The sequence below is a fragment of the Rhododendron vialii genome, chromosome 9a (assembly GCF_030253575.1).
Source record: "Rhododendron vialii isolate Sample 1 chromosome 9a, ASM3025357v1".
Taxonomy (NCBI): Eukaryota; Viridiplantae; Streptophyta; class Magnoliopsida; order Ericales; family Ericaceae; genus Rhododendron; species Rhododendron vialii.
This window is the reverse complement of record NC_080565.1, coordinates 34,485,982-34,556,335: the sequence shown is the minus strand read 5'-3', so window position 1 is coordinate 34,556,335 and position 70,354 is coordinate 34,485,982. Positions and strand designations below refer to the sequence as shown.

The 70,354-nt window shown below is 37.6% G+C and overlaps 7 protein-coding genes across 13 annotated transcripts in view; 4 read left to right on the top strand and 3 right to left on the bottom strand.

Annotated features, from left to right (window-relative positions):
• The first annotated feature begins 5,977 nt into the window (after positions 1-5,977).
• Positions 5,978-11,290, top strand: LOC131301405 (double-stranded RNA-binding protein 2-like). Of its 2 annotated transcripts, none has more exons than XM_058327702.1 (3): positions 5,978-6,437; positions 7,747-7,966; positions 10,336-11,290. In XM_058327702.1, the coding sequence occupies exons 1-3, from the start codon at positions 6,192-6,194 to the stop codon at positions 10,974-10,976; spliced, it is 1,107 nt and encodes a 368-aa protein (XP_058183685.1). In that variant the 5' UTR covers positions 5,978-6,191; the 3' UTR covers positions 10,977-11,290. The 2 variants fall into 2 exon arrangements, with proteins under 2 accessions (XP_058183685.1, XP_058183684.1); XM_058327701.1 differs by having other exon boundaries at positions 5,980-6,437; positions 10,333-11,290.
• A 2,129-nt stretch (positions 11,291-13,419) lies between these two features.
• Positions 13,420-25,894, top strand: LOC131300826 (uncharacterized). 2 transcript variants are annotated; one of them, XM_058326825.1, is made up of 14 exons: positions 13,420-13,663; positions 14,185-14,566; positions 14,812-15,050; positions 16,826-16,982; positions 17,712-17,789; positions 18,427-18,501; positions 18,644-18,763; positions 20,025-20,189; positions 20,346-20,871; positions 21,163-21,319; positions 22,553-22,662; positions 24,055-24,167; positions 24,512-24,869; positions 25,462-25,894. In XM_058326825.1, the coding sequence occupies exons 2-14, from the start codon at positions 14,231-14,233 to the stop codon at positions 25,779-25,781; spliced, it is 2,754 nt and encodes a 917-aa protein (XP_058182808.1). In that variant the 5' UTR covers positions 13,420-13,663; positions 14,185-14,230; the 3' UTR covers positions 25,782-25,894. The 2 variants fall into 2 exon arrangements, with proteins under 2 accessions (XP_058182808.1, XP_058182809.1); XM_058326826.1 differs by lacking the exons at positions 13,420-13,663; positions 14,185-14,566; positions 14,812-15,050 and having other exon boundaries at positions 16,920-16,982; positions 18,636-18,763.
• Positions 25,895-28,538: 2,644 nt separating this feature from the next.
• Positions 28,539-53,952, top strand: LOC131301014 (GCN5-related N-acetyltransferase 4, chloroplastic-like). Of its 3 annotated transcripts, none has more exons than XM_058327105.1 (4): positions 28,598-28,794; positions 29,943-30,345; positions 31,571-31,861; positions 53,939-53,952. In XM_058327105.1, the coding sequence occupies exons 1-3, from the start codon at positions 28,644-28,646 to the stop codon at positions 31,857-31,859; spliced, it is 843 nt and encodes a 280-aa protein (XP_058183088.1). In that variant the 5' UTR covers positions 28,598-28,643; the 3' UTR covers positions 31,860-31,861; positions 53,939-53,952. The 3 variants fall into 3 exon arrangements, with proteins under 3 accessions (XP_058183087.1, XP_058183088.1, XP_058183089.1); XM_058327106.1 differs by lacking the exon at positions 53,939-53,952 and adding an exon at positions 50,395-50,406; XM_058327104.1 differs by lacking the exon at positions 53,939-53,952 and having other exon boundaries at positions 28,539-28,794; positions 31,571-32,033.
• Positions 32,260-41,780, bottom strand: LOC131301007 (uncharacterized). Of its 2 annotated transcripts, XM_058327094.1 has the most exons (18): positions 41,631-41,780; positions 40,293-40,517; positions 39,983-40,049; positions 39,362-39,545; positions 39,212-39,264; positions 37,503-37,591; positions 37,122-37,358; positions 36,782-36,846; positions 36,223-36,283; positions 36,003-36,120; positions 35,844-35,925; positions 35,630-35,702; positions 35,497-35,558; positions 33,801-33,896; positions 33,446-33,600; positions 33,276-33,372; positions 32,795-32,872; positions 32,260-32,566 (listed from the first exon to the last, which is right to left on the bottom strand). In XM_058327094.1, exons 1-18 carry the CDS (start codon positions 41,635-41,637, stop codon positions 32,456-32,458), a joined length of 1,860 nt encoding a protein of 619 aa, XP_058183077.1. In that variant the 5' UTR covers positions 41,638-41,780; the 3' UTR covers positions 32,260-32,455. The 2 variants fall into 2 exon arrangements, with proteins under 2 accessions (XP_058183077.1, XP_058183078.1); XM_058327095.1 differs by lacking the exon at positions 40,293-40,517.
• On the top strand, positions 42,523-45,858 carry LOC131301016 (ubiquitin-like protein 5). The gene is made up of 2 exons (XM_058327107.1): positions 42,523-42,865; positions 45,626-45,858. The coding sequence occupies exon 1, from the start codon at positions 42,644-42,646 to the stop codon at positions 42,863-42,865; it is 222 nt and encodes a 73-aa protein (XP_058183090.1). The 5' UTR covers positions 42,523-42,643; the 3' UTR covers positions 45,626-45,858.
• On the bottom strand, positions 46,744-52,291 carry LOC131301013 (GATA transcription factor 8-like). 2 transcript variants are annotated; one of them, XM_058327102.1, is made up of 4 exons: positions 51,889-52,291; positions 51,161-51,259; positions 49,490-49,726; positions 46,744-47,869 (listed from the first exon to the last, which is right to left on the bottom strand). In XM_058327102.1, exons 3-4 carry the CDS (start codon positions 49,697-49,699, stop codon positions 47,120-47,122), a joined length of 960 nt encoding a protein of 319 aa, XP_058183085.1. In that variant the 5' UTR covers positions 49,700-49,726; positions 51,161-51,259; positions 51,889-52,291; the 3' UTR covers positions 46,744-47,119. The 2 variants fall into 2 exon arrangements, with proteins under 2 accessions (XP_058183085.1, XP_058183086.1); XM_058327103.1 differs by lacking the exon at positions 51,161-51,259 and having other exon boundaries at positions 51,889-52,133.
• A 16,238-nt stretch (positions 53,953-70,190) lies between the features above and the next one.
• Positions 70,191-70,354, bottom strand: part of LOC131301006 (E3 ubiquitin-protein ligase WAV3-like) — a 4,827-nt gene continuing 4,663 nt past the window's right edge. Inside the window, exon 2 of the mRNA XM_058327093.1 lies at positions 70,191-70,354. This exon is cut by the window's right edge and continues 2,143 nt beyond it. The gene's annotated coding sequence lies outside the window, so the exon portion shown is untranslated.

Here is a 70,354-nt window from a genome sequence, read left to right as displayed (position 1 = left end):
TAGGTGGAAATGGGGAAGCCAAACCTAGCCAATCTAGTCCCATCAACCCTCATTCGGGTGTATTGTGGAATACACCCAACGAAAACACCATCCAATCGAGCCCTAAGCGTGTAAGTAGTGAGACACCCAACATTTATTATGCTTATCCGATGGGGGACTTAATATTCACACATGTACCACTTGATGGGAATTTGTACAATGCATTGACCTGCCACTACATCTTCAAGGTCCAATTTGCTAGAGTAACAACAGAGACAATGCATTGACCTGCCACTATATCCTCAAGGTCAAATCTGCCCAAGTAACGAACGAGACAATGCATTGACCTGCCATTGTATCCTCAAGGTCAAATTTGCTGGAGTAACGACAAAGATTTCAACACATCAATTGAGCCCCATAGAAGTTGGATGAACTCATACTCACTTCAAAACTCTTATATGTAGTGAGCCACCCAACATTATATTAAAACTCAACATTTTTTCTATTTATCCGATGTGAGACTAAACGTTCACACACGTTCTAACAACTACTACATTCCACATACAGTCGTTACAAAATGTGCAATAATTATACGAAACCAAGGTTAGATATGTAGTTCAATTTCACTTGATAATTCTCGTGTAATTGATCTCCCAATTTCGAAAATGAAAATTTTCAGATGCAATCATCCAAAGACAATGAAAGATTTCCTCAAAGAAGAACACCTCCTTCAGAGGTTCTATTTTTGGTTTTTTGGTTTATTATCCTCTGTGCAATGTTCTTCTTTTTGGCTTCGGATAGATTACAGGTACGTAACGAGAAGAATACAGATAAGTGGACTTGGGAAAGAACCCTGTTTTCATACTCGGTTTTGTTTAGAACTTGTCTTCAATTTTTGTTTTCAATCATCATTTTTCAAAAGCACAAACTCTAGATTCTCGATATAAAATCATTTCCGCAAAGTGTTCTTTAGAAAGTGTAACCAAAACGATGTAATTCAAAACCAATTCAGTGTATTCATTTACAAACTAAACCCACGAAATACTACTCTCTTAGTCTCTCTAAAACTAATTGGTAAGTTCAAAGTGCCATTAATTTACGATGCATGATCAACCTGGCAGTTCAATCTTGTAGCACTAAAAATGGTGCTGAAAGGGTCATTTCAAAGCGGGAGTAGGGGCCGGGCTGTAGTAATATGAAAATTGAGAGGAGAGTCCGACAAGGAATTTTTTCGGTGAAGGGAGCTGCCGAACAAATTGGTCATGTGGATAGCACATGGGTACAGTAGATACAGTAGATCCCACAATACCCCATATTCCCCTCTAATGTGCTCATGTGGATAGCACATGGGTATTTTCGGTCCAAAAATTGGTCGGAATGTAATGGAGGATTGACATTGAAACTCATCAAGAACTATAAGGTCCACATTGTTCAAATTAGAAGGATAAGGACTAAAGTGGAGTTCGCTTTAAACTCGAAGGGATATATGGGAAATTTAACCTAAAAAAAATTGATTAATATAGTTATATTGGTTGCAAGAGCTCCTACAACAATAATGCCTTTTATTTAATCACAATAAAACAAAATCAATGCTCCCATTTTGTAGATGAAAATATCAATATATGAAAAAAGCAAGACAAGGTATGACACAAATTACACAATGTAGGAATATGGCAACGAATGAATTAACTTCTGTGCATTTCTTCGAAACATTAATTCTTTTTCTCAAATTCACATGAGGGGTGTGACAAAGATTAAATTCATTAGAAAATAAAAGTATCCTTTTTTCATTGGGTTAATTTTAGAACTAGTCCCTCTAGTTTTCGTGCAATTTCAATTTCATCCCTATAGAATTAATTGTGTCATTTTTAACCCTATAATTTATATTTTGTCTCAATTTGGTCTCTCTCACTGACGGCGTTAGTAAAACTAACGGAACTCATGGGTAAAATTGACATTTCGCTCTTAGAGGGACAAAATTGAGACAAAATACAAACAAGAGGGACTATTTTAGAAAATTTACATTTTTTTATTTTGCAAAGACAAACTCACACCTAAAATCTTTCTCTAATTGAATAATCAAAATGTATTGAGGAAGTTAAAAAATTTATTTTCAAATATATTATTGATAATATTATGAAATTCGATAACCATCCCTTAGTTAAATATCTTTGCATCGAATTTTTTCCAATGGATTTATCTTAATTTTTACAATCCCGTTACATATGTTCTTTTCTATGCGATTACAAAAAAAAAAAAAAATTGTTATGAAACACTTTGTTAATCTCTATATGAAACATTTTTCTTTCTTTCTAATAGTGAAAATAAAGATTTTTTTTTTTGGTGAATAAGGAAAAAGTTGTGATGAAACATTTTGTTACGAAACATCTTTCTTTTTTCTAATAGCGTAAAAAAGAATATAATGAGATTGTAAAAATCAAGATAAATCCATTGAAAGAAAAAACCCAATGCAAAGTTATTTAACTAAGGGATTCTTTTCAAATTTCATAATATTATTTGTATTATATTCTAAAATAATATTTTTATTTTCCCAAATATATTTTGATTATTCAATCAAAGAAAAATAATTAAGGTGAGAAATATATTAGGTATGAGTTTGTCTTTGCAAAATCAAAAATAAAAAGTAAAAATTTTAAAACAGTCCCTCTAGTTTGCATTTTGTCTCAATTTCGTACCTCTACGAGTGAAATATCAATTTTGCCCCAGAGTTCCGTTAGTTCTAATAACACCGTCAGTAAGAGGGACCAAATTGAGACAAAATATAAATTACAGGGTTAAAAATGACACAATTAATACTAGAGGGACGAAATTGAGATTGCTTGCAAACAAGAGGGACTATTTCTAAAATTAACACTTTTTCATTAGATAAGTTGCCAAAAAAAGAGAGAAGGGGGTGACTATTCGCAGTCCCGTATTTTTACCTTTAGCCCACTACACATTTGGTAAATAGTTGTTGAAAATCATACATAATATTTCAGTAAATAGCTGTTGAAAACAAGATTATATTTCGGTAACTATATGTCGAAAATATGTTCAACTTTCAGTAAGCAACTGCCGAACATACAATTTCAGTAAATAGCTGTTGAAAAAAATATTATATTTCGATAATTATATGCTAAAAATGTATTTGAATTTCAGTAACTAACTATAGAGTATAATTAAAAAATTTTAACGAGCTAAGGTAAAAAAAACAGGATTGTGAATAGTAAAAAAAAAACAGCATCTTGCCGAACGAGTTCAAAATTCTCCATTCTGAAAAGCTGCAACTCCATAAGGCCTTTGACTGTGGGCCATGGTGCCCGGACCTCTCTCTTACTACGCATTCATGCAAGACTCATACGTGGATGCATTGACTTGAGCTTAGCTGATGGTGGTTTCCAAGGCAGAGCCGGACTAGGGCTGCAAACGAACCAAGTCGCTCGTGAGCAGCTTGCAGCTCGGTTCGTTAGTGGCTCGTTCAAACTCGGCTCGGAAGTTAAACGAACAAGCTCGAGTCAATTTTTTTAGCTCGTTTTGTAAACGAGCCGAGTTCGAGCTATTATAAGCTTGGCTCGAGTTGGCTCGCGAGCCGAGGTATATACACATAAGTTTAGGATTTTTATTGTTATTTCATAATTTGTTCTCCATAGGAAAATGAAAGATATATACCTTCACAATCAAAATATTTTTGGTTGTATTAGGCTTATGCGAAGATATATATACATTTTTCGTTGATTTGTTGAGGCTTGTAAACAAGCTCGAGCTCGAGTCAAACCAAGGCCTGCTCGACTCGAGCTCGACTCGTTAAGTTTTCACTGAGCTCGAGCTCGAGCTCATGTTCGTTAAAAACTTAATAAACAAGCTGAACACAGTAAAGCTTGGCTCGTTTGCAGTCTTAAGCCGGAGTTCGTTTTATTAGTTAGTTTTTCACTTGTTTTGGTTAGTGTTTTTCTAAGGCTCCGTTTGTTTCGATATAAAATATTTTTAATGTAAAATGTTTTTTTAGAAAATAAATTTCAAAATTTTATTTTTTTGTGTTTGGTTGGCACTTGAAAATATTTTCAGAAATCAACAAAATAGTGTAGCCTGGGGGAGGGGCTTAAACGGTGGAGAGAGATGAGAATATTGAAATTGAACGTGAGTCAGGACTGACGATAGAGGAAATTGAGTAGTGAGAATTGCGGTAGAAGGCAGCGGGTTCATTTCGAAAAATAACTTACGAAAAATTTAAGGATAAATCATTTTCATCAAATTGATGAAAAATATTTTATTTGTAAAATATTTTCCTAATTTTTACACAATCCGAGCCTAAGGGTCCGTTCTAGTTTCGGAATAAGAACTTATTTTTTGTCTAATAATAAGGTGTGTTCCACAAAAGGGTGAATAAGTACTTATTTTTTAAAAAGGTAATTTCAAGCTCAAAAATCATGTGTTTACGCAAATAATTTTCCTATCACTATGGATCTTGTTTGATAGATCTCATTGAGATCTTTAATACGGTGCAAAAAAATTTGAAAAATTATTTTTCATTTACATTATTTTTTAGTTTGAAAATGTAAAAATAAGCTGCTTATTTTGATTTTGTGAAACAAAGCTCCAAAATAAGTACTTATAAAATAAGAAGATTTCTGAAACGGGCTCTAAGTGTTGTTGACTGTGTTGCTTTAGTGAGTTCGTAGTCTTTCAAGAATGCATGGTGGCGGAGAGACCCGGACACCGCGTGACGGGCACCAAGGGTCTTGCATATTGTTTTCCGAGATGTATATATAGATAGTATAAAAACCTTATTGGGATTGTTCTACTGTTCTACGTAATTACTACCCCAAATTGGGCCAAACACGTGGGAAACCCCGTTGAGGAGTAAAGTAAAGTGGGAGGCCGCTGAAGCACTGAATAATCTCTCGTCGCCACGAGGAAATGATCCTCTCTTTCTCTCTCATCTCTTGAGTCTTTGATTCATTTATTATATGGTATTAATGCCTGACAGCCGTATTTACTGGCCATTTATCCAGTGTGGTCAGCTACAACTAGTAGGACGACTGCACTGCATCCAGTACGCCCCTCGCCGGGCGGGGACCGGTAATTTACGTATTGAATGGTATCGGAGCATAATCATGTGTGGTGTTCCAACTTCCTTGAGAATGTGCTCCAATTATTTGTGGACAAGATGATGAGTGTATGTATGACCCTTAAAATGATGAATCTATGACCCTTGTTCGTTTGGGAGTCTTCAGGTGGAGCGCGCTTTGTCCGTTTGAGGTTTTAATGGAGATTTTTGAAAGTAAATCATACTTTAGAATCATGCAGATCGTGCGCAGAAAGTTTGAGAGCCTCAAACCAACAAGACTTGGCTTTGGGGAAAAAAAAAACGAACAAGACCGACTCCAGTTCGTATGAATTTGACTCTAAGTTAATCACTCCGATAAAAAAGAGAGTTGATCATACCTTAGTAATCATGTAATAATTCAATACATTAGCTTTAACAATTTTATTTTCCCCACGTTATATATGCATTTCAATACTCCATATCCAATATTTTTTGTTATTTCTATTTTTATTTTATTGATAACGATCACGTCAAGAAAATGACAATTTAAATGAGCGCTCTTGAAGAATGAAATCGGCCCACTTATACTAAATGTGCCCTCGAACAAAGCCTAAGTTCCACAATGTGCGTGTTTAAGCGTGAATGAGAGTAAACAAACACTAAGAAAAGTGCGAAAACATCTTTCAAAACCCCCCTCAAATTATTAGAAATAATGAGATATTGAGAGCAAAACGTACAGCAATGGGAGTAATTAAGAGCGGAGATAGAAAGGTCGCATGAACGACCGCGTGACCTACGATCAAGTTGAATCAACCGCAATCAGACGTTCATAGACAATCAGTGTGATATCTCATCGTGAGGGCGACCGCTTCCTAACATCTTCTCACGCACCTAGAAACAAAAAACCACTGTGTAATCCTACTAGTAGTACTAGTAATACTCTCTCTCTCTCTCTCTCTCTCTCTGCTTTGTTCTTTTCTAAGCTGCAACCTCTTTCTCTTTCTCTTTCTCCCCTTTTGGGTGCAAAAAGACGAATCAAGGTACGAGCCAAAACCCCAAAGTACTCCATTCCGATCTGGGCTGGTACCTGGCCGTTTCCGTGGCGTTGAAATTAGGTTTTGCAAAGCCCACTTAGAGAGAGAGAGAGAGAGAGAGAGAGAGAGAGATGTATAAGAACCAGCTGCAAGAGCTGGCGCAGCGGAGCTGCTTCAACCTGCCGTCGTACACGTGCATAAGGGAAGGTCCGGATCACGCGCCGAGGTTCAAGGCGACCGTGAATTTCAACGGCGAGGTCTTCGAGAGCCCTAGCTTCTGCACCACGCTGAGGCAGGCGGAGCACTCGGCGGCCGAGGTGGCCCTCACTTCGCTCTCCAGTCAGGGGCCCTCGCATTCTCTCGCCGCGAGGATACTGGTGAGTGTCTGCGCGTAAGTCAGGGTTTTGTCTTTCGTCTGTTGGAATTTCGCTTGAATTGGGTTAATGCGAGCAGTTGTTCCTGCAGTAGAGTTTGTTAGGTTAAGCAATGAGAAGTGAATTGGTTATAAAAGGGCCAGTCCATATGGAGCAAAACTTTAATTAGACTCCCATCAAGTGAGCGGTGGGATTGGGCCCTCAGGATTAGTCGAGGTGCGTGTAATCTAACCCGGACACCTAAGTAATCAAAAAAGAAAAATGAATTGGTTATAAAATCGTAAAACGGGGGAGGAGAGGGGAGAAGGGGGTGGAGGCTTAGTATTTAGTGACATAATGCATGTGCGCGAGCGAAACAGAGAGTGAGAACATAAAAGTGTCTTTAGAAAACATCCCAAACTAGTATGATTAGTGAGAGCGCGGGTTGAGAACGGGAGCTTAGAGCGAGTTGAGAGTTATGCCGGAGATTATGTGACATAGGTTGGGGGGATTGTAGTTGCTGATGGGGATCGGTTTGACATAAAATGTCTTTGATAAACATCCCAAACTATTAAAATTCGTGAAGTGAGGATTGAGAGTGGGTCTGCTGGAGCATAGAACAAGTGAGGATTGAGAGTGGGTCTGCTGGAGCATAGAACAAGTATTGAGAACGGGACTAGAGGGTCACTGGAGACTATGTGACCTAGGGTTCCCGACTGCAAACTTGAAATTATGGTCCTACTTGAAAAATAAGCTTGAAATGGTTTGACATAAAGGATAGTATTGCTTATCCTTGTTAAGAATCCTTATAATTGCATTAATTATTGAATTCGGTACATCACTTAGCAAGGTCCTATATGATGTGAACTTCTAACTGAACTTTGGTTTTCTCCATAATGATAGTAATTTAAGCTGCTGAACAAATTCTATATGCACAGCATGTTTATATTGCTGATACACCTATATTCGAAACCAAATATGTAGAACTTTGTACGACGCCAAATTGTTGGTTGGAAAAAGTTTGCCATGATTGCAAAATATCCACGGATATGTAGTTTAGTAGTTATATAGATGCCAATTGATGTATACTGTCTATGGTGCTTACCCACTGGTAACTTTTGCCTCTATCATTTGTTGGCAATGTATGCCTCTATCTTTTGTTGGCAACGTAAGCCCATCAATTGCCTTGTCTAAAGACTGGATACGTATGGTGTTGCGTGAAGCCATTATAAGTTGCAGCATATGCTGATACATAATTCCTTGGTATGATTAATTTGCCACACGCTTACTGCCATTCCGCTTGTGAACTGACAAATAATTATGCAATTGACAGGATGAGACAGGGGTCTACAAGAATCTCCTGCAGGAGGTTTCGCAAAGGGTTGGGGCAGCTTTGCCGATATACACAACTTTCCGATCGGGCCATGGACACCTAACTGCCTTCAGTTGCACTGTAGAGTTGGCTGGGGTCAGATTTACTGGCGAACCAGCCAAGAATAAGAAACAAGCTGAAAAGAATGCAGCTATGGCAGCTTGGTCTTCTCTAAAACTATGTAAGTCCTTAAAATTGTATAGAAGATTATTTACAAGTGCCAAATGTGAAGAAGTTAATAATCTTTTAGAGAACCGGCTAAAATAATTTTTCATATGCTATGAATCCGATTAGACGAGAAGACAAATTGATGCATGTCGATAAGAAACATGCATCATTGTTCCAAATTACTTGCACAACCAGAAACAATTTGGGAGTATATATGTATACTCCCAAATTTGATCGGGAACCTTTAAAATCACGTTGTGATTACATTGAGCGGCTCGGATCATCAAAATTTGATCGGGAACTATGAGGTGTTTTTTTAGGTGTTTTTTTGGGTGTCCCCGGAACCGCCCCGGTATATATATATATATATATATATATATATATATATATATATATATATATATATATATTAATGTACATATACACGTTGATAGTGTATATTCTTTAACAATTCATCAATAATTAGGTTATTGGCGGGGCACTCCTGCACGCATGCTTATTGTAACAGTTGGGACAAATTTTGAATTTTTGAGACTGAAGTTGTTGTCTGTCACGCCCAATCCATTGCTTTGTAATTGAAAGTGTGAGATAAGGAAATGTTTTCCTTTATGCCATGATCTTGTTGGGAATTTGTTGATCAGCTGTATCCAAATGTATACTATGTTTCTGAAGCTTCCTTTGTGATGAAGCGTTCTTGTCATTCATGTTTGTGCATACATATCTCATTGGATACATAAGTAGTCAAGCTTCTAAGTTAGAGTTTCACAGTGAATGGTGACCACACACCAGTTCAATGTGGGTATTGTGGCGACAGATGTTAATATCTCACAAACAAATAGACCTACCCCAGTTTCGAGGTTGGGATTTTGTTCCTTGGATTTAGGTGACCACATAGGCTTTTAGTTACAGGCTTACAGTGGCTTTGACCAAAGGCACAAAGTTTCAATTACAGTGAAAAATGTTATACTCAATTTCTTTCTTACACTCCAATCATATCATCTGGTGTCTATTTTATATATCTATGTTGACTTAGCTCTATTTCCCTTCCAGTTTTGCACAACAAAAATACCAATAAAGCAAAGGAATTGTTCAACTTCATTTTACTGCTGCTTCAACTGAAACACACATATTTCATACTATTTTTACCAATTTATCTTATTACCTGTATCAAGAACTGCTTATCACAACCACTTGTAAAATGGTGCTATTGTTGGTGCTTTAAGTTCTAATGGAAATTGAATCACTTCCGTGCTTTAGCCCCATTTTCTTGTTTTCTACTTCAAACAAAGATCCAAAATTCGTTTTACCTGGGATACAAACACACCACCGATGGGATGAGGATCAAGCCCCTAACAATGTAAATACACAAAACTACTCCAACAGAATATAACCAAAAAGGACCAATTGCTCAGCCTGGTCCTTATAGAATCCACAAAGGACCTTCTAACAGGTTCTGCATGCATGCTTTTCCTTTGGAAAATTCTCTGATTCCTTTCACTTCGAAGAAAGTATGTTGTGGCTGCCAAGCAAAGCTTGAATATATAGCACCTAAGCTCCTCCCTTTCTTCTAGCTAACACCCCAGCTAATAACCTGATCCAGGTGTATAGGCCTCCACATACCAGACTCTGCAGTAGTAGTACTGCCCCCAAAAAATTTGCTGAGAAAGAGATCTCAAAGAACAGATGTTGGTGGGGTTCTTTTCTGAACCATTGCTGCACAACACACAAGAGATATCTGTAGTTATGCCCCATCTAGCCAGTCTATCTCTGGTTGCAAGCCTGGCCAGATCACTAGCACTCTATGAAACACATGCATGTTGTTTCAGTTAGCTAGGAAAATTAAATGTATCGGGAAATGCATCTGGAATATATGGGAAGTATAGAAAGAATTTTGAAAACACAAAAATGTTATTGTTTGATAGTTCTACTACTTACCAAGACCACTCAATGTTTCGGTATGTTTAGTAGAACTTGAACATGTTTCTGTCAGATTCGGTTATGTGGAAACATTGGAATTTCAGGATTCCACTCATGTTTGGTTTGGTGTCCTTAGTAATAGAAACTTTGTGGCTGTTCTAGTGGAAATGAAATGAAACTTCGTTCCTTGACTGCAAAGACGCTTTGTGTTGGTACATTTGAACATGAAAACGTAGAACTAATATATGTTTTTCTTTTTTCTTTTTGGTAAATAGAACTAATATATGTTATGTCCACCATGACTTTGTTTGGCTAGTTTTGAGTAAGAGCATAATCGTGAACCCCTAAAAACATGAGACAAAGGAAATCTTGGAGCAGGCTCGACAAGACATACAGTGTTTGTGATAAACCTTTGATGTATCTATTTGTATGTAACTAAGTTCTTGTTGTATGTCTTTCCAGTAGTGCAACAATCTGAGGGTTCATCATCAGATAAGGCAAATATTGACGAGCAGGAGCATGTCACTGTGGCTCGTGCTCTGCAGAATTTTCTCTGGAAGGCAAAGATGTTGAACGTATCACTCCCAATTAAATTTCCAGTACAGAACCCAAAGCCATTAAGCACCACCCAACCCCCTCCTACCAGAACATCGAAAATCCTTCCCTTTATATTTCCCAATACCGCCCCTCGTACCACCCGTGTAACTGCAACAGTTAATGAGAAACCTATATTCCCTGCAGCCAGAGCAGCACCCTACATTCCCGTCCGGCATTTTAGGGCCCATCAAGGAATTGCGCCACCTGTGACTATAAGGAATGCGATACCTGTGTTTTCTGCACCGCCGCTTCCTCCGCCTAGCCGGGCCCCACAGCTGCTGCAGGTTCCACCACCAGTACGTGTGGCCCCACCTGTCTGTATAAAGCAGGCGGTGCCCGCTTTTTCTCCTCCAGTTTGTGTGGAGGAGCAACCTATTTCCATGGCAGCTTCCCATACCCCAGCCACCACCAGCTCATCCATTAAGTTAGAGAAGAGGGATAGTGCTGTTCAGGATACGCAGCAGCTGGAAGCTGTAGTGGTAGAGCACATGGAAGAGATGAAGATTTGATGCAAGGCACTGAGGTTTTGAATGGCGAGAAACTTTATTGAGGTTTTGTTCTGGGTAATGGATCTTGCACTCCCTGTCCACACTCCTTTTTTGATCTTTATTCACATGGATCTACAATATTGTCCTTTTATTTGTTCTCATATTCGCATGTAAAAGGACAAGGTTGCATAGTTTACTTGAATGAAGACAAAAAGAAGAGAGTGCATATAGTAAAAGAGTTGGTGCGAAAATTAATTCCGCTCTTTTCTAATATGATCATATTATGGATATATGTAAATTTTTTGCAAGTAAGAGCTGTAGATCTCTTCACTTTAGCTTTGGTGTCTTCTCTCTTTTGGTAATATCCACTCTGGGAATGCTAGTCCAACTTGCTGAAACACAAAAGGAATTTGGGCGGGGCTCAGGGAAGAGCACCGAAGAACATGAACCCTATATTTCATAGTACGGAGCGAGGAAAATGAATGAGGAGCTTGAAACTGTTATTGCTATCTGGTTGACTTATGTTGGAGGAGCTTGGCAGCATTATTGCGCTCATCGAAACGCATTGCTTGGTAAAAAGTTAGAGTGGATATGCTACTAAGTTTTATATATCTGGGAGAAGGTAGCATATGCGCCCATTATCCTTCTTAAGATTGCTCTAACAACTGAATGTGGAGTAAATGGGTTCGAATGCTTTTTAATATCATGTACATGTTGACTAGGGTACCCTGGATTACTATGTTCTCTCTCTCTCTCTCTCTCTCGGGGTGCTTTTGGTTGGTAGCTTGCATGACAGGTACCTTGTTGAGCTTTCTTTGTACTTGTAAATCGACTACCATATGCTAAGGCAACGAGTTTGTCATCCCACTGTGCAAATATTTTCAGCTTTCAAATTATCATTATGGTCTTCCAGACTCCAAAAGATGGAGTTAAAAATATTCTGTGACAGCAAAATGTGCCTTAATTATGTTTTGTTTCTTGAGATTCAGCGAGAACAAACTGGGAATCCATTTCTGATCAAAGCATTTAGAAAAAAATCGCTCATGAAACAGTCTAATCAATTTCATGTACAAAGGCAACAAAGAAAGATAGCAAATAGGGTTCATTCTCTCTCATGAAACTATATAAAAGCATCGATGTGGCCATACGTCGATGGTTGAATGCCTTTCCTCCTTGAACTGAATTCTGTGTGCATGTGACTGAGCCTCTCATGCCTGCTATTTTTGTGAGAAAAAAAGGGTAGAATTGAACTTTTGCCTTGTAAATAGCGCCTGTGCTCTTGGAGACAGACACTTCACTTCTGTAAAAGATATGGATTAGATTGTTCAAATTAAAGAACTAAGAGCGCAGAGTGGCACTCAAATAGAATTATAGATGTGGATAGTACTACAATCAATCAAGGAGTATTGCTTACAAAATCATTCTTAAGTTGACTTCTTGGATATAAATGGACAAAAAGTCTACAAACACGACTACATGTGCATTCGGAGCTTTTAATGCATTGAACAGTTATGAACACAATTGTGTTCGGATTATATTTTAAAGTTGTATTGATAACTTGGGAAGTCTCATGGTATGCACCATGATTTTGAACCATTGTATTTAAAAGTCAATAATCTAGACCACCCATTATTAAATCAATTAATAAAATGAAAAGTTGTAAAACGAGTTGAATATTAGAATATTCAGACTCGTAAACTTTTAACAAATTCGAACTCGAGCCGAACTCAACGAAAATTTGACGAGCTGGCTTACATAACTTGTATATGTATAAAGTTAGGGAATTGATAATGCCAAAACCCTTTTTGTTCCTACCAAAACTCATTTATTGCATGACTTAATTACCCTCCACTACATCACTTACTTTATGAAAATACCCTTTAAAATCCCATAAGTGCAATGCGTTTTCCAATTCCACGTTTCAAGCAAAAATGCAAGGATTCATGAGCTAATTCTAGAGCAAATTTTAGAAGAGAAGCAATCAAAAATTAAACATCAAGCAAAAATGCAATTCACGAGCAAAACTAGAGGTAATTTGAGAAGAGACGTAAACAAAAATAATCCTCTGAATTTGATGGGGCATTTTCGTAAAGTAAGTGGTGTAGTGAAGGGCAATTAAGTCATATAATGAATGAGTTTTGACATAAACAAATTTTTTTTTGACATTATCAGCTCCCTAAAGTTATGTACGTGCATAATGGAAATTTTTGAATTTGTACAAATATAAGCGCTTACAATCACTTAAAAACTAATTTATGTAGTATATGTTTTTATTATTTTAATATATGTATGAACGTATTTATGTAGATGCTAAAAATTTTATTTGCAATTCTAGATTTGTACGATAGCATAAATATATGAGATGATTATTGACTCGTTAAGACTAATGAACAAATTCGAATTCAACTCAAACCTATATTAGGATTACCGAATAAAAAAAAAAGTTTATATAGAACTTTCATGATACGGTGATACACATGTTCAGATTCGGTAATAGGTTCATGTTCTCTCTCTGACTCTCTCTCCCTCCCTCCCACTGATCGTGCAGTTTCGAAGACGATTGCGTCCGCCATCCACCCGTCTTACCATCTCCGACCGTAATGATTTTGCACTAACGGACTATCGTTTCTGTCCCTCCCACTGCTAGTTCTGGTTCAACGACGACAGTCCGGCGACAGACTCACTCCGACGTCCTCGCTAGCGTGACGGTAAGTCTCTCTCCCTTTCTCTTCGTCTCTGGGAACGGTGATCTCTCACCCGGCACGTAACGCGATAGGGTAGCAACTGCTGAAGACCTCGTTCCATCGTTTTGCTTTAAAGTGAATCCTTTCATGGTTTAAGAAATTAGGTTGGAAAAACTATGGATGAGGAATTGGTTCAACCTTTTTATTGAGTAGTTGTTTTACGCCTTCATCACATTAATGCTATGCATAGTTGGGTAAAATATTTGATTGGGTAGCTTCACTGCGTCTCACGCGTTCGACTATGACTCTGACACGTCAAATTTTTTTTGGTATGATGGAAATATAGCTAGGTCATACATATATCTTAGTTGTGTGAGAAAATTGAACTGGATTGGAGTTAGAATGCAGGCCATATTGTTTCTTGTTCTCATAAGAAAATTAGATTCTTAAATTTGGACAAGCTTTCACATTGTGGGAACTATTATCACTTAGGTCAAAACTTATAACTAACTTATAACTGACGTAAGCACCACTTATCCTTTCAGCAAAATCCAAAAAACCAAGCAACAGAAAAATTCTAGTGCCGTGTAAATGGCAAGGAATCCTATACGTGCTCCAAGAACTCCAAACACAACGAGCAGTCATAAGCCAAGTGATGCGTCTGCTGTTGATGAGGGATCCCAAACCACTGATAGTGTTAGACGCACAAAGAGGTCAGCATCTGTGATACTGGCCTTATTTGTTCTGGTCATAAATGGCTGTTGGGCAGTTCATCATTATCAGTTTGAGGCTATGCCTGTTCCTCTTGCTGCTGACCAGGCAGGCAAAAGGGGTTTCTCCGAGGAAGAAGCCATGAAGCACGTGAAGGCCTTGTCTGGATTGGGCCCACATCCTGTTGGTTCTGACGCTCTTGATCTCGCTCTCCAGGTTAGTCTGTATAGTTATAGAAGCTTAAGTTAAGCTTCACTCCATTTCAATTGAATGTTGTGAATGTCTGATGCAGGCTGTTGGCAATGTAGTATACTCAATTAAACTAACTAGAGATATCACCTGATTCCACCTCTGTAGTCGTCTCCTTTATTTTTCTATTTTTTTTTTCCAGAGGTAAAGATACAAGCTGAGCTCCTTGCTACAACTAATCATTTTTGAAATTAACCTTCTTCATTCTGCAGTATGTCTTGGGAGTTGCAGAAACTATCAAGAAAACAGCTCATTGGGAGGTTGATGTTCAAGTGGATTTTTTCCATGTAAGCTCTGGTGCCAATCGTCTAGCCAGTGGTCTTTTCAAGGGGAAAACACTTGTCTATTCAGATCTGAATCACATTGTATTGAGAATATTGCCAAAATATGCTTCTGAAGCAGAGGAAAATGCTATTCTAGTCTCCTCCCACATCGATTCTGTTGTCTCGGCGTATGTTTCTTTTGCCTTTATACTGATTTAGTATTTCAAAAAAGTTTCTTTTGTTGTCGAGTATTATTGTGGTGTATTCATGTGAGTTAAATGTAGTAACCAATGTTTTCAAATCGGGATACGCATCGTGTATCGCTTTTTCAATTTTATAGATCGCCTTACGCGTATCTTGAGATACGTTTGTTGGAAGAGTAGGAGTTTCTGTTTTTTAGTGGGACAAGATTTTTGGGAGAGGGAGAATACTAAAGACAAGGGTGGGGAAGGAGAGTATTTGTATTACACTAAACTTAAACTTTTTTTTGGCTTGGTACAAAATGGCTAGAACCCATCCCTATTTATACCACTTAATGGAATACTCTAGTACAAAGATATTTTCATACAAGAAACTTTGAGGTAGTTCTAGAATTATACATGTGACTAATTCTCACAAAAAACTCTAGATATTTCACAAGGATATTTTAGAGCTAGATATTTTAGAGTTTCTAAAAACTAGATATATATATCTTCTTCAATAATATCTTTCATCTTTGGGTTTTGTCAATTGGAGCTTTGTTAATTGAACTTGTTTGGACGTAACTTTCTTGTGTCAAAGTACTAAATTTAGTTTATGCTTCAAAAATGTTAATCATAATTAATAAACAATTAAAAAGTAGATATACCTAATAACACCAACAAACTATGCTTACATTTAAAAAAAAAAGTTTTTAAGATGCAAAATTTCAAGTCTCTCAACGGGGCCTATTACATTAAGTATTATGTTCCCTTTGTTAGGGAAAGAAAAGTCAGGCAAAAGACAATTGTTTCTTCTATACAAGCCCTACATTGAGGTTGAATTTCTATCAAATGGTTTGAAAGATGCCGTAATCAAATCAAACGGCTTAGATTAATGCATTCGGGGTTCCAATTCTTTAAATAAGGTCTGACTTTTTCTCAATAAGTAATAGTAGGATACGTACCAAATTAGGATACGCGTAAAAATTGTAAGATACGCGGTCGTATCATAGGATTTCTGTACAAAAAGGATACAGGGTAGGATACGTATCGTAAGTTTTTAACAACTATGGTACTAGTAACAAGTGGGAACATGAAAGTAACACGTTTATTATTTTGTTTTCGTTTTTTCTTTAGGAAAATTAAACAATTGGAAAATTTGTATTATGAGTTCCGATATTGGACGCGCTACGAATCTAGTAAAACACAAGTGCGTTTCTTTTGATTTCCTGTTTTGAAAAGGATCCTGATGTTTATAGATCTAACTCTTTTAACAATTGGAGGAAGAATTCCCCCCTCCCCCCTTCCCTATTTGCACATAGATCAATTCTTCCCCTAGTTGCTTCTCAACTTACACGCATTTTACTGGTTGGTGATGCTATGTTATGTGTGCTGGTATCTCTTTTTTTCGTTGGTGGATTAAGAACTGCATAAAAGGAATTAGACTCAAGTCAATCAACGTATAGCCTGTCACTCTGAAACTTAATAAAGTAGTTGCTTTAGCCTTTAAAATGCCTCGTTTCGGGCAATAGATTTTATTGAAAAGATTCATATTGTTTCTCTATCCATGTTACCTATAATTCAGCCTACTGACATACATGTATAACTCGGATACTATCACTCTCATCAGTATACTATTGTTTTCTTCTGTTTTCTCATCATACCTTTTTGTAAACCTTCTTCCCAACCTGGCTATGTGATTCTTCGAATATTGTGCTCTCTTCTCCATCCTTGCAATACAATCTTAGAAATGATAAGATCACTTCTCGTTTTGCATGTTTTAGGGAAGGAGCTGGTGATTGTAGTTCATGCGTAGCTGTTATGTTGGAACTTGCTCGAGGAATTTCTCACTGGGCTCATGGATTTAAGAATGCTGTCATATTTTTATTTAATACTGGGGAGGAAGAGGGGTTAAATGGTGCTCACAGCTTTGTAACTCAGGTTTGGCCATTTAATGTCTATTAACTTTTGTTAATATAGTGATTTGTTTATCTACTTTCCATCTTTCAACCATTACCTTCAAACGAGCTTTACTGGCAGACACATTTTCTCTAATAGACAACGCCATGTAAGTTAGATTTGGTGTAATGCAAACTCTGTGTGTGTGCGCGTGCCACGCGTGTGTTTGCGTGCTTGTGCTTGGAAGGAGGAGGTGTGTGTTATAAAGGATTTATGCCGCTTACACTCATCTAGAAGTTGGGAGACCACAATCATTAGACCACACCAGGGGAGTGTCTAGAATTAGGCTGGAAGAAATATTCTTTTTGACTCAACTTTGTGGGTTATGGTTGCATGAAGAAAGATCAGTAGTAGTTTGGTTTAAAGGTAGAGGAGAAGACATAAAACATATCTGGTTCTGTTGTCTCTTCAAAGTTTGAAAATAGTGGAAATTTAAAGAGAAAAAGGAGGAGGTCTATGAATCACACCAAGGGCAAGAATTCCTTCACAAAGATCCAGGGGGAGCTTGAAAAGCTCTGAGAAATTCTAATCATGCTCTCCACTAGTCCTGGTCTCTTATACTAGGTTTGGAGGTGTTAGTTTACTGATGTGGGACAAGCTCCAATACAAATGACATTACACTTGCTTTAGAAACGACTCAAACGAGTTCATAGTAGGACAATCTGGTATTTCACATGCCAAGTTAGTAACTTAATCAACTGATAATTGCAGCACCCATGGAGTGATTCTGTTTGTTTGGCTATTGACTTGGAAGCGATGGGTATTGGAGGGAAGTCTGCTATATTTCAGGTCTGGTTCCCGTATTCTTATTTTACTTTTGCACATGCTCTCTCTCTCTCTCTCTCTCTCTCCGAACGCATGAGTGTGTGTGTGTGTGTGGCCGTGCAATAACATTGCTTGTTGTTGATCTTTCTGAACTTTCGTCAACTGGTCCCCACTTGGATTGTCTCAGATGGTTGTTCTTTTTTTGAAAAGCAAAAGAAATTTTATGATCTTTGAAATTGTCTCAGTTGATTGTACGTAGTCGGTAGTCATGATAGATCATCTGATCTTGCTGATAAAAAAGAAGAAGATAGATCATCTGATCTTGAAGCTAGTAAATTGGCCAGTTTCTGTGGTTTCACTTTAACATATAATTAACTAGAATGTGCTGATTGAATCATTTGCCCCTCTGTTTGTTGGCAGATGGCTAAGATACAATCATAGAACTGTATAAGACACTGATTGACTGACTTCTACAAATATACTTCATCTATTTTGTCTAGTTCATATCAAATCAAGAAGCTCTCATTCCATCAAGATTCTTCTGCTGACAAAAATTATGATGGATGCACTCTTCATGTTTTATTTATGGCTTGAGTGATGCCCTTAATCAGTAGAGCAGTATTTTTCCTTTCCCTTTACTTTTCACTCTTCAATTTAACAGGCTGGTCCTCATCCATGGGCTATCGAGAACTTTGCCATGGTGGCAAAGTACCCATCTGCTCAAATACTTGCACAGGTTTGTAAAGTCCTTCTTTTCCAATGATTGATACAACAATGGGAATAAGAGATTTATTCTTTTCCCACTATTTCTCCTATTAGATACGTTTCTCTCAGTTCAGGGCCAAAATTTAAGTTCGAAGTGAATTCTAGTGCTGCAGGATCTTTACTCTTCTGGAGCCATAAAGTCCGGAACAGATTTTCAAGTGTACAAAGAGCTGGCAGGTCTTTCGGGGCTCGACTTTGCATACGCGGATAATACTGCTGTATATCACACAAAGGTTGTCATCTCAATTCCTCTGGATTTCTTTTATTCTTACACCTTTGGTGTTCTAGCAGTGGATTTTGTTTACAATTTCTACTTGGGTTATACTACCAACATGTTTTGCGGATTCAGAAATCACGAATACCGCACAGGCCTCGAACTTCTTTGATCTGAAGTTCAAATCATGGCCATCAAAGTTTGTGGCTGGTAATGAATCTCATAATCAGAACTGATATAACCAGTAAATGGGCCCCAGATATAAGTTGGCAGAGTATTCAGGTCTTTTGGTAGATCACTCAATCATATGAACAGTAGGGTACAAAATTCCACTTCCTGCTAAACAGTTGTGGAATTGTCTCAGTGTCGTGCTGATGCTTGAGTTGGAAATATGTGGGTAGATGTGCATGAGGAGGGTAGACGTGCATATGAAAATCCTTAATCCTATATCTACCTACATCATGCATGTTTGAGTTCAATATGGCGTTCGGGGAAATTGTTCCAGCCTTGTTTGTCTACCTACACCATGCATGGTGATAACTCTCTCATGTTTTGAAGGACTTGGAAATTAAGAGTATATATTTCTTTTGGATTTATAAGTCACTGATTATCATAATATTAAAATTTGTCGGAGCAGGTAACTTTGTTGGTCGAGGTGGATGACACGGGTTTCACCCTTAAGATGGTATGGGAATATAGTACTTGGGGGGTGAAAGAACAATGATACTAAACTGTGGTTGCATGAATCGAAAGGGAGGTAGGGGAAGAGCAGGAGTTGGGGAGGAATGGCATGTTTTTTGCTCGGTGCTAATCAATACATTGACATAGTAATACATATTGGAGATTGATGTCTTGCAAATTGTTCATTCTTTTGTGTGCAGATGTAGATAAATATTATGCAGAATCGAATTACTAAAATTAACTTGAGTTATTTTTCTTTCTATAACCTGATTCCTATTCTAGATTTTCTCTTGCTCTGTAGCTTCTTTTTTGTTATATTGGAATTTATATGCTTGAGAGGTGCGAGGTTCTATCCTAATTGGGAGCGAGGTTCTGACAGTTCTTTCCACAAGTCATGGAATTGAGATTTTGTCACCCACACTAGGACTTTCATTCAACTAAGATTAAAAGTTATTTTTGTTTACTTGTTCAATTGTTTGTCTTCACTCTTCTTTTTTATTTATTTAATCTAGATAACAACAAAAAATATCTGAGGCAATGAAATTTTTGTTGTCTCTAGTTTATTTGCTTAGAATAACTGAAATGGTTTCTTAATGCAGAATGACAAATTAAAGCTTTTGAAACCGGGTTCACTTCAGCATCTTGGAGAAAATATGCTTGCGTTTCTGGTTCACTCTGCTGCTTTCTCTCGTATCCCTAATGACAAGGCAATTGCAGCAGGCCAAAAGGCTGGCCAGGACACTGCTGTATATTTTGACATTTTGGTACCTTAATGAACTCTGAAACTCGATCATTGTTCTTGGCTTGACCTTTTGTTTTCTCCTTGACCACTGTTTCTGTTCGGCTGGTAAATTTTACTGCCTCAAAATCAAGTTTCCATGGGTGTCATTCTCTAACAATTGTTTAATGCCAATTCTCAGGGAACTTACATGATCGTATTCCGTCAGCGTTTTGCCAATCTGCTTTATAATTCAGTGATTATGCAATCACTTATGATATGGACCACATCACTGCTAATGGGTGGTTATTCAGCTGCAATTTCATTGGCCTTGTCATGTTTGAGTGTTATCCTTATGTGGATATGTTCATTGAGTTTATCCGTTCTTGTTGCCTTTATTCTACCACTTATATCTTCAACACCAGTGCCCTTTGTTTCAAGTCCATGGTTGGTATTTGGTCTATTCGCTGCTCCTGCGCTCCTTGGGGCATTGACTGGCCAATATTTGGGTTATCAAATTCTCCACACATATTTAATGAATGTATCTTCCAGAAGAAGGGGTAATTTGTCTCAGGTAGTTCAAGCTGATTTGGCCAAGTTGGACGCTGAAAGATGGCTCTTTAAATCTGGTTTGGTGCAGTGGTTTGTCTTGCTGCTGATTGGAAACTATTATAAGATCGGGTCTTCCTATTTAGCTCTTGTTTGGCTAGTCTCACCTGCCTTTGCATGTAAGTTAAAATTTACTAGTATTATAGTTTGGGTAATGAAAACATGAACATTGGTTTTCTGGGAAGTACATAAATAGGCACCCTGATTTCTAATAAAAGTCTAAATGAGATATAATCATCCTTCTATGAACAGTGTCTGGAATGTCTGATATAGACATGTCCAGCACTCTATAGGAGGCGAAATCAATTTTTTTTTGTAAAGGTAAAGGTAGCTCTTTTTCATTCATGGTCTGGGATTTGATATAATATTTGTCTTTGCTGTTCACTAATTCTAAATTTTGGAATATGTAGATGGTTTGCTTGAAGCAACCTTATCCCCTGCCCGATTGCCGAAGCCGCTCAAGACTATTACACTGCTGATGGGCCTATCTCTACCCTTTCTAATTTCTGCTGGCATGTTTATTCGGCTGGCCGGCACAATAATTGGCACTGTAGTTCGTTTCGACAGGTGAATGCATTGTCACTTAATTGAACCATGCAAGAATCTAACTAAAATCAGGTCCTTGTGTTCTGATTTAATTTTAGTATTACTTTTTTTTTTTTGCCATTCAGTAATCCTAATCTACACTATCCTGGGGGGGGGGGGGGGGGGGGGGGGGGGGCTTTCGGGGCCTGGAACCCTGCCCATGTGCATGGGAGTATGTAAGGGAGGCCAACTCCACTCCACTCCACTTGCAATTTTAGTATTACTTGATCTTGTCTATTCGTAGTTCTTTAAATATGCTGGGTAAGATGTAGTATCACATTAAAGTGTGACAGGATAAAACGTCAAAAGAGAATTCCACAGAAGTGAGGGTGTATTGTTGGCTTTTCTTCCATTGGGTATGCCATGTTCGTCAATCGCAAGGCACCAATCTTGTGCGCGAATGCGAAAGAGGTGGTCTACATGCTTATGTTTTGTTGGTTGACTAAGATTTAAGATTCTTCTGATCTGTATCATGGTATAGTGTAACAGTGTTCATGCTCTTCATATATCACTAGAATGGCAAGGTTAAGCTCCTTCTGGTTTGAACTACATGTCAGTTTGGTCTTTCTATTTCCACTTTACGCACATAGGACCTCAATGTTTACATTTTATTCTTGTCCGATGTGGGCTTCTCGTCTGGTTCTATCAGGAATCATAGTGGTATATAAGGTGTATCTGTGATACACATGTAGAAATTCAAGTTAATATGTGAATCACTCAATGCAAACCTATGAAACTACAGGCGGTTCAAATGTGTTCTAAGTGATATTTAAGTATTAGAGGGTGTGGAGTCACTTTGCAACTTTAACTCTCCCTTAAAATGTTACACCCCCTTGAATATATGACATGCCAAATCGTGGAAAGACAGGAAAATATGTCATGCATGGTTCTCAATAGGTGACGACAAATACAATGTCTTTCTGAAATTTTCTAAATCTTGAAATAAAAGACAATCCAACTGCTCATTTCTGCTTTACTACTTCATACCTCGAAGTAATTATTCAGTGGTATTTTTGTGTCAGTTAAGTGGAATACCATACCGCGACAACATAGCTTTTGTATGGCACCACTTTTCGCAGTTTTAGTCTGCCTAAATGGATTATGAATCTGATGATTTGTTTTTAGTAACTGCATATATAAAATCTATTGTCCTGTTGATTTCTTATCAAATTTTGCAGTTTTGATAATGACAGTTGCCTTGCCTTGTATGTGCAGGAACCCTGGTAGCACCCCTGAGTGGCTGGGAAATGCAATACTTGCTATATATATTGCCATCATCATATGTTTGACGTTGGTGTATCTGCTTTCATGTGTTCACTTTTCAGGTTTCTATTTGTACAAATTATGATCTTTTCTGCAACAGATATGGCATCTCAAAGTTTTTCACACCCAGTCCTATGACAATATCAATTGCTACTAAAGAGCGAGGTTAAATGTCCAAAACAGGAAATACAACGAGTGGTTTACCTTACTCATGTCATGGTCTAAAGTAATGAAGTTATTGTGGCATGTAAGGGGGTACCTCTTCTTGCGTGCATATTTGTGTGAGTGACCGAGGGAGATCTGCTATGCCTGGAGATTTGGTTAACAAATGGAGGATGTATGTACTCTGTTGGAGTTTGTCCCACATCGGTTAATTATCTCCTCCAAAACTAGTATATGAGCCTGGGCGGCCTCTCCATTCATTGCCAATTTATTTTGAGTTGGATGCTTTAACATACTCAATGCTTTGCTGCGATAGTTGGATGATTAAGCTTAATTGGGAACTGATGTCAAGGAAAGGTCTAGTTGAATGTTTTTTATGCTCTGATCCTAACTGCCATAATGTGAGAGTATATTGCTGTTTGGCAAGCAGGCAATTTCAGTCTGAGAACGACAGAATACGGCCCGTTTTGTGCATTTAAACAAGGAACACTTCGAAGTTAAGAAACACCGTCATTTCTTAGAAGATGTTGTCTGCGCCAGATACGGACACGAATCCGATACTGTCCAACAAATATCCAACGCTCATCCATATGTCTCTTATTATATATGTTATTGTTTGCAGCACTGAATGATATATGAATGTTTGAATAATGAAATATAGTTTTATATCTTTAGGCAGTGTTACATGGTATTTGTAACTTTATCTCTATTCACCACATACAGTATAAATAGAAATCTATTACAATGTATTCCCGGTATGCAGTGTCTGAATTTCTTGGAAGTTACTGTGTGGCCATGTCTGTGTCTTGTCTTGTGTCTATCTTTGTGCTACTTAGCTCCAATCTATGTCCTTCGTGACTGTTTAACAGATGGTCAGAATCATCTGACCCATCTAAATGACTGCAGTTCCAGTGTGGAGTGCCCAGATTAAATTGCTGGAGTTAGCTTAGAGTATGTTGGCAGAAAATGCTAATACACTAGCGCATTAGGTATTGGAGCCAGCGTTCCCCAATTTGGTACCTTAGACACTGGCAGGGCAGCTAGTACAAGTGGAAAGCTATTGATATAGGCATTGATTGAAAGTTTATGGAAGAAATGGTAGCCAGTAGCCACCAAATCACGTGATAACTAAATTGGTAGTAAACACTGACCAAACCTCAGCCTCAAATTGCACCCATATTTCTCTGCCTAACTTTTTTAATATCCTTCATGTTTCTTATACTTTTTGTTGTGCACAATTAATGTCTGTCTTCATAAACGTAGTCTCACTTCTTTGTGTAAATATTTCCTAGATGCAAAGACATCAATCATCCTTGCAACTTGTCTTTTGTTTGGGCTCTCTATTGCTGCAGTATTATCTGGTATCATCCCACCATTTACAGAAGACACCTCCAGAGCTGTAAATGTAAGTATCAGCCAGTCTTTAGTATCAGTACTGAACAAAATCCTTACGATACTTGTGTCAATTAGGTTTCGTACGACTATCCAACTTGTGTGGCATTTGTGCTATGTTCGATCTTGATTTTGTCAAGGTAAAGGAACAACAACTAAATCGAATCAAGTATAGTAAATGTCGTTCAATTTTGTAATAGTCCTAGTTCTACCTTAGAGCAATAACATTCCGGTTTATCCTTGAACTATTGTCTGATGTGGGCTAGTTTTTTAGTACTATTTATTCTCTTGCGGAGTTGTGATTAATCAGCAATGCTAGTATCTTGGAAAACTAATAAAATGTTTTATGATTCTCAGGTTGTGCATGTTGTGGATACAACAGGAACGTATGGTGAAAAGCTAGAACCTAGTTCTTATGTTTCTCTATTTTCAACAACCCCTGGGAAGTTGACAAAGGAGATTGAACAGATTGGAGAAGGCTTTGTTTGCGGTAGAGATAAGGTCCTTGATTTCGTTACCTTTTCAGTAAAATATGGTTGCTGGACCGAAGACAATGTCGAAGGTGGGTGGAGTGAATTAGATATTCCCACACTGCATGTCGAGAGTGACACAAAAGCTGACGACAGAAACACACAAATTTCAATCGATACAAAAAGTTCCATACGATGGTCTCTTGCTGTTAATACAGAAGAAATTGAGGACTTCAAGTTGAAAGGTATTATACATAATGGTGAATTTCTTCTGTATTGTTTCTCACGTCCTGATTTTCAGAATCTCTGAGTTAATGACTACAACACTTTCTGATACATTCTTGCAGTCCCCTCACTTCTGTAGAGTACACAGTCAGTAATTTTTTTGTTGAAGCACTTGGAGAACCACTCGACTTTAACCCAACTTAAATAGGCCTGTAGTTTAAGATGAATTGTGTATATACTTTGATGCGAGGAATAAACCAATCTTGAATATTCTTTTCCTCGCTCAAGCAATCGTTGGATGATCCTCTATCATACTTATCATGATTCATGGCAGAAAACAATGCTCACGGTCTACCTGTTCGTGGATTTTTGTAGATCAAATGTGCCAGATTTATGTAGTCAGTTCTTTTGAAATGTCCAAAAATTGTCATTAGAATAAAGTTAGGGACATGGACTCCACAAATCCAATACGAGTTGTAAAATGAGAGGTAGTTCAGTTTATGAGACGCCCAACGGTTCTTTAACTAATTTAAACTAGGATGTTGATCATGTACTTCTACCGTGTATAGCAATATTAGCTCTCTCTCAAATTTTTTATTTTGCTGCACGCAGATAGCACCGAGGAGTTGATTCCACTGGGTGGCAAGAGCAGTACAGATGGATGGCACATTATTCAGTTTTCAGGTGGGAAGAGTGCACCTAAAACTTTTGAGCTGTCCTTATATTGGGCCAACAATTCAACCAAAGTGATTCAGCAGAATGACAAGAGAACGGATCGACATCTCCTCCTTAAGTTGAGAACCGACGTTGACAGATTGACACCAAAAGCTGAAAGAGTTCTCGAAAAGCTCCCTTCCTGGTGCTCGCTATTTGGGAAATCTACATCTCCCCACACGCTGGCTTTCTTGAGTAGTCTACCAGTTAATTTTTAGTTTTAACACGTTTTTTAACGCCCACGACATGCACGGACAGATAGGAGAAGGTTTATTGTAAACGTTGAAATACGTTTTGAAAAAAATAAAATTCCCAGATTTCATTTCTTTCAGCCTATATATATGTAGTGAGTCTCTGCTCTGACTTACGAACTGGTTAATTGTGGTTTCTTTTACCGAAATTTTCTGGAAACGCAATTTTGATATTGGTGTCTTGTAGTGGTGATTTTCTATGTTTTCATTAGTGCTAGACAGGATGAAAAATGTGGAAGGTGAGTCTCTGCTTGACTTACAATGTGGAAGGTCTCCCTGCTAATTAACTTAATACAAAGGAAGGATGAAAAATGTATCAACCTTTGATGGACCATAGGAAAAAAAAAAAGGGTCACATCTTTGGTCTCTCTCTCTCTCTCTCTTTTTTTTCCTTCCCCAGATCCCGTCACATCTTATCATCTTTTCTAGACTCGACTGTATATATCTCTCCCATTTATCCGTAATCCACCCTCTTTTCTGCATCAGAGACAATCATCACCCTCTTCCGACAACGCCGCCCATAGAGTAGGAAAGTTCTGATTATGAGTTTGGGTTTCGAGTTTACGAGGGATTTGGTTACAATGGATCTGGATCTGTTTCTTTAGATGGCTGTTAGGAATTGGACCAAGTTGAAGAATATCAATAGTTCATGGACCAAATTGAAAGAACATTTATCACGGGATGAAATACTCATAACTCATAGAGATGAAAACTGTAATTTACCGAACAATAATTATTCAACCACACGTACTCACACAAACACTTTATACACATTCACATTTTTTTGGTGGGTTCCATACATACTGAAGGTGTAGTGTGTGTGGACCTCAAATGTTAATGTGAGTGAGTTTGTGTAAATGTTTGTAGTTGTAAAATGATTGTTTACCGAGAGAGTTTTTTTTCCTTTTTTTTATCCCTTAAACTATGCACATTTTCTCTACTTAATCCCTAAATTATCAATTTGATGATTTTATCCCCCCTCAACTATCATACCGTTACATACTTAGTCCAATAGATAACGAAAATTAGAAATTTGGATGAAAAATGTCATGTAAGGCCCCGTTTGGACTCCTATAAAGTAGATATTTGATTATGAGAGCCTTAGAAATAAAAATTAATAATGACCCTTTAGGATAAAATGATTAAAAAAAAAGATATTTGCACTGGTTCAAAACAAATTGAAAATTGGAGCACTTAATTTTTTTATAAGGTTCATATATTATAATCTTATGTGACATTTTATAGAGACTGACACATACATAATTTTTTTTTTTAAAAGACTGAATTCTTTATATAAAATTTTTGACTGTTTCTATATTAAAAATATGGTTAAAAATTAAATGAACCAATTTTCAATCAGTGTGAACCGGTGAGAAGATCTTATTTTTCTGATCATTTTATGCTAAAAGGTTATTGTTAATTTTTTTCTAGAGCTCTCATAATCAAGTATTTGCTCTAAAAAGTCCCAAATAAAAAGCAGATATTTAATTATGATAAAAATTAATCATGACTCTTTAGAATAATATGATCAGAAAATTAATATATTCGCACCGTTCCAAACAGATTGAAAATTTGAGCACTTAATTTTTTTAAAGGTCTGTATACTAAAAAATATGGTTAAAAAATTAAGTGCTCCAATTTTCAATTTGTTGAAATCGGTGCAAATGTCTTTTTTTTAATCATTTTTTCTAAAGGGTTATAATTAATTTTTATCTCTAAGACTTTCATAATCAAGTATCTTCTCTACAGGGTCCCAAATAGGGCTTATATGGGATTTTCCGTCAAAATTCTTAACTTTCGTTATCTATTGGACTAAGTAGGTAACGGTATGATAGTTGAGAAGATGAAATTGGCAAATTGATAATTTAGGAATTAAGTAGAAAAAGGGCACTGCTATTCGCAGCCTTTTATTTTCTCCCATAACCCACAACATTTCGATAAATAGTTGTTGAAAATCATACATAACATTTCGGTAAATAGCTGTTGAAAACAAGATTATATTTCGGTAACTACATGTCGAAAATATGTTCAACTTTCGGTAAACAACTGCAGAATATACATTTTCGGTAAATAGCTGTTGAAAAAAATATTATATTTCAGTAATTGAATGCTGAAAACATATCTCAATTTCGGTAACTAACTGTCGGGTATAATTGAAAATTTTTAACGGGTTATGGGAGAAAATAAAGGTACGTGAATAACAGCGCCCTAGAAAAAATGTGCATAATTAGGGAATAAAAAAGAAAAAAACTCTTACCGAAAATATCTAATAACCTCTCTCTTCCCTCTTATCTGGAAAACGCTGCTAACGACATAGATAATCGAGTATAGATTATACATAGATTTTGTTGTGTGATTCACCATGGATCTCACATAAATGATTCGAGTCGTCCATTAAATCTAAAAAAAAATTACAAGGGTCTCCGGAAAAAATCAGCTCAATCCGATATCTATAAGTACTTGATCTAATCATCTAATTTTTCATTTAGATTTTCGGAAAATGAAAAGTTAGATGATTGGATCAAATACTTATAGTTATTGGATTGGGTTGAATTTTTTTGAAAACTCTTGAAAAAATGTTTTACATTTAATGAATGATTTGGATAGTTGGTGTGGGACTCATGGTGAGCCCCACAATAAAATTTGTGCACATTTTGTGCACTATTTCTCTGTGGAGACACACTTACTGTATCTGAAAACTTGCAATCAGAGATGGAATTATGAACTGTAGCTTGTACACTGTAGTGCCTCCCCCCTCCCCCCCCCCCCCCCCCCCCCCCCCCCCCTTCTCTCTCTTGGAGGCAAATTCAGTATTTTGGAGAGTGAGAGATGCAAACCGTGCCTTTGGGAATGTCCATGAACGGTCTCCCTCTCAACTCGAGTTCAACTTCTATTAGTACTAACAAGCTAAAGTTACCCTTTCCTTCTAGACTCTCTCTCCCCGCGGACGAACCCTTTCTCTTTCATCCATCCAATTCAGGTACCTCTCTCTCTCTCTCTCTCTCTCTCTCTCTCTCTCCTTAACGCTGCTGGCTTTTTTTGCTTATTGGAGTCTCATATTTCTATAATCAATTCGATCCCCACAATTGGGTTTAAGAAAATTTGAAAAAAGATGGAGTAATTACTTAAATTGGCTCTTGCCAACCAGTAGTCGGCCGGCCACATTTATAAATTAACCTGATCCGATAGTATTATGCTACCTCCCTCCCAAAAAGATTGTCGTCCGCAAAACTAGAACTTAAAAATTTTAAAAATAATGCTTGTCTGTCGAAAAAATTCAAACTTTTTGCCCCTAGTTACTAGCTATCATTGAGTTCTAATTCTTCGAAAAAAGGTTGAATTTTTCTTGACAAATGTATATTTTTTAAGTTCTGATTTTTTGGAACGGACAATCTGTGTGTGGGACGGAGAAAGCCAGCTAAATTTTACTTAACACTAGCTTTAGATGGTTGGCCTGTTTGGGGAGTAGCTATTCAGCGTTCCCCCAACCATTTACTTAGCGACAATTACAAATATGCGGTTCTGGATGTTATCATTCACTTTCGTTTGTCGAGTGGTTTGTAGACGAGGAGTTACCAACGTTGGCCCTGTTTGTCTAGTGGTTTTGTTTGCGGGGAGTACCATGTACCCAATAAGTGGAATTTAAATGAAGGGTATTGACAGATTTATTCAGTACGAGTAGTAACTTAGAAATAAGATTTGATTGCTTACATATGAATTCAATTTTCAATTTGAAATCTCTGTCATGATGGATTTGACATAATCATTTAGTAGGAGTGGTTTGAAATCCTTCATGATAAATAAGTCCAAACTGTGTACATCTCGTTTACCTCTATACCATCTTCCACTCTTGTTTCAAAACTACCCTATACCTATATCCTCTATCTTTTTGTTGAAATTGGACATCGCCTTCATTTGAAATCCATAAATTTTTAAAGGAACCTAAGAATTTTTATCTTAACCCAAACCTTAGAAGGTCCAAAATTTGCCAAGTTCATTCTGGTCTTAAATTCTGCTTAAAATGTTCCACTTTTCAACTCAATTGGAACTCCTTTGTTGATATAGTTTGTCTGTGTTTTTCTTCTAGGCCATGGAGAATCTTGTCATTGATTCTGTGTTTGATTGTAGGGATGCGTTGCAGAGCCAGTCAAGTGGTTGAATTTTTCCCAACTGTGTTGCCCGAAATAGTTGTCCGAGAGGCCAAGCTAGAGGACAGTTGGGAAGTGGCTGAAACCCATTGCAGCTCCTTCTTCCCTGAATATTCGTTTCCGTTAGATTTTCTTCTAAGGATTGATAGGATGTTGGCCACGGCTACACTATCAAGATTCAGTGTGCCTAATGGTTGTCGGAGAACTTGTCTGGTTGCTGTTTTGGGCAGCTCAGGTGATGATACTTTCCTATTTGGAAATGAAGACATAGAAAACGGAGGATGTGCTGCTAGAAGTTTGAATAGAGGGTATGTAGGTGGGATATTAACTCTGGATACCATGGCTAATTTTCTGCCGAGAAAAGGACCACTTCGACAGAGAAGGTGAGAGCAGTTTTGTTTCCTTAGCTTTGCAGCTATTTCTGACAATTTTGAATTTTGTGTGTTTTATCTTGCAAATGCAACTTATGTGATATGATTTCTGTTCCGCAACTTACATGATATTGTTGCCAGAGAGCTCTGAATTGCTTATCGTATTGAATTCCATGACCTGGGATCGGATTCTCTAGTTAACGAAGTTCTACCTATAGATCTGATCAATGTATCAATCTTGTTAATATGGTTCTTACAGATAGATTGACAATGCTAATCTTATGTTTAGAGCTCGATAGTGATAAGCATGGGAGACAAGAAAACCAAGTGAACATATTTCTACCTCTATAGGATAAAGTGGTTTCTGTACAAGTATGGCCTAGCATTATGAAATTCAGTTCCCTTGCTGGGAATAGCGTTGTTGACTTTCTCAAACAATTCTGGCCTTTAGGGCCGAACCATGCAAACCTCGCGGTTTCTCTATCTTGCTTTTGTGTTTTCTTGAAATTTTTTTTTTTTTTTTTTGCACTAGACTAACACAATCATTTTCTTGAAAATTTGTTGGTAGTTTGTGAGTCACGTGACCTTAAGTAAATCTTCCACTGTTTTACAACCAATTCTCCATCCATTTTTCTCCTGGTTGTTGGTTACGTCTATGGCCTGTAGTGAATTTTGCTGGCTTCTGATGTCAGGTTTTGTGACCACAAGTTGTTTATCATGTGTTCGACTCTTGTAGACTTATACCTTCTCACATGCTAAATAGTGTTGTGGCATCTGGCTACATTAAGTCTCCAAATAGTAAATAGCTTGTATTGAAGATTCATAAAATCAGAGGAGCTACTCTTAGACGAAATGATCGCTGAATACTCAAAAACCACCTATAAAAGATTCGTATAGTATCCATTCCTTGTTGAAGGGTTTCAGGAGGTCTTGGGAGCCTATTTTATCTTTGCATTTTGCATTTTGGATTGTGAATTTTAGATTATGGTCAGAATGGATTATGAACGTGTAGAGTGTTTGGGAGATATGTGCAAATAGATTTTGCAACATGAGTAGTTTTTGTTGGGGGAGATATGTGCATCTGCTGTTTACGGTTGCATATTGAGAAATGAACTATAAGATTTGTGTTTGGTAAATGAACTATAAGATGTTCATCAAAATTGTTGGGTCTGTTTCTTAGACTTCCTTAAAGAAAGAGTACTTTTCTCACACGTCAGGAACTAATTTTGCCATTCAGGACTGGAATTGCGTACATATCAAATGTGGCAGTTCGGGAGAGATTCCGACAGAAGGGGATAGCTAAAAGGCTTGTAGCAAAGGCAGAGGCTCAAGCCAGGAGCTGGGGCTGTCGTGCCATTGCGTTGCACTACGACATAAACAACCCTGCAGCCACAAAGTTGTATACAGGCCAGGGGTACAGATGTATCAAAGTGCCAGAAGGCGCTAAGTGGCCTCGACCAAAGACTGCTCCAGATGTCCAGTTCAAGTTCATGATGAAGCTTCTACATACCTCTACCACTCTTTAGATAAAAAAGAGACATGTACTTGAAACACAAAAAACCATTAAAAGATGATGGTTAAACTAGGTATTTGAGATGGTATGTTGTGTGTATATGTACAGATTAGCGGCAGATCTTGAAGCCTTGTATTTAGTCGGAAAGTACCAAAGAGCATATATGTCAGTTGTGTTTGGGTGCAAACTGCTGAGTATTCTCGTGCTTCTCCTCCGGGGTTTATTTAAGTATGAGAACATTTGCTCAAGATAATGGGATTTCCCCTGTATCTTCTTCAGCTGCGAAGATGGAAATTGAACTCGGTTGAAATAACGATTGCATTACTTTGGGAGAACGGGTTTGAAAACGATGTAGAAGAAGAACTATAAGAAGTGCTGGGCTTTGGCAATGAGATTGTAGAGAGGCTAACACAGAACCAAATCAAAATTGTAATACATAACTCCCAAAAAGAATATCCTGATGTCGATCATAACTCTATAGCCACATTATTTGGCAAGATCATCTCAGTGAAGACTGGTGCCAACCATGGAGCTCCAGTACCAGATTGTACGCAAATCAGCCGTACCAAATGTGAAATTTCTCTTCTAAGACATGGAAGGTATTCCACATTACGATACTCGGACATATTTGTCCAAGGCAGATGTATCTAAAGCAGGGAACTCATCAACAGCAGCAAGGACAGCAAGCCCGAGTTTGACAGCATCTTCATCACTTGGTGCCTACAATGTTTGTCAATTTCAGTTAGTTCTGTACTTAAACGCAGAACAGAACATTTACAGAATGATGTGACCGAGCGCCCCCATTCTACAGCTAATAGAACATCAAGATGCCATTTCTAATCACAAGAATGCCACCACCACATCATTCGATTCCGTAGAAAATTCCTGGAAGAATAGTAATTTCCATAACTTTATAAGCTGATAAAGCAGTGGAGAGTGTTTTCCTACCTCAATGTTAAGGGGCAGAACAGGATCATGAAGTGAGAGTCTCAGAAGGAACCACCCTCCATAGCCAGAAGCTCTGACCTGTGTTTTCCAGCCAGCAAATTCCGCAAACAAGCAATGTCATTACATTGGGAACTACAGTATGATAACAAAAATGCAACTTTATGTGAACACATACAAGAAAACAGACGTGCTAATTAACCAAACTACCACTTTGTTGCAGTAATTTTGGCCACATGGCATGTGATATTGAATAATAATGCAACTATCTATAATAAACCGACAGCATAATGCAAAGCTTATGCCATCAAAATGCGAATCCAGGAACAGGAGGGATGCTACTGTAGCAAATAATTATGTTATCAACATTACATTTGAAATTTCCAGAACAGCTGTAATCATGATTAATTGAACAAGAGAAGATAAAAAGCAAACAATCCCCGAAACCAAGACTATATTGCCAATTCACGAGAGCGAAACTTACGCCTTCGTAGTTAACTGGGGCTTTCTGAAGCTTAGGATCTGACTCTGTAATGTTCTCCATGTGTTTCAGCACGGCCTCTCCATATTCCCGGAAGGACCTGAAATCACCAGTTTACAATTTACCTTTGACTTACTACCCAGGCAATTTTCAGACAATAATCAGTAGCGTACCCTCCTTTAAGATCTGGATGGCTCTGATCAATCTTTAGTCTCAGTTCAACAGCAACAGCAGGTTCCTCCAGGCCTTCCATCAACTCAGTCAAAACTTTACTGTCACCACAAACTCCCGAAGCTCTGGCAGATGCAAGCTTGTTCAAGAGCTTGACCTACAAGTGGTGCCAAATGGAAGAAGAGAAAAAGTGGGGGAGGAAAAAGAAACAGGGCAAAAATGGTAAGGTTAACACTGTACAACAGGTAAATTTACATGCATTAGGGGAAAAAAAACCTAAGAATTTATGATGCTTCTCTTGCTTAGTGCTACATTTATTAAGTAAACTTCACAATTACAGAAGCAATCAAAGCCTACCATAAGGTATGCACCATCATCGAGCCAGTGATTCTCCTTCAGAGCTCCATGCCCACTGGTTTCAATAGCCAGGTGAGACTCCTCACCAACTAAATTCTGCAAAATTAGTTCGCAATATAAAATCTGGAGAAGATGATTATACTCTATAGACGTGATGTATAAAGAAAGACAAATTAGTGGTTGATGTTTTCGGTTAGTGAATGAGCATTACTTCTTTTCTAGTTAATCCTCGAACCTTTTCAACCACGATCTCAGATAAGAACAAGGGTCCAAGGTGAAAAAGGGTTTTCTAATGGTGAAAAACAGAGACATCAATAAAGCAGTAACTTCTTTTATCCCTAGATCTCATACCACATTAGAGGTGCCACCCAGTTCAATTTTACTCTGGGCTATTTTTGCCGTTCTGCTGAGAAGCAGGAGATTGAAGAGGGAACTCAACCACATGGAAAGGTGGAAAAGATGCACAACTACTTCCGACGCAGGAACTCAACTACCGCAAGTTTAATACCATCTTTGAAGAATGTATCCGAATTGAGCATGTTCGAAATTGTTTTGTTAAGACTTTCTTACTAGTACCCAAATCCACCATCCATTCATCCTTGCATGTTGCACATTCCGACTTAACACATAGCCCTTGACAGAGCAGAATGGTGAAAAATGATTAGGAATAGAAGACAGAAGGCTTGGTTTAGTTAGTGTATATTGCCCATTTGGAGAAAATAATGAAAAAAGGAGAGAGATTAAATGACTGAGGGCAACAAGTGTGAAAGAATAACCAATCCTATGAGCTCATAAAGTTATTCGGCTTGCTGCCATGGTATACTGAATCCAGATTCCACAGACCATTCATTCTCATGCATTTTCCTTTGACCCATTGTACAGATAGGAAAAAAATAGGAAAAGAGGAAAGGGACATCTTTCAAGGACAATAAGTTGAAAGCAGCATCCAAATCCCCCTAAACCAACACAGTACCAACATAATCCCCAGTCCCCAAAAAGAAAAAGGACATTCTTAACTTAACTTGAATGCCATGTTAAGGGAAGAACCACAGTAGCCGATCAAAAACAAAAGGGAAGAACCACAGTAAAGGTAACACGTAAAAGTGACACTTCGCATGGGTGAACGGAACACTTTAATTACAATCCTGTTAAGTGTTTTCTGTTCTAATTCAATTTTTTGATGCACTGAGAAAATAGAACATCATTATTCTTGCAATCACGTCTTCATGTGTGATGTCCTCTTATAGATGTTTTATGATGTATGCTGTTTCCCTTACTGAAACATTTTCCTCTGTTTGTACTTCTTCTTTTGGAAGTTAACATTCAGTCTCTAAAGCAGGAAATTTTTGGGACCATCAACCACTGGTTTTCTGAAGTTGTAGTAACAAGTCATGTCCACAGAAATACCTTTTTATGATGCCCTAATGAGTTGATAGAATCAATACTTTCTTGACTGCGTGTGAAACAATTGTGAAAGGGGTTGTAGGGATTAGTCTGAGGTGCGGGCAAGCTCGCCCGGGGGACACCCTTATCAAAAAAAAAAGACGACTTTCTAAACCTCAGTTGTCTTGGACTGGTACGTGTAGGCAAAGCTCCATCAAGTTCACAACTTGTTTCTTGTGGAACATCAAAAAGTAGCAAACAGTAACATTGGCGATGATGAGAATAATATGATTGACATAATGTTACAAGGTACCAGACGAATTGCTTCATCAATGACATTTTTGTAGCCTCTTTTGAACCTGTGGTGCTTCCCTCCTGAGAGAATTATACAAGTTCTAACATCATTCTCATGAGAAGGTTATGTCAAGCAATTTCATTCTTCTTACCAAGTTTTCCTTCAATGAACGCCGTTAACCCATCCGAGGTCACACTGTCTGTGACGATTGTTGTTCCTGGATGCTAATATCACAATAAAACCACAAGGTGAATACAATGCACAACAAATACATTCTTTCCCTCCCCTTTTCACGTGGAAGGATTCAACAGGACCAGGATGTAGAAAGCGACAGTAATATGAACGGCCAAATGAAGGGAACTTACTTCCTCAAGAACGATGGCAGACATTAAAGCAATCAGACGATTTCGATTCAACTCACGGCCAGTGGAATCCACAGCAGCAGATCTGGGAGAAATTCATGCAATCAGAAAATATAAAAAATATGCATGCTAAATGAGCACATGGACTGTAGAGACCTTTACCTGTCAACATCTGTATCAAAGATAATTCCCAAATCAGCCTTGTTATCGAGTACAGCCTGAGTAATAGCTTTCATTGCTGCCTTGTCCTCCGGGTTAGGAATATGATTAGGGAACAAACCTGACGTCAAAATTCATTACCATCATTTTTTTTTAAAATTGAGATTGTCCTCATGACATGCAAATGTACATACTCCCAGAAATTTTCCAGATTAACACTTACCATCTGGCTCCAAGAACTGACTGCCAGTAGTAATCGCCCCCAGAGGCTCAAGCACCTTTGCCTGATGTCCATGAAAACAGAAAACGTCTTGTTACTTTAAGGAATATGGAAAGCATGATGTTAATCTAAGTGAAGACACTGTTTTAATCAATACTAGAGCCTAGAGCGATGATATTTCCCACTAGAAGAGGATTAATTCAACTCAAAGGTCAATGAATCTGAAAAATAAACTTCAGGAATGCACAACAATGTATGTCAAGCTATAAAACAAAATCTTGTTGGAAGGCGAGGATTACAAGGGTGCTTGAACCATGGGGAACAGGTCAATGTGAAAGATGTCCCATGTGCAAGTGGGGCAACTCTCTCTGCCTCTCAGAGACTGGAACCAGAGGCGGCAAACACAATATAAACTGGGACAAGTTAGACAGAAATCTGGAATCCAGATTGTGGCATCACTCTTCAAAATTTTCAGAGTAAACGGAGGTTACACTTATAGAGAGAGGATACTCTTCTTCATGCAATAAGGGGGGAAATTCAACTAACTATAGTTGAAACTTACAGCGAAAAATCCTCCTGCTCCATTCCCCGCATCAACAACAATATGAAACCCATCAAGTGGCTTCTCTGAGAGAAGAAAAAAAGAAGTTATAGTGATTGTGCAGGTTTTATGCAGGTAAAAGTGAGCGGCCAAATTTAACGCTCAAAATAAGCACTGCAAGAAGTGAAGAAGAAGAGAAGTGATGATTAGCAAAATAACCGAATACATTAGGAGAGCTATTTACGCAATCAAATGTTCAAATGGATTTGTACTACGTATTTAGGAGGAAGACATTGATTCTCATGATTCCTTTTAGTATTTCATAACACAAGAAACTACAAATCATTTCGGGTCATAGTACCGATATTTCCTGCAGCTTTGCGAACTGCTGCTACAAGATCAGATGTATAAATATCCATGTAATCAACTCTCTTTACAGATGAAGCAGCTTTTCGTTCTGCATCTTTCATACTTTCAACTGCGAAATTAATGTAAATATTTGCAGCCCGCTCCAATATGTCCTTAATATCTGCTTTCCCAAGCCCTCCAGCATTTGTGAAGAATTTGAATCCATTCCTGTTGTAAGGAAGATGACTCGCTTTTTTGCACACATGTTAAAAATTCTGTCAGCCAAAGCTATTTGAGGATAAAACGTATCAGTGCGCACTAAAAATTGCAAGTATAAAACTGTGTGCTTCAGAAGACATTATCAGATCTAGTATTGAAATTCGTCATTGTTTACCTGTTATCATAATGGATCCATCAACTGGACATGAAAAGTTATCATCTTCAGTGATCGTGCTATTAAACATTGCTGGTGTGGATGCTAACCTACAACAGGGAGAAGATACCCATGCTTCAGGCAAGCTTACACTTGGTCACAAGGAATGCACCCTAATACTAGACAATCCGAAACTTTCTTTGGACATTATCAATAAAAAGACATTCCTGGGAAACGCATAAGCATCGAGAGCACAAAGTAGATGCCGAACTAAAAACTAAAAAAAAATTACAAAGCAATAAGACATTGTTTTAAGTTACGGGAGCAGCTCACTAATAGAACCACTTGAGCATCAGAAACAAAATTTCTTCTACTCAATAAACAGAAAAGGTTGAAAACTGAGGACAATTTCATACTTTTTAAGTGCCACTTGTTTTAACTTGTATAAATTACAGTCAACAGACTCACAAAAAGGGTTAATTGCACTACACCCCATGGTCAGGCCCATAATCACATCAACCCCTGTGGTTCAACCACGTAGAGTTAAACCTATAAGCTGTGGACTGTACAAAACCAGAGAGAGTTAACGTTTTCCACATTAACACCTGTTGTTGAATGATGTAGGTTTGGACCGTATAAAACCTGACAGAGTAAGTTTTTTCCAAAAATATAACCAAATTAACCTTGCTCTTCACTCTAATTTCTTGTAGTATTTATCTCTCTACCATCAAATATTGTTCCAAAGCCAACCCTACTTTAGTGGTGGAGGCAATACAGCAGCAATGGTGGAGGTGGTTATGGCGAAGGGATGGAAATGGCGGGGAATGAAGAAAACGAAGCAAATACCAGTAACCAGAAGAAGGAAAGATTTTATTTTTTTTAATATAAGATGATTACAGTAATCGCGGCTCTCCCCGAAGACTCGTCCCAGCATAGTAAAAAAATGCATGTAATCAGATCCGTGTTACTCACAGGTCACACCATCAGTTTTAGTGGACTGTCACTCCCACACTCCATTCCAAACCATAGGAGTTACTCCCTCTGTCCCACTTTGTTCCAAAAAATATTATAGATTGTGAGATATAAACAATTTTTTGGGACATCCCAAAAGGGAAACAGGCACAACAAAGTGGGACGGAGGGAGTATTAAGTGTAAAGTATTGAACCGGGGCGTAATTGAAGGTAAAGTCTTGAACCAGGGGGTTATGTATTTTTGGGCCTAACCACAAGGATACTTGTGCAATTAACCCCAAAACATAATTCATGATCTAGATCATGTTTCTATGAATCCACAGCTCAATGTCCCAACTCCTGAAAACGACCAGACATGCATTGCACACACAACGAAGAAAATGTGCTTACTTGTCATTCTCCACATATTTAGTATTGGGAATGTAATGTTCATGTGGGCATTCACCTATACATCAGGATATCTAGATAGTGTATCAGCACTGTTGGAGCATGGCTCCCCTGGCATCACATGGTGCATGATCATAAAGCTATTAGATGTACATAGTGGTTGAGGAAATCTTGATGAAAACAAATGGTGCTGAAGTAAAATATAATTCCCTCTCTCAAAAACAAGTACCACAAGCTTGCTGTACTACACTGCAGTTATAGCCTATCAGGCCACCCAATTACCATGACTTGAATGGAATCAAGAAAAAAAGTTTTAAATTCGTTGAACTAGAAATACTTTGATTAAAGTCACCCAAATCAAAGTAACCCACCCGTATTGAACGACATCAAGGCCAGCACCAGCTATTCCTCGAGATACTGCATCCTGAAAGTAGAAACAAATCACTCCCATGTAACCATCAAAACTGTCAAGCAAGACCAGCCATTTTATGGGTGAAGATACCCCAATTCACACCAAATACCTGTAGCTTTTGTGCAGATACACGAGAATCATGGCCGATAGAAACTCTCAAACGTTTAGATGAATCGAGTTTCTTCTTGTCCAACAACCATGCAGCAAATGCAGCTGCTATTGCTTCTGTAACTGGTTCAGTAAGATTAACAGGTTCTCCCTCAACACCAGCAACAGCAACTCCTCGAATATCACTGTGTACGTATGAGTGAATGAGTGAGTGAGTGTGTGTGTGTGTGTGTGTGAGAGAGAGAGAGAGAGAGAGAGAGAGAGAGAGAGAGAGAAGCGATTAACCCATGGAAGCAAGTAAACTATATGTTTCTTACACAAACAATGTTATAAGAAACTGTAGAAAGGAATTTACAGCACTTCCATCAATTTGGCTACTACAGCAAGCTAAAACAACACCAACTAGTTGAAGGATATGCTAAGCACCAAAGGGATGGTGGATAACCTCGATAAACATAAAAGAATATTCAAATGTGTAAAGGTGCTGCGTTTTATCCATTCGTGCAACGTAGATGAGGAAACGAGGGCCAGAGTACTGCAATAAATAAAGCTGAAAGGAGCTATCCACCAGGGAGAGAAATGAATTCACACTGGAGAAATGCTATAGCATGCGATTCTCTACCTTCCATTTTGAAGCTTAAGGAAATCGACTTTTTCAGTTGAGGGTGATGCAGTAGTAGATGGAGCAGCTGCAGGGAAGGATCATCGTTACGTATAAACTAGTAATTGGCAATAGCACAGAACAGTAACAAAGACAATTATCTTTCTGGTAACAAAAGTTTTCACAAATGCAAAATAAAATGTTCTATTTGCAAAAGTAAGGTTGATGATATCCAGTATAGAACAATCAAATGCGTGAAGCACTGTAAGGTTGTCTGACGAGCGGCAAAAGCACTTTACAACAACCTGTATAGTGAGAGTCTAGTACGGACCATTGCAGAAAAAAGTTCCTCGGTTAACACAACCAGACTGATATTTTGACAAGAAGGGCGAATGCATGGCTGAGATGTCATTCCATGCTAACTTCCCTCCTTCAAAAGGAAGCAAGTTGCGCATACTAGTGGGGCAAAATGCCCTTTGATATTGAGTGCAGACCTGCCTATTCCGGTGGTAGCAATGTGCTACCGAAACATTTTGTATAATCTTCCCTGATATTGCTGCATAAAAATTTGGACTTCTATCAGTTTTCAGATTAGAAAAAGCTTATCAAAAGTTGTAGTCACGAGATAATATTTGGCAATTTTTCTTGAATTGGCTTGGACCAAAAGGCACGACCAAGGTTTATTCCAGGAGCACATCTCTACTATGGGTATTGATATAGTAGTCGTATTGCAGCTAAGTATGACAAAGGTCTCATGTCCACAGATCCCTTTAGTGAACTTAGATCATATTGTAGTGGGATCTAGTTAAGACTACTCAGAATATCCCTTCAAATTCCAACAAATGCTAATTGCTGGTTCTCGTCAATCTAACTTCAAAGTATTCTTTTTTTGAATTCAATCCTTTTTATAATGTTTTTCCCACAGTGAAAAAGGCCACACAATCCTAATGGTTAACAAGGATATAACAAGTAAGCACAGATACCTGCTATAGAACTTACGCTATGTGAACTCATCCTTCACCTGGGGCTATTGTAGGAGAAAGAAGGAGAGAGAGTGACATGTACTAAGATTTGAGATTATATATACAAGAAGTAGACGACTAGACCCCTACCTAGACAGCCAAACCTGACCTGTATACCCAACTTTCTATAACACATTTATACGATGAAGCAGTACAAAAGCATATCATCTCAAACCCTTCAAGTTTTATTCTAATTCAGTCAGGATTATTGTTATGAACTTATCCATCAGAAACTGCAAATGATGTAGTACTATCAGCAATGCCTTGGCTGTGAGCTATGTCATAGGAAATCCATCTTTAATTTTTTCAAAGCACAAAAATCCGCTTTTCACCAAAGGTCGCCTACCAATTACCAACTATAGGTACGAAACTTCTAATCCAATTATTCCAACAATACTAACTTTCGCCGAGTAAAAAAAAAAACAGTACGAAACACGCTCACCCGTCGTCTGGGGTCAAATACAAACACTACGCAATTGAAAATTTTTTTTTCAAGCTTTCGCCAGCACTTCAAACTTCACGAGGAAGGTTGTTATTCTCGATTAAACTCGTATAATTGGTTCAGATTGTTTATGCTTGAAATCACGCAACTGAAATTACGAACGGTAATTACTTGAAAGTGAGTTATGTGAAGGATTGAAATTCACCTGCCATTAATTGCGAAGAAATTACTCGAACTGCGATTGGGTCGGGGAGAGAGAGAGAGAGAGAGAGAGAATTGTGTTGGAAGTTGACGAGCTGCTGGGCGGAGAAGGTGAGAGAGAGAGATCTCCCAGGAATTGCAGGTGAAGCCACGAAACTACACTCTATGGCCTAAGCATATTCCAACCAACCCCACGATGCGTCCACGTGTAATATTATTTTTGTGCAAAAAAAAAAAAAATTCATTTTTTCCCCACCCCAAATGGCTTCAACGATATTTTAGCCTAAATTTTATTTTGGTATTTGTATTCGTCATTTTTTAAAATTATTTTTTGATATATGTCATTTTTTACTTAGTTATGTAACACAAAAGTCTAGAATGTAAAAATTACGATCAAAACACAAAAAATTCACTAAAATTTAAAAAAATATAGAAATGATATTGATTTACCCAAGTGTCGTCGAAGTGAATTATTGATCTAAAAAATGATGATGAAAGCTAATAAAAGATAATTAGAAAAATCAAATAGATTAATTAATTTAGGTCAACAACACTTTTAACTTTAAAAAAAAAATCTTGGAATATACCCAAAAAAAATGGCTTCAAAGATTTCGCCTAACTTTATTATTGACTCATTAATTTTCATCTTTATGGGGTATGTTATGTTTTGGATTAATTTTGTCTTTCTAGATTTTTTCGTCACAATTTTCTACATTTTAATTACTCTCGTAGACACAAATAAACAATTTTAAAAGAAATAAACAAACAAAGTGAATAAAAACAAAAAACAAAATAAATAGGCCAAATCGCCTTTTATACTAAGTCAGAAGACTATCCCGGGATTTCCAATCCGCGTTTTGCCCCATCCCGTGAAACAAACGCTGTCGATATATATATATATATACCGACTTCACAGCTGCTTCAACCCCCCTCATTCTAGTCATCTGTTCTGTTCCCGCGACTTGGATAAAGAGTCTTCTTCTAGGGTTAGGGTTTTCATCAAGAAGAAAGAGAAAGATGATCGAGGTGGTGTTGAACGATAGACTGGGGAAGAAGGTGAGGGTTAAGTGCAACGACGACGACACCATCGGAGACCTCAAAAAGCTCGTCGCCGCTCAGACTGGAACCCGGGCCGACAAGATCCGGATCCAGAAGTGGTACAACGTCTACAAAGACCATATCACCCTTAAGGACTACGAGATCCACGACGGCATGGGCCTCGAGCTCTACTACAACTAGGTTTGCATCTTTTTGTTGTCGATTTCTTGTGGTGTGTATGAAAGGATGGGAACTTGATGGTGATAGTTTACTCTTCATTGGGTGTTGTGAGCAAGATGCTAATTTTGTAGCATCAGGCTTCTTTTTTTTCCCGTTTACTCCCTCCGTTCCAAATTAATAGTCCATTTCGGTCTCCGATGCATGTTTTAGATTGTTAATATCTTTCAATTTATAATGAATTTTGTGTGTAATATGGATTTTATATGATGGATCTCAATTAGTTCTATTATACAAAGTTTTTAAAATTTTTAAAGACATTGTAAATTGAAAGATATTAAAATTTTAAAAGTTGCATTGGAGACCGAACCAGACTATTACGGTAAGAAAGGAGCAAAGCATCTCACACCACTTTATATTCATGGGTGATTTGGGGATGTTGTACGTGTAGTGCAGCCGATCCGGTCACCTCGGATTTTAATCCGAGCTTGACAAGGAAATCTACACCCTAAGGTGAATTGTTGAGGGCAGGGGGAGGTCTACTTCGTGGTATTTCATTTGAAAAGCCTGTGATATATTGCCGATAAAAAAAAGTCTATGATATAGGAGTATTGTATTGGGAGTACGAGAGACATTGTTTGATAATGAGGCATCAAACATGAATCTTGTGTGATGGTTATTGTGATAATGATAGAACTTCTAATAGTAATACTGAAAAGTATAATTATTGGCGTGAATTCTCTGGGATCCTTTTATTTGAACATCTGCTTTAATGCTTCATTCAAAACAACTTCTTTGTCAATTACCTATTATTTTGTACAATGAAACATTTCTAGCCTTTTAATCAACATATTTGAAATTGATTGGTACTGGTTGACTGAGAAATTGTTCCGAGTCGTGGAAGACATGATATGTTAGGTGCTTTTAGGTGACTTGGATATTTTGCTTGTTCTTTCTATTTTTTTAAAATCCTTTTCCCTTTTTAGTTTTAGTGAAATTAAAGGTCATGTAGGTGAAATCGTGATATCTTTTTCTGTTTAAATCAATGTTACAGCATTTGCTTATAGCATGTTTTTGTTGGTTCAGTTTTCATGTGGTGCTTAACTGGAGGTTTTTTTTTGGGTATTTTGAATAACTTACAGTGTGTATCCCCCTTAGGTAATGTGTTGAAAGTTCATGGAAGGTTCAATAAGATAGGTTTAGAAGTTTCACCAAAAAAAACAAAGATAGGTTTAGAAGTTCCACAAGAAAGTTAGGCTCGCTTAACGTGGGTGTGTCGGTCAAATGGTTGTGGGGATAGGGTTATGCGATTACGCGGAATGTGTTCGTAAAGTTTAGGGAAATGGAGAGTATTTGGATATTGCCATATTGGAGATATTGAACAGAACAGAGAGCCTTCTTTGAGCGGGAGTTAAATGACCATTACTGTTTGGGAATTTCCTTGGTATGCTTCAGGATCCCCATGTTCAAGATGGAGGGATATTTTGGTTTGGATGGGGGATATGGATGGTGTAGTTTCAGATTTTTGCTTTTAGAGAGTGATGGTTGGCGAGTGGACGTTGACTTTCCTTGGAAGGGGTTATTTTGAGTTATCCGTTTCCCAAAGCTGGCATGCTTTACTTACGGTTGCTTGATAAGCTATTGGACGATGTTAAGTTTGAGGAGGGGCAATTATCTGTTTGATTGGTGTTGCATATGCAGGAGAGAAGGCTAAGTGTGAAAACTTGACTCTTGTATGGCTTACTTGCTAGAGTCGAGAGAACTGAGAACCGACACTTCGAGTAAGGTGATGTGTTTTGACACTAAAACAGACACCACCAATACTACTTCTCAGACACTCTCAGAGACAGTGCGTAATGAGGAGCTAAGGGTACAGAATATGCGGTAATATAGCCTGGTGGGAAGATGGATCACCAACGGATTCGAACGGGTAAACTAGTTTTTTTAAATTTGGAATTTTGACATTAACTCCAACTTACTAACCCCGTAGTTCACGAGGCCAGCATTGAGTAGTGCCTCCATTTGCCAAGATGTTTTCATCATCTTCCTGTTGAGTGGTTACTGGCAAGGCTCTTATGCTGGCATCATTGTGTCAAGGTGCGTATGGGAAAAGCCTAGGCCATGGAAGATGGCTGTTGGAACAAATGGAGAGTTCACACTCTATAATAGCAGTGTAAAAACATTGGAAGGGTGTGTTGCTCATGAGAAGGTTGAGCTATTCCGTACTTATGTCGCACATTCTTTTGTTGTTATGGAAGCAAGTTGTGATGGTGAGGTGCTTATGCCCCTATACGTGCTTGCACCCTTTGTGGGGGACTTGTGGACCTAAGAAGCACGTTGGGGACATGTAATGGAAGTTGTATATTGTAAATTCAGGGAATAGATGAACATTATTTCTATCAGATTATGATTACATTAGAGATTAACAAAAAATTATACTATTATTATGACTGTATATTATGAAGTAGGAGATAGCCTAAGCGTATACTGTAATCTCTCCGGTCTTTTTGGTTTGGGAGTTGTCCGTTATGATTTCCTTCTGTGGTGGTCTTCCTGAAGACCATGAAGGGGCTAGAGAATGGAGCCTTAAATGTGGGTTGAGAATCCAAATGGGTTTTGCTCCACCTGAAATACTTGTGTAAGTTAAATTTGTTCTCATTCGAACTCTTGCTTGAATTCCTTGTAAAAATTTGGTGAACAGTAGGTCTGCAATTGTAAAATTTGCATCCTTGTTTGAGAGATCTGTTGGCTTGAAATGAAACTTAGTTCCTTTTTCCTTTTCAGGTATTGTATGTTCAAGTGTGCGGTAATAAGTGCGAGATGAAGATGGAGATGGATGGCACGATTGTTGCACCCAGGCATTGGAATTTGGCACTCTCTTTTATGTAATGTACCTACAGACAAGTGCAATACTGTAATGATAAGAACTAGAAGGCTGTGTGATACAAGTAATATTTCTGTTTAGGGTATATTGGTTTGCTGGTATAAATAAGAACAACTTCTCGGAATTAAGGTTTTGGATTGTCTTCATTTGGAACCGACTGACTGAACCACGGTCTTGTTGATGGGAACCACCAGGGGACTAGGTTCTCAGTTGAAACCAATTGATGTTCCAGGGCGGTGCACTCCCACCACTGTATTCACGTGATGAGAACTGCTTTTGTCTGCCGAAAGTAAATGTTCAAAATCAAACTTAATGTCTATTTTCTACAGACAAATGCAGAATTTGATCATGTGCCTATGATTATTCGATTACCTTAATCTGTTCCCATGGATGATATACTCGGCTAATACTACAGATGATTGACGATTGCTCGAACTCATCCAAGTAAATCTGTTCCCATGGATGATATACTCAGCTAATGCTACAGATGATTGATGATTGCTCGAACTCATCCAAGTAGGGTTGCTTTTACATGTCGCTTTGGGTTTGTCTAGTACGGAATGGGGACTATAAACAGTTGATCATCTCTGGTTTATGTGGAAACTGCATACGGAGGCATTGTTTAACAATTCTCCTTTACATCTGCTGCAAGTAAATTGGAAGCAGCTTCAAAATCCCAAACGGGCTCTTCTTCCAGCCAAAATCCATTTTTGGCTGGATTAGATACAGAGGTTTGAGGGATCATTCTGTTTTCTCCGACCAAGTTGCTAGCTACAAATCGAGCAGACCTTCATTCCGATGCTATTTCCTAGCTACAAATCGAGCAGACCTTCATTCCAATGCTATTTCCAACAACAAAAACTGTAAACCAAAAGAACACCGATATCTATGATCGTTTTAAGATATATCTGCTCCCATTTAGTTGCTAAAGAACCCGATACGCACAGGTAACCTGATTTGCATTGAGTTGATCCAAACAAAGCCCGAGGAACAAGCACGAGAGAAAGCATTTGCAAGATGAATAAAAATGAACCAAAACTCCATTACTAGTCTCAGATTCCTACTTACAATTTAACTGCAAAAAGAATAACAAATACCAAAAACACAAGCTAAATAGCGGACACTGACCCAAACCTATTAATACAGAAGCCCTAAGCATAACTAAATCTGAGCCCTAGACATAATAAACTAAGCATTGCCTTGATTGCTAGTACTTGTTTCACTAATCTCATTCCATTCCTTTTTCTCTACTACATCTAAGTAAACTCCTATCCCCCCCCACATCACAGCTCTGTACAATGAACAAATGAACTAAGAAAATGGACAAACCAGCAAGAGAGAGAACATGAAGACCGACGGAGTAAAGAAAGGCAGTAACAAGATATACCGATCGCTCAATTGTAACCCACTGAAGGATAACTGTTTGGGATGAGTTCTGGCTCAACACTTGGCGCATTCATAACCGCGGAACTTTTCTCCCCACCTTTGCTTCTCATCTCAATGACCTTCTTGTGAGAGTTGGAGTGCAACGACGGAACGAACGTTGGGCTCGCCGCGGGCCGGTATTCAGGGAATAGCCTGCCCGACTTGAACCGGACCCCGCAAGCATTGCAGAGGCTTTTCGGGCCCATTGGACCAGCCCTCCACTGCGGCGTCTTGGTTATCTGACAGTGCATGCATTTCCTAACAGATTGCGCTGGCGGGTGGGTTGGATTCGTCTCAACAGGAGGAGCCAGAGGAAGCGACAATTTCACTTTCTTTTTCTTCTTATGTTCCGCTGCGGCAGCCTTTGGAATCTGGTTTATAGGGTCGGACTCCACAAAATTCTCGGATTCCGAGGAGTTTGGCGAGATGAGCTGAATCGCCGAGCGGGGGTTGAAAGCTGCCGGGCGAGGGCGCTTGCTACGAGCTCGCTGAAGACCAAGTTGAGTCGAGCTGATGGGCACAACGGCCTTCTCGCCCGAGCTGGAAGAACTGCTGCTGCTGCTGCTCTCGAGAACGGAGACAGGACTGGAAGTCTTGAATTGATTGTGAGAGGGCTCCTTCTTGAGTGTAGAATTCTGTTGCTCGAGGGTCATGCCTCCATCGGAGAAAGAATCATCCATGAAGTTTGAAAGCCATTCGAGATGCACGACGTCTTCGTACTGAAAGGAAACAGAGAGCCAAAAAAAAGGAAGTCAGATGAAAAATACTAAGACATTCGCTCCCTATCCGTTAACTGTTAACAACGATAAAAAAAAAAAAAAAATCGAGACTGGACAACAGGGAGGCAACCCAACTTTGTCTTTCGGCACACGGTGTTCTTCAGTATGTTAGTACGTTGTATTACTACCAACGTTTTGATGTTGTTCCATCAGCTCCAACCCACAACCTCGGTCTCGAAAAACCCAACTTAAAGGGGACACAGACTACTCGGACAAAGCCCAATGTCTTAGGGCATTTCAAATTAATTTTGTTGTTTGGAAATGATAAATGTTTACAAGACTGAATGGGCATCAATGTTCCCAACTACTGGCAAGTAAAATGGGCCCAGAGATTCAATTATTGGTGGGCAAAAAAGGGTACTTGGCAACTACTCTGGAAAACTCCATGTGAGAGACTACAAAATGAAGGAACAACTACTACCAACTGATAGAAGCAAATTTTACTTTCTTAGAAAATTGCCAACACCTTCTCACCAAATTTTTACAGTAAAGAAGAGGCAAAGGCAAAGGGAGTGGTAACTAAAATAATGGTGTGGATCCCAGCTTCATTATCAGGTAGGGTCCACTGCCTTTGACTTAATTTAAGGGTTGGAATAAAGGTTAGAGAAAATTTGATTACAATCTACGACTAGTATTATTTAAGCAATCATCTCAGCTAACCGAAAATGCACCCACTACCTAAGATTTTATTTTTGAATGAAAAAGACCTCCAAAATTTTGGAACTCGGGGACCCTGTTGTCCCCCATCCGGGCCATCTATTTCGGCAATGGACGGCTCAAATTTTATCTCAACCGAACAATCTAAGCCGCCTATCCGTTCATTGCCGAGATGAAATCTGAAGGAAGCGATCAATTCCATAGTTATTATTTTTTTCAATTCCTTCCCACAACTTCTGACTATATTCAAAACAAAGAAAGGAGAAACCCTAGATGGAAGGATACATACACCGGGCAAAGTCAATTAATAATATAGTAGTTTTGAAGAAATAAGAGAATGAGACTACACAAAACAAACAATAATATGTCGATTTTATGCAAAAGATAACGGGATTTCAAGTTTATTTGTTGTGTGAAAAGGATTCGATTGAAACGGAAAACAATAAAGTACCGCCATCGTAAATTTTAAAATACGCCATCGTAGAACAACTTGAGAAAAATAGTGTTAATGACCGGGTAAATCTCCGATGGTCTCGGGAGCTTTTTTATCACGAAAAAATATACACGCATTTTTTATTATCGAGTATCCAGAAACCTCAAAACATTTGACTTTCAAGTAGCATCTACTTTCGAATATTTTCAAATATTTTCAACTAAGCATTGTACCCGTTCTACGCACGTGGAGAGCGTTGTACCAGTTCTTAGGTTGAGTACGTGTTTATTACTACTTCTACGAAGACTCCTCTCTCACAATGGCGCTAATTATGATTCTTTTTTTCTTTCTATTTTTCTACCAAAACTTAAAGTTAACGAAACAAGCCATATGCAATATTACTCCAAACTCACTCTCAATAGTCACCAATTCCTGCAATTGAATAAAAATGACAAGATTTGAGTGCTCACCGGAACCGGAACGGCGAGTTCGGCAGAAAGGTCTGACACGGTACTGCTGTTGTTGATGGAGAAAATCGGACCCGCACCCGAGAAAGACTCCGACGACCAAATGCTCGGAAAATCGTTGCATTTGTCATCGGTGGGGAATTCGATCAAGTCGTCGAATTGATCAAAGAAGCTGCCGCAGTCTATCTCCTCGTTAAAATCAGTCCCGGCCATTTTCCCTTTTTCCCCTTGGTGATTTTCCTGAGAAACAGAGAGGAAATGCCAAGAGAAGGTGAGACAACTTGGCTTCTACTGGTGACAATGTGCCAATTATTTTGGGCACCACATGGGCCATGTGGAGGAAATTTGCAGAATAAAGAGAGAATTTCTTTCCAAAAATTGAGAGATTTTGAGAATCTGAGACATTGAACCCAAATTTAGTAAATCTTGAGTGAATTCAACATTTAAACAGAGAAATCTGGGTACTTTATTGCGTGAATTTCCTCCAAGAAAAAAATAATTTGCTTATTTCCCTCCTATTTAAATTGACTAATTTGGTTCAATTTCGTCCACTATCCGTGGGACCAGATTTTCTAATATTATTCTAGATTATGCTTCACCTATAAAATTATAATTATAATTGAGCTACAGTAAAAGCTTGGAGCGTTTACTTCAAATTTTTCAAAAGTTTCTAGAATGCAAGATTATACTTGACTTTTTTTTTAGAGCGTACCGGTATTTTGAAAAAAAAGAAGCTATGGATGAGGAAACCGGAGAAAGTCGGGAACCATCGGTTACTTTTTGATCAGCCATCAAAATATTTAGGCCCCATTTCGCTAATTAAAATAGATAAGTACTTATTTTTTGAATTAAATGTGATGTATTATGAGAGAATAACATGTCTCGTAAAACGGAAAATAAGTACTACTTAAAAAAAAAGAACCTTAGCAAAACGGGGTTACAATTTAAAATCTCATCCGGAAAACACCTCAAATCCAGTTCTCTATAATTAGATTTTATACCTTTTTCACCTTATAAGAAACCTCAGAATTTTGGATATGTTGATAAAAAATTTCAACAAACATATCTCCAACCCTTATCTTTTTGTCAAAAACCCTTATCTTATCAAATTGAGTTTTTCCCAAATTTTTATTCAAATTTTGCTTCTCCCCAACCAACTACTCATTTGGTAAGAACTCTTGTATCTCAATATAAAGTTATGAGTTCGAATCTCTCCACCTGCGTCTGAGTGTTCTTCCCTCAAGAGAAAAACCTTCTTTATTTGTTTCTACCATTTAATGAGCTTATTTCTTGTATTGATTGAGTTGTTGAGCTCAATTGTCTCATGAACTCGCACAATTAATATAGTGTCTCGAGTTTGTAGTTTGTACTTCAATACCAATGATCTTCTTCCGTTGATTGACAAAAAAGACAAAAACAAAATCTCCCCTCCCAATTTTACAACAATGCCACTGATGAAGCTTTTGCTCAAATTTGTACTTAGATTCGGGTTTGCCCATTGGAGTGCCTCGTACTCAAATGCTCTAACTAAAATAAATTGCTTTTTAAAAGCTAAAACTGAAATTTGCTTCTAAATTTTTTCCATAAACACAAGCAAAGCATTGTGACGAGTCCAGTCCAGAGTAGTAATTGCCAAACAGGGGAAAGGAAAAGAAATGGATTTCTGGAGCACACCTTGGATATGTTTGTAGAAAGACAAGGAAGGACTTGAAATGTAGCTCCGCAGATATGCCGTAAAACCTGGGAACTGAAGTATTAACAATATTCTACTACCTGCACAGGAGAAAGAAGGAAAGACATTATTATTAAGGTACGAATGAGAAAGAGAATGGGTAATGATTTCCGCACTCTTTTTTTTCTTTTGATAAATGTAATCATGTTCTGCTAAGATTTTTATTTTTAAAAAAATTATTTTTCGTTTTACGAGATAAATTATTTTCGCATAATACGTCACTTTTAATTAAAAAAAAATACTTATTTTTCTTTAGTGGAGCGGAACCTCATTCTCTTATTGTAAATAAATTACACATAAAAGTTGCAATAAAAGCATTTACCAATAAAGAAAGTGTGAAAATCATTTCTCAAAGAAAATGTATGGAAAAAAGAAAGAAAAATCACAACTTTATCAACTATTTATATACATTTTACACTCTTTTTTCCCCAGAAATCCACCGAAATTAGACTAATTTGGGCTAGTTCAGTCGAGTTGTTCTCTGCTGTGCTTATTCAACAGCCAAACAGAGAACAGAGACCCAAAATTTTCCCTTCCACGGTAGGAAAATGCAGGAAAAGGCCAGAAATTTTCTACCTTGATAATGAGAAAACCCATTAAAAACTCCAATTTTGAGAAACGAAATACCAATTAGGCAAGAAATTGGAAATGAGAATGCAGAGAGGCAAACCTCCTGAGACAATTCCAGCCCGAAGCTCCTGGAAATATTTGCTGTCTTTGATTTATATTACACTAAACCCTAAAAACTCCTATTCTCCTAGACCCCTACACCACTGTTGAACAAAAATGGTGATAATATAGTGAACCCAGAACAGAGAGAGAGAGAGAGAGAGAGAGAGAGAGAGGTGGGTTTGGGAGTGAAGTTTGAAATGGGAGAACAGGGGGGGAGAGAGAGAAACACTAAAAAGGGAGGGAATGGGAGGAGAGAGAGAGAGACGGGGAGATGGGGGTATGGAGAGAGAGAGAGAGAGACGGTAGGTGAGCCTCCTCCTTCGTTGCTAGCTGTCTTTTACTGTCTCCTTGCACTTAACTGTCGTCATGTTCAAGTCTTTCCTCCTCCCCAACCCCACACCTCCTCTCCTCTTTTATTTCTCTCCCTCTCTCTCATTTGATTGATTACTCACCTCGCACCCCACACGGGTCCCACACGTCCACCGCTGCTCTCTCTCTCTCTCTCTCTCTTTCAATTTCCCACCCTGTTAATTTACCATTTCTAACTCATACGTTGACATGAAACATGTCTACATCTAGATATGTATAATGTACGTGTGAAATCACGTATATAATACAGGACTCGGTTTCTCTGCGGTCCAGATTTGAAACCGCACGAAATAGTTGCAATAGACTATAACGATATTTTCGAGACTGCTACGAGTACGTTCTAGAACAAAATTCTAACTAGAAATACACATTCATTGCAGCATGTCGAATGTCAATCTTGCAGTTATGTAAAATTGAGTTTGATATATATTGATAACAATTATTAGAGTCCGACAAAACTTTTGTCACGATAATAATGCTGCGGCTTCAACGTTACAATCGCGCAGTTACGATTTGGATACGTAGAGTATTAATATTTGGTAACTGATTTTCACACGATAAAAATTTATGATACTAAAACAATTTTGGATTAAAAAAAAGTATACCTAGATGAAAAAGGTATAATTTTTTGAATACGAGTGAAGCTAGGTATGTGTACGACTGGATACATAACGCGTACACGTATAGACGCGTTCCCAGTCCGTAATAACGGCGTTATTTACGACGGGACGCAGATTTTCACTTTCACACACTTCCTTGATTTATAAACCCGGGACCCTCCCCTAATTAATGCGGGAAAGTTCGAATTATGTGCGACGGTGATGGGTTGTCTGGTTAAGGTGGTGTGATTCACGCGCGTGTTGTATTGGGTGTGTGTTTCATTTCCACGTCAATCCGACCAATTAGAATGGAGCGTGAGGGTAGTGCTAGCTCAAGTAATATAGATTTAAAAGGGAAAAAAGGTATTTTGTATATATATTCCACTTCCTCAATTTGAAGAGTTGAAGAAAATTTAGAAATGAGAAAAATTTAGGGTAAGCAACTTTTAATTTACAACCGTTTTGTTGGGGTTCTTATTTTTTAATTTTTTAATTTTTATTTTACGAGACAAATTATTCTTTTATAATACATTACTTTTAATTCAAAAAATAAGTGCTTATTTGAATTAACGGAACGTAGCTTGTTTTGTGGAAAATTTGTTGATTAATGTGCTAATGGAAAATACAGATCGACCTTGTTCAGCTAAACGTTTTTATTTTTTAGTACTTATTTTTCGCTTTACGAGACATGTCATTTTTTTACTATACATCACCTTTTAATTCAAAAAATAATTTTTTTTTGAAAAATTAAAACTTATTTTCCTTAACAGAACGGGGCCTTAGTTTGAATTAAATCTACTTTTTATTTGTCTCTTGAAAAATTGAAGACCTAAATAGATGTTTAAAACTTATTTTGCATACAATTTACCGCGAATGTATTACTAGTAATTAGCGTGTACCCTTTTTATTTACTTATGTTTCGAAATATGAATCTGAGGCCTTGTATAATTGGTGAAACTCGGCATGAATAGGCTGACCAACTAGTGAGGATTCATCAAATTTTATCTCCATTAAAGATTTTTTACTTTCTTTTTGAAAAAAGAAAGAACTTCATAGAAAATAATGAAATGAAACAAGTACTAAAAAAAAAAGGGATGTTTCCGACAACCTAAAAATTATGGACTACTTCTTGTAGCTAAAACCAAAAAATTGTAGTGACAAAAAAATTAGTGGAAACGTGGCCTGAATACGTAAAGCCTAACATGGTTAAAAAAATGTGCGGCGTGGCTAAGATCGTAATCAAAAACTTGTTTATTTCCTGTGATTGAAAACTAGATAAAATAAATATGCAACACTTGTTTTGTAGAAATTTTATATCTATCTCAAGGCCAATTGGCTATGAGTAGAGATGTCCCAAATGTTATTAAGTGATAACTCATTCCACTCCTAAGCAATGTGGGATTCTATTTCTTTAACATCCCCCCTCAAGTGCAACCGCGTTTTGAGGTTTGTCACGTGTGACAACTTGGGTCCTATATCATCGTGGGGTGTGGATTTTGAATTTTTAAAATATGGAGTGGAATGGATCCCGCTTTGATACCATGTAGAAACTTTATATTCATCTCAAAATTAATTGGCAATAAATAGAGAGGTCTCAAATGTTATTAAGTGATAACTCATTTCACTTCTAAGCAATATGAGATTCTATTTCCTTAATACTGCTTTACTAGAAAGTGGACTAGGTAAATAAAAATGCGGGGGGCACCTTCGAAATTCTATTTTAAAATTTCCCAAGCTCCGGAAGGGCACCTCAAAGGCTCAAACCAATATATATAGCAAAGTAATTAAGAAATAAAAATTATGCACAAAAGTGACCGGCCAACATGAATATATTTTGTCTTGGTTTTGGCCCCTCCTTTCACCATCTTTTAAATGACTTAAGGCATACTCCTCTTCTTCAATCTCTATGCATTTATAATTGTATACGTTTAGACGTGCATGTATAAAGATAAAGACATACGTGTATATGGAGTATACATTTATATGATCTCAAGGGTTATTTCGATTGGTCGGTGGGTTTGGTCCTCATACAATTGACCAAACTTCGATTCTTTTGGTCAGGTCACTAGAAAGTAATTTCTTGTGAATTCCCTACTTCCGGCATAGATGTCCCGCCTGTGACGACCGGATCGAGAAGGAAATTAGTTAATGTGCGTGTAAGTTTGTCTGGACACCCTTGACCGTCAGAAAAAGATCACGAGAATATTTAATTGATCTCAAGGGTTTTTCCGGTCGGTTGGTAGGTTTCGTCCCCACACAATTGACCAAGTTTGTGGTCAGGCCGCTAGAAAGTAAATTCTTGTGAAATATTCTCTGAACTCTGTGCGGCTATTCCGTCTGAAACTGAATCGAGAAGAAGATTAGTTGATATGTTTATAAATTATAATCTGGTCTGGACACCCTGACAGTCGAAACTAAAGAGTTCATTTATCTACAATTATGCACATAACTGACATAAGGATGCATTGGCAAGAAAACATAAAGTAGGCAGGACTTATCAAAAGCTTCTCCTGCTCTTTTAACTAACTTGGGTTTCACTCTTTGAATCACTTCTTCTTTCTTTCATAAAAGTCTTTTTTCTCTTTCGAGAAAAAGCAAAATTTGGTTTCAACCTAAATTTTTATATTTGTCAAGGATTGGTTTGGTGCAGTTGCCACTAGGGCAGGGCAGTACTATTTCTTTTCAATTCTTTAGGTGTGCATGGAGAAATTTTCCAGTGCTGGGTGGGTATATCCTACGTGGTGTCCGTTCGGCACTCTTAAGCCATCTGATGCACTTTTAGACAGCTCAGATTAAAACCTTCTCTCACCTCTCTCTCTCTCCCCTTCTTTTTCCCTCTTCAAATTTGAGCCGTCCAAAACCGAATCGGACGGCTCGGATGTGCCGAACGAGCACCATGTGGTACCCACTCGGCACTGAAAAATTTCTCGGTGTGCATGTGATTGTGAAATGTGCCGAGTAGTTATGCGAGGTTGAGTTCTCTATTTTTCGTTTGTTTTTTTTTCTTTTCCATGTCAAAAAACAATTATGGTTACTACCTTTTTATTCCTTCGCTTGAAAGCTAAGATAAAAAGTTGTTGCGATATACTAATTCTTGGAATAGAATATTATATTTGACTAACAAATAATACTACCAAACAAGTGTGTGATGTCTAGTACTGCCTGTAGAACTCTTTTTTTTGAACAGAAGTGCCTGTAGAACTGATACACACAAAATATGCACAATCCCCGTTCCGCTGAGGGAATGGAGAGAATGACCTGTCTCGTGAAACGAGAAATATGTACTTACAAAATAAGAACCTTAGCGGAACAGGGCTAGTCTTTTATTTTTTCTTAAAATTAAACTGTTAAAGTGTAGTTTGGTTAAACTTATTTAGCTTAGATTATTCTGTCTTTTCTAAACTTTTATCAGTTTAGGGTTTAAGATTAGACCTGGGTAATATGTCGGGTCGGATTCGTGTCACAAACCACCCAGCCAGAACCCGACCCATTTAGAATTCTTGTTCTCAAGTCGTGTTATTTTCGTATTTCGTGTCAGAAATGCTCAACCTTAACCCGCTAACTTCATATCCGATTCGTATCGTGTTATCGGGTTTCGTGTCCGTTGTTGCCCAGCTCTATTTAAGCTTATTCATTCATGTTGACGAGGACAATTGAAAAGATAATAAACCAATGGCTCAAAATGTTCGCCAAGGAAAAAAAAAACAAAATAGAAAGACATTTTGGTTGATTTTTATTTATTTTTTCCAACTTATAGTGGTACTTTAAAAAAAAAAATTTCGTTTGTGTATCCAGCCGAATCTTAAAAGTCAAACGTTGTAACCAAAAGCTACACTTGATTTCAGTACCAACGGAAATAAACCAAATAAGAAGAAAATAAGTTAAGACACAACAAATTCAATCGAATTACCGACAATAAATTATATCAACGGCGGATCAGAAATTGAATATAGCACGTGAAATCTATTAAACTGAAACATAACGTGAAGAATTATTTTCCTAGTCAACCACAACGAGGTGATATATTCTACATTTTGAAATTCATTATTAATCACAAACTTTATAATATTGCATACTTCCTCCAAATGTACCCAAAAATTAGGAGTGAGAAATTCGGACAAGACATGGATACAATGATCAAATGTCGCCAGGACCCAAAAAGGAAATCACAAACCACGTTTCGTCACATACATAATACTCTATTTTATTAAAAAAATTAGGAGTAATAACTACGAAAATATATAAAATCACGAAAATAATTATTCAATTTTTAGTGGGAGCATGTGACCCAAGACCGCCCCTGACCCAAGGAATTGTGGTGGTCAAAACCCAGAACTTAAGGGTTTATCCCATGTAGATGTCAGGTTCAAAACCTTTCAAGTGCTATCAAATTTGATGGGCTCAGTTCAAACGAAACTTATGTTGGCTTTACTTGAGGACTCCGCTAGTGATCAATTGGATAGTTCCCGGCCCTAAGATTTGTCAATGTGCGCATAAGCTGGCGAAAAACCCCGATCAAGTTAAAATGAAAAAAATACAGTAAATTCCTTGTGGTAGCTAGAAATCCTATACACTGACTTTTTAAACTGAGATACTGTAGTATTTTGTCATTTTTCTTAGGAATTAAATACTCTTGACAGCGGCAAATCAACATGCCAATCACTTGAATCATTCGGGTGTTGTCGGTAGAGAAAAAAAATCTCTGATGTGTATATATTACTATCAACCAAAGGCAAGAGCACATGGTGCGATGTGCAAACTAGTGGAGGAAAAAAATTTTCCATCTCCGTCGGTGGCGGAGGGAGATGGAGGGGGAGTGGCATGGGACACCCCGGGTTCAGAAAAACTGCAAAAAAATTTATTTTTATTATTAAATATAAAGATTTTCTTCTTTTCTTTTTTAGATGTTAAATATAAGAATTTAGGATTGGTGGTTAATTTTTTCCTAATTTCGTCACCTCCGAATCCAAATTCTGGCTCCGCTAAACTTGACGGACGGAGATTCTCCATCAAGTCTTCTTCGTGCACAACAAAATGGAGCCATTGTGACTTTAATCAAGCATTAAAATGCCACGAAAACGGACTTGATTGTGACTAGATTATCACAAGTGGCTTGAGGTTTAAAGGCTTCTTTTGTCTGCTCAAATCATACTTAAATTACTCCGAGTGTGATTTGTGTTTGCATTGGTTTGCTTATTGATTCAAACACTCACAGGTCATACTCTCTCTCTCTCTCTCTCTCTCTCTCATGTTATATAAAACTATTTAATTTCGTGATCTTTCATGGTCTCTGTTTAATATTTAAATTTACGAAAAAGGCAGACTATGACCGTCTAGTATAATCTAATTGGGTTGAGTATAGCCTCATCGGTACGTACGGATTGGTACATGATTTCGTCGAAATGTTGGTGTCAACCTAATTGAGATGAGCATTCTCTCGAGTTAAGAAAGTTTCTTAACGAAGGTGACGACCTAGTATACTATACTATACACGCACTCTCATTTTGAAAAAAATGAGGATGTGGTTCATGGGAAATGAATTTAAGACAGGGTGAGATTATTCAGTACTTTAGGTGGATTGAATAATTTTTTCCAGTCATACAAAACTGCCTCCATGACAAAACTGCCCTTGGTCATTGGGCCAGTCTACAAAAATTTGAGAGGGTACTGTGGTAATTCAAGCCGGCTGATGAAGTAGCTCAGCGCGGTGAGCGGGAAATGTATGCAGTTTCGAGAATACGTTCGGCCCCACGTTGTCTCTGATCAAAACGCATGTTACGGAGGCCTTACTTGCACAGGATCTGTTCCACAGGCTCCTACTACCATATCCTTGATGGGTTCACATCTGCTCACAGCTCGTCGTGGGAAGAATTCAATTCTTTCACGCGAAGAATATCTCTGAGTAGATCTGAATCATTGATTTGCAACATTAGACGGTAAAGATTTTGATTGTCCACTCTAGCTAGCCTCTAGTTCAAAACTTGAACCAGAGAGGATCCACTCCCATCCTTCATTAGTATACTATATTAGAGGGTTATTCGGCTAAATAAGTCAAATAATTTTTTTTTATTCAATTTTTTTTTCACATTTGTTAGTTTTTCGTCAAATTTTTGTGAATTATTGCTTTGCCATGACAAAATGAATCTAAAAAGTACAAAATTATGATCGATACCCTAATTATTTTGAATAAAGACAAAAAATTTGACTTATTAGCTTATTTTTGTCTTTATTAAAAAAAATAGGTTTTAATTGTAATTTTTTACTTTTAAGATTTCTCTGGTCAAGAAAAATCAATAATCAAAAAAAGTTGACAAAAAAGTAAAAAATACAAAAAAAAATTGAATAAGAACAAAAAAATAAATCATTTAGCTTATTTAACCGAAAAAAAGGACAGGTAAATACTGATCAACACGTGGCGATAAGTAAACGGACCGATCCACTCTGGAGCCCACACTATCCCTCCGAATCAAACTGCATGACTAGCTGGAGGTCATGCGATAGAATGTGGCTTTACCTAGGGATTTGAACTTTGATTTTTTTGCTACTAGTACTGTGAGGAGAGAACAAGTTAGGGCCGATTCCGCTAAATAAGTTATTTAGCTTCTTCTTTTTTTTCTTATTTAAATTTTTTTGTATTTGTTAATTTTTTTGAGAATTATCGTTTTTTCATGACGAGAAAAATTTAAAAAGTAAAAAATTACGATCAAAATTTAATTTTTTTTGAATAAAAACGAAAAAATTGGCTTATTTTCGTTTTTATTAAAAAATAAGATTTTAATCGTAATTTTTTACTTTTTAGAATTTTCTTGTCATGACAAAACAATAATTCTTAAAAAATCGATGAAAAACTAACAAATAGAAAAAAAAATTGAATAAGAACAAAAAAATAAGCCAAAATGGCTTATTTAGCTGAATGAGCCTTTATTCATGGCTCTACACAATCTTAGCTGTCCGATTCGACAATTAATGGTTCGGATTTTTTAAAAAAAATTCTCTAGAAGAGTTAAAATCGAGATCGCAAAAACACTTTTGGACGTGCGCGATTGAATGCCGAAAGCTTTGTTTGTTGGTTGCTCCTTAAAAAAGTTTTTCTCCTAGTACAGTACTACTATTCTTTTGTACTTTTTCTATCGGGTACACGCCACGTGGTCGTGATCTGACTTCCACTGGACGAAAGTGTCCATCAAATTTTTGGGTTGGGTCGGGTCGAATGGGACGGACTTAATTTGACGGTTATGTTCATGCGAAATTAAATGAAAAATTGCAACATAAACTAGGAAAAAAAAACATCATAATTGAAACATCGAGAGGAACCTCATTTATTTCAACAAACAGATATTCGAAATGCATAGCATCAACATTTGATGAATGAGATTTTGGTGGTGATATGTTCGCGATATATTCTAAAAGCGATCGAATGATACCGAATCCCTGATAAATAGACCAAATTAACCATTTTTCAGTCTGTTATAATGAAGTCACGTCATTTTAGATTTTACGTACTAGCCTTTTGTCTTGAGAAAGAGAAAGAACACTTGGATACGTCTTGATAGGATTGATGAATGAGATTTTGGTGGTGATATGTTCGCGATATATTCTAAAAACGATCGAATGATACCGAATCCCTGATAAATAGACCAAATTAACCATTTTTCAGTCTGTTATAACGAAGTCACGTCATTTTAGATTTTACGTACTAGCCTTTTGTCTTGAGAAAGAGAAAGAACACTTGGATACGTCTTGATAGGATTGATGAATGAGATTTTGGTGGCGATGTTCTCGATATGTTCTAAAAGCGATCGAATGATACAAAATCCCCGATAGATAGATCAAATCAATGATTTTTCAGTCCGTTTTGACTTTAAAAGGTCCTATCCTTTTAGATTTTACTTGTCTTTTGTCACGAGGAAGATAAACAACACTTCGATACATCTTGATAAGATTGAATTAATTGAGACGGTTCAAACAAATATAAAAAATTAGCCTAGGGTCTACTATAGCATGTTTCTAACCCACTAGGTCCACTGATCAAGTTTCTAACCCACTAAGTTCACTAATATATATTTGGTAAGGCATAAAGTCCACTACATTTAAAAAGAGAATTATTGCCTGACAGAATTGCCCTTCCATTCAAATCCCATCAATTTAGCACATTATCCTCCCATTATCCCTTCTAGTTTTGAAATCAAAATCCCATCAATTTAGCCCATTATCCTCTCATTATCCCTTTTAGTTTTGGAAATCATGCAAATCATGGGTATCTCTCTCTCTATTTGGAATGTTGATCACGCCAATCACGGATATATTGATCTTGATATAGATTCGTATGTAACGTTGTTGTACTTATATAACGTTATATAACAGTCGAAGATTTTCTTTTTCTGATACACTATATATAACGTTATTGTACATATATAACGTTATATATTCTCCTTTTTAAGAGTTACATATATCTTTGTAACGTTGTACAGATTTTGATATATGACCATGTATTTCGATTATTTGATTTTTTTATTACTGAATAAAAATATAAGGTTATAATTGTGCTTTTCATAAATCACTTATTGATTTGGTTTGCGCAGCGGCCTCTCTGACTTGCTTCTGATATATTTGGAATTTTTTGAATAAATATATAAGGTTATATAACCTGTATCATCATATAACCATATTAAAAAGCATACCACATAGAACCATCTATTCATACACAGTTTAACCAACATTGGTATATACTGTCAATCGACATTGATATAACCATATATACTATCAATCGAATTCCTAACTTAATTCAACCATACCATACACCAACCTATCAAATAAATATAACCATATATACCCAGCGTTCACTTTTAGTTTTCTAAGAAACATATAGAATGGATCGAATCAAACGGAGGAGATTGACGGCAATGGGGATGAACTGAAGGGTTTCGATGGCGACGAGGATGCAGAATGACGGAGATGAATCGAACGAAATCGGAGAATGATCGACGGCGACGAGGATGTGAAACAAAGATGAACAACTGCGACAAGAATTTGACGGCGATGGAGAAACAAAGCCGAACAACTGCGACAAGCGCAACGGCGTCCGACCGAAACGAAGGGCAACAACGGCGACTATTGGTGAACGAGATCGACTGTTGGTGGACGACGGAGATCGTCTGAAGATGACGATAAAGAACGCCGACGACAACAGACGATGGAATGGAGGAGCAAACCGTCTCCGTTTTTTTCCTCTCAGCCTGGTTTGTTTTGGAAACGGGGGTGGGGAGGGTGGAGGGGTTTTATAATGGGGACTGAATTTTTCGGATAGAGATTTTTTGAAATGGCTAAAAAAATGGGGCAAAACGTTTTTGAAAAGTATGGGTATATTAGACTAATCGTGGTTATTATATCTTTACTAATAAGTTAGTGGACTTAGGAGGTTATAGAATTTGGAAATGGACTTATGGGATTTGGAAAGTGATATAGTGGACTTATGAAAAATTCTCCCAAACAAATACTATATGCGAACTTTAAATGTTAGAGTATTTTCCTAACTCTTTAGGTTATGAATCGAATTGATCTAGTACGCTAGCTGCTAGAGAATTTCTTCGACCAATAACACTTGTCATTGACCCAAATAACCACAAAAGCCCTTCTTCTTGATGTTTGAAAATTATGGACCTTCGAGTGGCTTCCACCATGGACATTCTTTCTGAGCAATATATTCAAAGAATATAACGATGAATGACTGGTTAATTCGGGGCAGCCGATTTTATTCAAATTCTTGGACATTTTTTGTGGGCCATTCATCTGATGGAGATCGAGGAGAGCTTCTGTGCATAAACGCCATACGTACAATTGAAGGACCATGTGTACTTCTCCCAATTTATTTTGGAAGCAAAGGGCCTGGTTGAGAGCCTGTGTATCATGTCGACAGGTCTTAACTACGCTGATGTGGCTCTTTGGGATGACAGATCTGTGCTCCAAATTTCATATATACGTGATTTCTAGGGTTTTAGTTAGGTGTCCTTATAGGATTCTCTAGTATCGTTTCTGCAACTGGTTCTTATGTACCGACGTTTCGTCGGGCCTGCACTTACAGTAGGTGCTTGTGTATAGGTTTTTGGTAGTTTTGGTGCATTCGTTTATCTTATGATGATTTCCGTTAACGCCTTATGGCTCTGATACATGGTATTGACTAATTTCAAAAAAAAAAAGGGAAGCTACCGATTGAAAGATTGGATCGAGCACTGACACATTAAATTTAGCTGATTATATACATATCTGCTCGGGAATTTTTTTTTTAAATTATTAAACGGGTCCAATTATCCGTGCCCAGAGGCACTTTCTAATTTTTCCTTCCTTCCTCCCTATTGTATATGAATGTTCTTCCACATGTATATACATATAAAACAAACGGTTAATACTGCAATACTACAAAGGAGTTCTTTTTGGAGAGAGAAATAAACTTGGGGAATTATTTTCCCGTCTTAAATGAAAAGGTGGGTGAGGAGTGACAACTTCTGTAGCTCATGGGTCATATACAAGGGCGGTACTATGTATGGGCTACAGTAGGCTGTAGCTTAGGTGGTATTCAAAAAACCAAAAAAAAAGAAAAAAGAATTATATGTAAAAACACAGTCCATACAATGCCTAACCCATTTAGCCCAACCCATTTTTTACAGCCTAGCCTAATTGCTGAGATAAAAACACACAACGCACTACGTTTTGTCACTCCTTCGTCAATCGTAATTCCCGTTCTGTCATCTATTACACCTAGACAAATGCCTTGAAGGCCTGGAGCAACGATTTCAACAGCGATGCTCGAAGGGTTCGATTGGCGACTGGACTGATACTCCGAACCGGACGAACTCGAAAGCATGTGAAAACTAATTTGCGCAACAAAATGGAGGATGATTTTCTAGTGGATTCTATAATTATGTACATCGAAAGAGATCTTGTCCAAGATATCTACTCAGATTTGATAATAGATGATTTCTATTTTGTGAAACATCTTAGGGTACAACTTCGCTAGTGTACGTTTTTTTTGTACTTCTTTTTTATTTATTTTTGAACATTTACGTATTTATATATAAGTTTACCTCTTTTTGGTTTATATTTGTAATTTGGGTTAGCCCAAGGTAGATTTTATTCCTGATTCCGCCCTTGAACTCATATATAAATACAACCCCAACAGGCCTTTGAGGTTGAATGGTCAAGATCATGCTGTTGTCGAGGAGGCACATTCTTTTTCCTTCGCTGTAAGTCACGTTCGTGCATGCTCCATCACATACCTGCCTCCTACACGGACCATTAAACTATGAGCAATGTGTGTTCCTAGAATTTTTTGTTAAACAGTTATGGTATAAGTTATATAGTGGCACGCCCAATCACACTCCATCGAATCTGATGAATACGTGTACGCTCCTTCGAATCCGATGAATACCGTAGTATTCCGGGGCCGATGAATAGTCTACGACATGTTTGAGTTGTGTAAGACGGATGAGAAGGGATGGAAAAATCGATTTTTCAAACTTTCTTGTTGTTTAGTTTTCAATAAAAATTATGGGAACTACAACTTTTCTTTTTTTTCCTGGGAAAAATTGGATCCTGCAAAAACTAAAGAGAGTACTTTAGTTTTCCTATGAAATTATTACATCAACTAAACACACATACAATAAAATGAAATTCACTTCTTTTTTTTCCACTTAACGTTACTTTTTAAGAGTATATTTTTCGCGCACCATTCTCTACAACTGAACAATGAACGGTTTTTGAGGACCTACGAACCAATACTGTTTACTTTGTGTTGTATTGAGGAGTGTGAACTAAAAATTCATTGGTAACTTACAACTCATAAAGTTATGAATCGACAATCACCTAAAAGTTTAAAGTCACCTAATAGCATCAAATTTAGTAAATAATAATCTCCTAGCCTACTGATAAAAAAAATAATTCACGATACTGAGGCATACCATGTGATATCTCAATTCCTTTTAAAGTCGTACATCAGTATCGGCTGGTCTAAGATGAGTTCTTATGAATGAATAACTTTTCAATTCTACTAGAATAACACCGTCACATGCTATTCCAGAGTTCTTTCTTATCCCATTCTAGCGTACAAGTTATGCACCATGAGATGAAATTCATACCAATGTGCGCTGAAATTGAGATATTGCGTGAAGGTAAGAAGCACTCAATAATTTTGTCCTTAGATTTTGTGTGGATGGGATTGTAAGGTGGCTACAATTACCGGGAATAACTATTGCGTGTCGGTGCCGACACTCATCTCCACCGACAGAATTAAGGGCGCAGCAGGTGACGAACCCCCGGCATCCTAATCTCAACCGGCAACTGCAGGTTGCCGACACAGATTTCCATGCAAAGAAACACATCAACCGTGTCGGTGCCGTTAAGTAACCGACGGTTTTCCGTTGCTCTTCCCATGCTCAAAATACTTTCCATCACCGACAATGGGGGGCACACCGACGACACCGTACACCGGTTTGTGTGAGGCTGGTCTCATTCTAGTTTCCTCCTCCGTTTCTAATCCATTAATGGGATGCTTAAAAGAGCAGCGAATGAACCGAGCAGCTCGTGAGCTTGGCTCGTAAGCGTTCGGTTCGAGCTCGAGTTTTCAGCTTGTTTACTAAAAGAATCGAATGAAGCTCGGCTCATTTGAAAAAAGCTCAGCTCGTTAAGAGAAATTTGACTCGATTAAAGAGACTTATTTAGTAAATGACTAAATTCGGCTCGTTAAAGCTCAAGCCGAGCGTGAACTCAAATTTTTTGGCTCGTTTAGTAAACAAGCTGAGCTCGAGCTCGACAGAGCTCGACTCAGTTTGTTTGGAGCCCTGTAATAAATCTTATTGACTTGATGGAGAAACAACGTCTGTCTTCTTTTCTAAACTCGCGAAAACCAGAAAATTAACAAAGATCACTTTATCTTTGTTAAAAATTCAAAAGAATTCCAGATTTGTTAAAGGGTATTTGTCGATTACGCTGGCGTCCTAAAGTATTGACCGGAAGGAACCCTTTCTTCATAGATCAAAATAACGAATGACCAAAAAATGCAGTTTTTTTTTTTTGTGTTGTTAAAGTGTTTGAAGTATTTAATGTTTATTGGAAACTGTAAATTTGTTTTTCTGTATCTTGCTTGCTTTATTGACAATTCAGTAGGCTAATGTTTCAAAAGCAAATGTCGGTTAATTAGACGAACCTCTATGAACCGACACCCAAAACTCCGATTAAGAGAAAAACAAAACCTACTGGATCATGAGTGCAAAGATTAGGCCTTCATGGACCGGTTTGCCTTTTTCAGGCTACGGTTCACTGTAAAGAACACTATCATTCGTTACTTTTTTTATTTTCCGAATTTTCAAAACTATTAGCTTCGAATAGCATCGAACTACATAAAGAAACAAGAACCACGTCATTCGAATGCACGAGTGAGAAGATTTGGCTTCCATTGATCGGTTTGCCTTGTAGCTACGTCATTCGTTCCTCCTCCTGTTGATTATGGGGTACACCGTACACCGGTTTATGTAAGACAGGTTTCATACTAATGATCGGAGTTGCTTAATTTGTTTAAAATAGATATTTCAGACTTTGTTTTGCAAAAAATCAACTCAACTGCATATCGGTAAAGGCTTAATCAATTGGTACAATTTTTTGTCTTGTAAGTACAAAGACAAAAAAATTGAACAAATAGATTAAACCCTTACTTATATCTTAATGAGCTAATTTTTTTGAGGACCCTTAAAAAAACGTTTTGAAAATTTTAAATGGCTACAATCATTTGTATGGAACTTCAAAGTGGATCTTCACAAGCCGGTGTACATTTGGTGTGCACCAAACGGTGTGCCAATAATTTTTTTTAACAAAATCTTGGTACCATTACTTATAAATCAATGCATGCAAAAGCATTTGGGAGAAGCAAAATAATATTTGCTTACTTGTGTGGAAAAATTAAAGAATTGTTAAAACAAATTTATTCCTATATATGAACTTTTCAAATCCATAGCAAGGGACTCATATTCGTTGCATTTATATTTTTTGTATTATTGATCAGTTGTCAAATTAAAGAGTCATCTCTCCCTCTCTAAACTTTATTTTGACAAAAGAGAGAAGTTGAATTAATAAAAGCTTAACGAAACTTACAAAACGGAATTCATTACAAAAAAATCTTGGACAAAACCAAACTAATCGTCTAACTAATGCTAAACGAGAAAAGGACAAGGCGGCTGATATTTTTCACCCTAACCAATACATATCGCCTGACTTACATTCTGCTGAAATTTCATATTTCCCTAGCAGTCTCTAAACTTGAAGAGTGAGAAAATTGCAACTAATATTGCACTTTTTGCTTCTTTGGAGAGTCATTACACATGGCTCTTCAATCATGAATAAAATTTGATTTTGCTTCTCCCCTGGAAATGATCTTTTCTTTCAACAGTTTATTGGTTCTATTCAAACACTTGGCTTTCTTGGATAATTAGAGTTCTGGGTTTGTTTGCGCCCTCGTCAATTAATTTTTACAGGACCAATTCCACCATTCGTTAGTTAGGAATTCAATAAAATTCAGAACAAAGTTTCACATCAATTAGCTCGTAAAAAGGCATCGCATCTAACGAATTTCAAACAAAAAAACTAAGGAGGAGCGAACTCGTAAACTGCTTGGGTGTGTTTCACTAACTAGACAAGTGATACATTAAGAGAAAATGACATATTTCGTTAAGCGAAAAATAAGTACTTAAAAAATAAAAATCTTAACGGAAAGGGTTTTTATACTTTAAAAAAAAAATGTCGAGACCACCGTTAAATGCGCCGATAACGGTGACATGAAAGTGACGGTGACATGTGAGATTTCGTTAGAAAATTTAAATTTCGAAAAATAAATGATGGGAGTACTTTACCGATAGCACGTGCCTCGTGGGTGGGGGTACCTCTCTATCAGCCGACATTACGTGACGACGACTCTTGGAATTTATATTGGGGAATGGCTCTCTCTCCTGTCCATATTTAAAATATGGAGAGGAGACGGTCGACATCTCAACCGTCTAATATTACAATTAATGGTTCGAATCTGCTTAAAAATTCTTCATTAAAAGAATTTTAAACTCTTCGCGTGGAGAATTTTTTAGCAGATTCGAACCATTAATTTTTTCAATGTATGATCCAGGTTTGGACGATTTCCTCCTGTCCAAAATTTGGACAGGAAAGGATTCGATCCCTTTATATTAAGGGCACCCAAAATGAGTTTTTTGTTTGTTTTTTCGATGGTTAAGGGTGTGCGTGTCAGCTTACATGTGTCTTAACTAATTTTCTCATTGGTTTTGTCAAAGGCAAAATAACCAAGGCAGGACGAGAGAATTCACAAAAGATTACTTTTTTCCCGACTTGACCCCAAGAGGCAACCCCTGATCAATTCTGTAAAGAGCAAATTCACCAACCAACCGACTAACCTTATGGCTGAGTTCGTTTGTATTACTACGAGTAAGCAAATAATTTGCTTCCGTGGTAGTTGCTTTTAGAGAAAATGACGGCCCAGGACGTATTTTGATAAATAATATCCGTCACGGACATGCTAAGAACATTTGTTAATGCTGAAAATGTCATTGACGAGTATTAATTATCAAAATACGTCATTGACTGTCATTTTCCCGAGCCGTCATTTTCCCTTGCTTTTATGAGCCATTAGCCCAATAGTATCGTACTGGGCTTGTTGACCTCGACTTTGGAGGTTCATGGGTTAGTTTCTCGGTATTGCTAATTACACCTATGAGGCTCAATTCAAACCTGGCCCAAAGTTCTATTGAGCTACAAAGCAAAGGGGCCTAGGCCTTGCCATCTCTTGAGAGGAATTTGGACGAACAAATAATATTGGTTGCTATAGATGCGCTAGAGACACACACGGAAATGCACAAAACACTCAACAATGGTCTATCGTAAGTGCGTGTGCATTTGGGCGTGTCTAGCGTTTTTATAAGTCGCTCACTTCCGCCATGAGTTTATAAGTGATTTCAAGAAACTCTTTACATACCCGCCATGACGCTATCTCCATAGGTAAGTTAAGTCCCCATGATAGAGGGTAACTAAAGGGTTTCTTAAGAAGATTAAGGGTATCTGGCCTGGCATTTGTATATATGACTTTACGATCTCCATCATATCGAGACACAAAAGTCGTACATAAATTAAGTAGAAGTGAGAGGACCCATATCTCAAAAGTACTTCGTGTCATTCAAATTGATCGACAATGGCTATAGGTTAGCATGATTCACTTCCACTGCGTATATTCTTACGTGTGTAATTTATCTTATCATGTGAGTTTTAGCTCTTCTGTTGATTTCTTTCTCTGATTCCACGTTGATACATTATGGTGAAAGATGAATCTCAAAGTTTTAACATGAAGCATCCGAATGAACTGGGCTCAAACAGAGTTTAATGTCGGGTCATTGCTGGTTTTTTCATTTGGGATTGATTACGCATTGGGCGTGTCGATAGTTGTACGTGATAACACTCTGTTGTTTTGTTTTTGTATCCTCGATTTATATTCTGCAACTTTTTTTTGTTGAACTTCAGGAATGTTTGGCTTTGTATATAATGCCGTTTCATCATCTCTGGCTTCTCGAAATCAATTTTGGGCAGGCTTGTCGTGATCATCAAAGAGGATGATCGGGAATATCCTTACTGACTAATTAATTTCTCTTGTTTTCTGCGTACTCTTGAATGTTGTAAGAACATTGTTTGTTCAGCAAGGATATTGCAAAGGTGGAAGATGACCAGAAATGGGAGATCATTGAGAGAATGAAATCGCTTTCGAGAACAGTAACTCTGGAGGCATATGAGCTGAAAAAGATATCGCCGGAGGAGGAGGAGCTAAAGGTACATCATCTATCTTCTCCTTATCACAAAATTCAAATGAATATTATCCCTATGATTGCAGCTCATTCTCAAATTGTTGTGTTTCAGGCCTCGCAGGAGAAGGTTGATATTGACAATTACAAGCACAAGAGGACTGAAGCCAAATGAGGGAAAGTCGAGCTAAAATGCAGATCGGTCACAGATTGACAGTTTCCTAGAACCGGGTTTTTATTAACCTGATCATTTTGTACACTTTTTCCCTCACTGTATCTTGTCGTAACCCATTGTCTCAGTTTTACCTTCGACGATTTTGGTTTTACTGGTTTTCTGCTCACATCTAAGCTAATTTTTGATCTGTATACAAAATTTCGCTGCACATCAGGTTGCATTGGTGATTGGACATGTGATCAACTAAAGCCATGCAAATAAGGAACGCATTGTAAGTCACTGCAAATAATGCAGTCATCCAATTGAGTAAAGCAACAACAACTGAATCAGGAGAACTATGCCAAAAGAATCACATTGCAGGTTTCTGATGTGTTACGGGGACGGGTTTACCCCAAACCATCACCACAATTACAAACTTATACCAACCTCGCCGAGAGGCCCGAGACTAAACCATATCTTATGTGCATCACCCCCAACAGCAAAACA

Coding starts and splice junctions, on each gene's coding strand:
- LOC131301405 (XM_058327701.1), top strand. CDS start 6,192: ATGTATAAGAACCAGCTGCAAGAGCTGGCGCAGCGGAGCTGCTTCAAC. Junction 6,438..7,746: donor CTCTCGCCGCGAGGATACTG/GTGAGTGTCTGC, acceptor TGCAATTGACAG/GATGAGACAGGGGTCTACAA. Junction 7,967..10,332: donor TTGGTCTTCTCTAAAACTAT/GTAAGTCCTTAA, acceptor ATGTCTTTCCAG/TAGTGCAACAATCTGAGGGT.
- LOC131300826 (XM_058326825.1), top strand. CDS start 14,231: ATGGCAAGGAATCCTATACGTGCTCCAAGAACTCCAAACACAACGAGC. Junction 16,983..17,711: donor CTCACAGCTTTGTAACTCAG/GTTTGGCCATTT, acceptor TGATAATTGCAG/CACCCATGGAGTGATTCTGT. Junction 24,168..24,511: donor ACACCTCCAGAGCTGTAAAT/GTAAGTATCAGC, acceptor TATGATTCTCAG/GTTGTGCATGTTGTGGATAC.
- LOC131301014 (XM_058327105.1), top strand. CDS start 28,644: ATGCAAACCGTGCCTTTGGGAATGTCCATGAACGGTCTCCCTCTCAAC. Junction 28,795..29,942: donor CTTTCATCCATCCAATTCAG/GTACCTCTCTCT, acceptor GTTTGATTGTAG/GGATGCGTTGCAGAGCCAGT. Junction 30,346..31,570: donor GGACCACTTCGACAGAGAAG/GTGAGAGCAGTT, acceptor TTTGCCATTCAG/GACTGGAATTGCGTACATAT.
- LOC131301007 (XM_058327094.1), bottom strand. Junction 35,926..36,002: donor TTTGATACAGATGTTGACAG/GTAAAGGTCTCT, acceptor AATTTCTCCCAG/ATCTGCTGCTGTGGATTCCA. Junction 32,567..32,794: donor TTCTGCCCCTTAACATTGAG/GTAGGAAAACAC, acceptor CAAACATTGTAG/GCACCAAGTGATGAAGATGC.
- LOC131301016 (XM_058327107.1), top strand. CDS start 42,644: ATGATCGAGGTGGTGTTGAACGATAGACTGGGGAAGAAGGTGAGGGTT.
- LOC131301013 (XM_058327102.1), bottom strand. CDS start 49,699: ATGGCCGGGACTGATTTTAACGAGGAGATAGACTGCGGCAGCTTCTTT. Junction 47,870..49,489: donor AACTCGCCGTTCCGGTTCCG/GTGAGCACTCAA, acceptor GTTTCCTTTCAG/TACGAAGACGTCGTGCATCT.